General features: G+C 40.8%; 1 protein-coding gene across 1 annotated transcript; it reads left to right on the forward strand.

Annotated features, from left to right (window-relative positions):
• The first annotated feature begins 6,481 nt into the window (after positions 1-6,481).
• C4H6orf89 (chromosome 4 C6orf89 homolog) lies at positions 6,482-55,938 on the forward strand. Its single transcript, XM_044002611.1, has 8 exons — positions 6,482-6,740; positions 19,984-20,191; positions 20,891-21,116; positions 42,529-42,683; positions 42,803-42,942; positions 43,949-44,076; positions 46,598-46,723; positions 49,054-55,938. Coding segments are annotated over exons 1-8 (1,080 nt in total). The 5' UTR covers positions 6,482-6,738; the 3' UTR covers positions 49,149-55,938.
• The last annotated feature ends 16,151 nt before the right edge of the window (positions 55,939-72,089 follow it).

A 72,089-nucleotide genomic window follows, 5' to 3' on the forward strand; every position in this document is an offset into this window, starting at 1 on the left:
AAGAGCAGTACTATGAAAACTAAGGGAGGAGAGATTATATAGAAGGGGGAACAATCATATCAAATACTACAGAAAGGTTAAGGAACATAAAGACAGAAAATGCCATTGGATTTGGCAATTTAAAAGGCCATTGTTGACCTTGAAAAGAGTAGTTTCAGTCAGGCAAAGGTGAAGAAGCTAGATTGAAAAATATTGATTAATGGGGGCAGCTAGGTGGTTTAGTAGATAAAGCACTGGCCCTGGATTCAGGAGGACTTGAGTTCAAATCTGGCCTCTGATCCTTGACAATTACTAGCTGTGTGACTTAACCCTCATTGCCCTGAAAGAAGAAGAAAGAAAAATATTGATTAGTAGTGCAAACAAAGGCCAAGTTCTGTTAACTACTGTTTTTAGAATTTTGAGAGTAACCAGTAGAAGAAAGGTAATCCACTTTAATGGGTAATAAATAGGGTCAAGGGAACTCTTATTTTAAGATCTAGGGAACCAGAACATGTTTGTAGGCAGAGGATCATGCTTGCAGGGCTATATCACTGCACAGGCACCCCTGCAAGTATCAAAGACTCCCTCCGGATTTCTAGGGAAAAAGGGCGTAAAGGTAGAAAAAGACACGAAGCCTCATTTTTATAAGCCTAGAACGACAGGGAGGCAGGGAGGGGGTATAGCCTTTCTACCCACAACAGTCCTCTGAGCCAACCAATTTATCCCCAACCAATGAGACTGAATCACTCATCCTCTTTTTTTTTTTTCAAAGTGAGGCAATTGGGGTTAAGTGACTTGCCCAGGGTCACACAGCTAGTAAGTGCTAAGTGTCTGAGGCCGGATTTGAACTCAGGTACTCTTGACTCCAGGGCCTGTGCTCTATCCACTGTGCCACCTAGCTGCCCCAATCACTCATCCTCAATGAGATACAAATTGATCTACAAGTGCCATTGGGGACATCCCTGACCTCCATAGGAAGTTACAAGTTCTCATAAACTTCTAAGTTCATCTGGTTGATCTAGTAGTAACTCCACTGAAAACCCCCCTATATGAGGTTGATGAACTATGAGGCCAATGTGTTTGAGGAGATATCAGGTGTGAAGGCAGGGGTTGATGAAGACAGGAAGCTACTTAGTCAGGTCCAAACTCCTTAAGAAAGGAGGTGTAAGGGGCAGCTAGGTGGTGCAGTGGATAGAGCACCAGCCCTGGAGTCAGGAGTACCTGGGTTCAAATCTGATCTCAGACACTTAACACTTACTAGCTGTGTGACCCTGGGCAAGTCACTTAACCCCAATTGCCTCACTAAAAAAAAGAGAGAGAGAGAGAAAGAAAGAGAGAGAGAAAGGAGGTGTAGGCTAGCAAATAGCCATACCAAGCATTTGAATAGAATGATATGTATGAACGGAATAAATGTTAAAGGAAGCAACATCTCTGGATGTCTTCCACTGGCATCTAGATGGCTCTTTGTCGTGGATGTTGTTGAGATGATTTCTTTCAGATATATTGTGAATTAAATGACTTCTGAGATTGTTTCTAATTCTGAGATTCTAGGATTCTAGTACAGGCTTTTTACACCTAAATTACAGAAGTGATTTCCTTGCAGGTCTTCCTGCATCTATTGTCTTCCCCTTCTATCCCATCCTTCAGACTACTGCCAAAAAAAAAAAAAAAACCATCTTCTGCATAGTCATATCATTCCCCTGCTTAGAAGTGTTCAGAAGCTCCCAATTGTTACCTACCAAGTAAAGTTCAAATTTCTTTGCTGGCATTCAAGGCTCACCACAATCTACCCTACCTTTCTAGCTTTACTTAATACTACTTCCCTCCACATACTCAGTGCCAAACTGGACAACTATCTATGCTCCAAATTACACTTTGACTGCATCTTTGTCAGCAATGCTTCTTATCCTTGGAACGCCTTCCCTCCCCTTCTTGACCTGCTAAATTCCTATCCATCCTTTGAAATGTGCTTGAATTCCATCTCTTGCAGGAAACTTTCCTTTGTCCCTGTTGTTTTTCAACTCTCTAACGCACTTCAGATTTTGTCTTATAACTATATAGGGGAGGTAGGGAAGTTGGTTAGGATACCCCTAACCAGTTTACTTTCCTCTATAGCCCAGTTGCTAAAATCACAGAAGGGGCAGGTAACAGAGAAAATATTATATGAAGTTCTTTCTTTCTTCTTCTTTTTTTTTTTTTTTTTTGCAGGCAATAGGGGTTAAGTGACTTGCCCAGGGTCACACAGCTAGTAAGTGTCAAGTGTCTGAGGTCGGATTTGAACTCAGGTACTCCTGAATCCAGGGCTGGTGCTTTAACCACTGCACCATCTAGCTGCCCCTAAGTTCTTTCTTAATATAATTAGAATAGCAGCTTGTCATTAGCTGGCCACATATCAAACACACCCTTGCTGGACTTTTAGAAAAAAAAAAGAAAGAAAAAAAAGGACACATTCCCAAAAAAAAGTAAATGGAAGAAGGTCCAAGGAATACTCCTTGACCTGTGGCAACAGAGATGAAAGCCAGCTATGAAGGAAAAGAATTAGTCTTGGCAGTAGTTGAGCTATAGGAAGGAGCAGGCACAGGGAACTCAGTTGAATGACATTCTGGCCCAGTGGAGAACAGCATGAGAATACCATGAAAAAAGAAAGAACACTGGATCCCTAAAGCACTAAAGGAGTGAGTTGCCTTGGCCATGCATTCCCTATATGTGTCCCTCACTATATGTTTATTTTGGATATATTCCTATTTTTTCCTCTGACACTATGCATAGTCACAGTAAAATATATTCCAGTTTTATAGGGGAATGTTGTATCACTACTCTACTTATGATGCCATTTTAGTAAATATCTTTGCTTTGAGCTAGTGGTGTCTACTGGCCAACTATTAAAAGTAGGTGCACTAAGGGGCAGCTACATGGCTCAGTGAATAGAGCACCAGCCCTGGATTCAGGAGGACCTGAGTTCAAATCTGGCCTCAGACACTTAACACTTACTAGCTGTGTGACCCTGGGCAAGTCACTTAACCCCAATTGCCTCACTAAAAAGAAAAAAAGTAGGGGCTCATGAGCTATAGCCTAGGACCCACAGAATACTTCAAACCTTGTACCTCAGATTAACCAACCTACAAGCTAGCACAATGTTTGGGAATATAAATACAAAGAATAAAACAACTTGCAAAGAGTTTACATTTTAATGAGACACAAAGTACATATATATGTGTATATATGTATATGCATACATATAAAAATATATACACATATATTTATATAAATATAAAGTTAACAAATATAAATATATACAAAATAGTTGAATACAAGGTAGTTTGGAAGGGAGTAAACATTAGTTGTGGGGCTGGTGATCAGGAAAGGTTTCATGCTGAAGAGAGAGATTCCTTGAGGTGAAAAGAAGGAGGTTTACATTCCAAACATATATAGCAGCCAATGCAAAGACATGAAGACCTGGAAGATTCCATGTCATGTATGAGTAACATAAAGAAGCCCAGTTTGGCTCCATCATGGAGTATAGGGGAGTGAGATTGGAAAGATAGGTTGGAACCAGGATGTGAAGGGCTTTAAAAGATAAACAGAGGGGTTTATATTTTATACTAGAGTTAATAGGAAGCCACTGGAGTTGACCAAATAGGAGAGCCACATAGTACGTATGTATTATGTGAGATGGATTGGAATGGGGCGAGACTTGAGGCAGGGAGATCAACCAGAGGGTATTGCAATAATACAGGCAAGAGCCTGAACTAAGGTAGTTCTGCTGTGTTAGCAGAGAGAAGGGTTCGGATGTGAGAAATGTTGTGAAGGTAGAAAAAGCCAAATTGGGCAATGGACTGGAAACATGGGGTGAGGGAGAGTAAAGAGACCAGGATGATACCAAGATTATGAACCTGGAAGACAGGAAGAATGATGGTGCTTTCCCCTGAAATAGGAGTGGGAGAAAATTAGGGGGAAAAGATAATGGTTTGATTTTTAACAAGTTGAGTTTAATATGTAATTGATGTTGCCAGACCAATGCTAAGGGGAGTAAGGTTACACAATAGATCTGGGAGTCATCTGCATAGAGATGATAATTATGCCCTTGGGAGCTGATGAGATTACCTAGTGAGTGTGTAGAAGGAGAAGAGAGGACCTACCCAGAACTGTGGGAAGACCCATAGTTAGAAAGCATGATATAAGTGATAAGAAAATAAAGGAAACTGAGGGAAGAAGACAACCAGGAGAAAATAGTAGCCCAAAAACCCAAAGTGAAGAGAAGGTATCCAAGATGAGAGGGTGGTCATCAGTGTCAAATGCTTTGAGGCAGAGAATTTGGACTGAGAAGAGAGTTCTGGAAAGGGATAAGAGGAAGGATATAGTGGGAAATATAAATGAGGTAAGAACAAAAGAGAATATTATATATTAAATATAATATATTAAAATTAATAATTGAATTATCATATATTAAATCATCTATTTAAAAAAATTTAATCATTGATGACTGTGGATCGAGCAGTTTTAGTGAGAGGTTGGAAGTGCTTTGCAAAGGACTAAGGAGTAAGAGGAGAGGAAGTAGAGGCTGATAGCTTTTCCCATGAGTTTGGGGGAGAAAAAGAAGAGAAAAAGCTGGAGGCCAATGAAGAGTCTAGTGAAAGTAGTTTTTTGTTGTGTGTGTTGTTTTTTATAGGGGAGACTTGGAAATGTTTGTAGGAAATAGGAAAGGAACCAGTTGGTCAGAAGATGTTGAAGATATGAGAGATGAAATATACGATCTGCTGGAGACAAAAGGGGGCAAAGAGAAGAACCACATTTTCCTAAGAGACTAGAGAAAAGATGAAAGTAGGAGATGATGTCAAGGAACCTTAGGGGCTGTTGAATTCAACCCCCTTATTTTACATATTAGAAAACTGAGACAAAGGTCAGTTAAATGGTTTTTCCAAGGTCATCCAGACTGTGTTGGAGGAAGATCCAAGTCCTCTGACTCCAAAGTCATCGCTCTTTCCATTGAACCATATTATTTCTATTGCCTTCCTTTCATGTAATGGGCACTGTCAACACCTCTGCTTGTTGTAATCACTTCTCTTTCCCACTGTTCCCTCCCTCCATTTCTCCATTCAAAGAAATGATTCAGGTGCTACCTCCCTCAAGAAGCCCTCCTTGATTTTCCCAGCTAGAAGTAAAGTCTCCATCTTTAGACTTTCCTGAAGACTTTGTCTAAAGTTCCCTTTTACCCCGTGATCATATTCTTTTTTCTTTTTTGTGAGGCAATTGGGGTTAAGTGACTTGCCCAGGGTCACACAGCTAGTAAGTGTTAAGTGTCTGAGGCCAGATTTGAACTCAGGTACTCCTGACTCCAGGGCTAGTGCTCTATCCATTTTTTTTTTGTGGGGCAGTGAGGGTTAAGTGACTTGCCCAGGGTCACACAGCTAATAAGTATCAAGTGTCTGAGGTGGGATTTGAACTCAGGTCCTCCTGAATCCAAGGCCAGTGCTTTATCCACTGCGCCACCTAGCTGTCCCCATCATATTCTACCTCATGTCATACATCCTATTTCCTTCTTAGTTTGTATTATTTATTTAGCTATGGCTTATTCCCCTTTAAGATTGATTGTAAACTCTTTGAGATCAAGGAAGTTTCCTTTGATATCTTTGTATCTTTGAGGCCTAACACAGCCACATAGAACACACTTAATCAGTGAAATCAATAAGCATTCATTAAGTGCCTACTTTGTGCACATAGTTCTTTCTGTTTACATTGTAGTCATTGTATAAATTGTCATGTTGGTTCTGCTTACTTCACTCTACATCAGTTCATGTAGATCTTTCCCATTTCTTACAACCTAGAAAAAATTGCATTGCATTCATGCACCACAAGTTGTTTAGTCATTCCCCAACCCATGGACATGTATTTTGCTTCCAATTCTTTGCTGTCACAAAAGGTACTGCTGTAAATATTCTGGTGCATATGGAACCCTTCTTCTCATAGGCTCCTAGGTATGTATATAAACTCAGTAATAGAATCTTTGCATCAAAGGTTATGAACATTCTAGCATATTTCTAAATGGCTTTTCAAAATGATTTGACTAATTCACAGCTCCACCAACAATGTATCAGTGTAATATCTTTTCCCACAACCCCTCCAACATTCAATATTACCATAGTCATCTTTGAGTTATCTTTGCCAATTTGCAGAGCTTGATGGGAAACCTCAGGGTTGTTTTTCATATGCATTTCCCTTATTATTAGTGGTTTAGGGCATTCTTTCATGTGCTGGTTAATACTCTGTAATTATTCCTTTGAGAATTATTTACATTCTCAGACCAATTATCTATTGGGGAATGGCTTTTGGCGGATTTTAATCTCATTCTTAGAAATGCTTCTGCTCACACCCTCACAAATGTCACACCGTCCAAAAGACCCTACCGAAGGGGAAGGTGTTGGGGGGGGGGGTAGATGGGGGAGAGAAGGATGGTCACTCGCGCACGCGCAGTTCTCGCCAAAACCCGCAGGGGCGGGGCGTTAAGGCAAGAAGCCATTTTGCGTTTCCGTGAATGTGCGGGAGTTTGGCGGCCGGGAAAGGAGGGAGAGTTCGGAGGAAGGGAAGGCAGGGAGGGAATGGTGGCTGAATCCCGGTCGCGGGACCGGAAGCCTAGCGGAAGCCGGAAATTGCTGGGGGGGCGGGCCTCCCAGCCAAGCAGCCCGGGCGATCTCTCCAGGCTCCCGCCGTCCCCCGAGGCAGGAGGCAGCCCCGGGGGCGCGGGGTGAACCAGGGCTCTGTATGTAAGTGAGACTGTCGGGGGCGGGGCCTGCGCTATGCTGGGGAGTAGGGGTCGGGGAGGAGAGGGCAGCAACAAGGGAGGAGTGTGAGTGTGAGTGTGAGTGTGAGTGTGTGTGTGTGTGTGTGTGTGTGTGTGTGTGTGTGTGTGTGTGTGTGTGTGTAAGAAACCGTTGCCCCCACACACACACCTTTTGTGCTGACCCCCACCCTCCTCTGCGGCCTCGTTCTGACCCGACCCAGCCCGCCCCTCCCCCTCTCCTTCCCCTTCCAACGGTTGCCCCTCCCCCCTCCTGTCAGCCTCGCCTCCCCTTCCCCATCTAACAGCTTAGCTTCCCTTTCCCCCTTCTCGGTCGGACGACCTCCCTTCCCTCCTCTCTTAGCTGTCTCTTCCCTCCACCCCAAACCGCCCTTCCCCCTCCTTCTGACAGCCTTTCCCCAAACCCTCGCCCCTCCCCCCTTTTTTCCTCCCCACTGTCATTTGCTTCATCCAGAGGGGTTCTTCTTCCACCATCCCTTTTTTTCCCCTCTGCAGTGGAGAGCAGAAGTGTAGGATCAGTTCTATTCTTGAGTTCCCTTTGGAGACTCCAGAGCCAAGACAGAGCAGATCCATGGGTGATTGTGATAAAGCCTACATTTTATTGTGTTCTCAGGATTATCTGGGGTTGGGGGGTGCAGTTCTTTAAATCCATTTCCCCGTAATTGTCATAACAATGGCGATTCTGGCCAATATGTTGTTAACAGGGATTTGTGTATGTTACCCAAATAATGTATCATTATTTACAAGATAAGACTTGAAATTTGCAAATATCTTTTTAGGCCATGACAATAACTGCCAAATATATTGCAGTGTTTAAGAAACTGCGTATTGTCAAATCTGTTTTGTTATTGCCCGGAAGTGGAAAAGGAGAATGGGTTATTTTTTGAAAATTATTGTTTTAATATTAAATGAGACTCTGCCAAATGTATATTTTGTAGGCACCATTAGTCTGTGGTCACCTCTTATAGACCAAAGGCAGTCAGTCAGTAGCCATTAATAAACGGTCCTACTATGTGTCAGGCACTGTGCTAAGTGCTGGGGTTACAAAAAAAGACAAAGGATTGTCCCACTCTCAAGGGACTCACCGTCCATATGGGACCGACGGCATGTAAACAATGTACTGACAGGCTACATATAGGATTAGTTGGAAATGATTAACAGAGGGAAGGAAGCCATGGAGATAGAGATGAGGAGGGAGAGCATTCTGGGCTTGAGGGATGGCCAGTGAAAATGTCTGCAGTCAGGTCATGGAGGGGAACACCCAGGAGGCCTGTCACTGGAGGGAAGGGAGGAGAGTGGTGACGTAAAGTGTAAGAAGACTGAAAAGTCTGGGGAGGGGGTGCAAGTTCTGAAGGACTTTGAATACCAAACAGGTTTTTGTATTTTATCTTAGATGTGATAGGGAGACATTGAAATCTATTGAGCAGTAGGGTGACATCATCAGACCTGCACTTTGACAGTATTGTGGGGTATTGATCAAAGTGGAGAGGCTTGGTAGCAGGCAGCCCCACTAGCAGGCTGTTGGAATGGTCCAGGCTTGAGATGGGCGGACCTGTACCAGATTGGGGGCAGCGTCAGAGGAGAGGAGGGGGCATAGGGGAATGATGATATGAAGGTAAAATCAACGGGCCTTGGCAACAGATTGGATATGGGAGGGGTAGTGAGAATGACCAAGGGGCTGGGAGGATAGTGGTGTTCTCAGCATAATAGGGAAGTTTAGAAGGTGAGGGGGAAAGGTAATGAGTTCAGTTTTGGACATACTGAGTTAAAGATCTATCCAGTTCAAGCTATTTAGTTCAAGATGTCCAGTAGACATATGGAGATGTAAAACTGGAGGTCAGCAGAGAAGTTAGGGCTAGATAAGAAGATTTGAGAATCATCAGCATAGAGATGATAATTGAATCCATGGGACTTGATAAGATAAGTGAAATGATATAGAGGAAGAAGAGAAGATGGCCCAAGAAAGAGCCGTGGGGGATACCCTCAGTTAATAGGTGAACTATGAATAAAGGTCCAGCAAAGGAGCCTGAGGAGTAGCAGTTATAGTTAGTAGTTTCCTGGTTAAAATTGGAGAATGTACTATGGGCAGTGCTTACTTAAACAGAGAATCACTTAAAATTAATGTGAGTATAAAGGCCCAGCCCTTATGAGCAGGCATCATTCTGCAGAGTAAAGCCAGAGTATATTCAATATATGAATTTGAATTTTCACAATCAACTAATCTTCCTTCCTTAATCTGCAGAATTTAGGGATCCTTGACTGCCATTTGAAGACTAGGAGACACAGCCTCTTTAAAATCCAGGAGACTCTCAGAATAGAGAAACTCTCTAGTTTCTCTGCATATTCCATTACCCTTTAAGGACAATACTGATTACTTGAAATTAGACTGAGAAAAGAATTAGAATGAATATAATACTAGCTGTTAGCTGGATTGTGAATTCTTGGGGAGAATTTTCATTTATTTCTTTTAGATCACTGAGAAGTTGAATGTCCTGGGGTCCCACAGCCAGTATGTATCAGAGGTAGAACATGGACAAAGGACTTCCTGGCCTTTAGGCCAGTTCTCTATCTGCTTAACCACACTCCCTCTCATTTATTGTGATACTACAATGATTCTACAGGTATTATTAGGAAGAATTCCAAAAGTAGGTCAATGAGCTTCAGTAATTTGGAAATAGACAAAATAAATGAAAAAAAAATTCACTCAAAATAAATGAAAAACCACTATGGATGTAGTAAATAAAGTTAGAAGGATTAAGGTGGCTTGAATACTCATAAAAAAGCTTAGGGGGCAGCTAGGTGGCGCAGAGGATAGAGCACCGGCCCTGAATTCAGGAGGACCTGAGTTCAAATATGGCCTCAGACACTTAAGACTTACTACCTGTGTGACCCTGGGCAAGTCCCCACTTGCCCCGCAAAAAAAAAAAAAAGCTTAGGCAAATTACTGAGATTTTGGGCCTGGGTCCCATCAGAATGCAGGGCATATATAATCTGGAGTTAAAGGTAACTGGGAGGGAGCACATATCCTAAGATTTAGAGCAGCAACAGATTTTAGAGATAATCTAGGCCAGGGGTTCTTAACCGTTTTGGGGTCATGGGCCCCTTTGGCAGTCTGGTTAAGCCTATGGACCCCTTAGAACAATGTTTTTAAATACATGAGGTACATGAGATTGCCAAGAAAACCAATTATATTATCCTGTTATCAAAAGATAAAAAAAAAACCAAGTTCCTAGACTTGTTAGAATCCCTGATCTAGTCCAACCCCCTCATTTTACAGATAAGGTAACAGGTCTATTGGGGTTAAGTAACTTGTTTGAGGTTTGGGGTGGGGCAGGGAAATGAGGGTTAAGTGACTTGCCCAAGGTCATGCAGCTAGTAAGTGTCAAGTGTCTGAAGTTGGATTTAAACTCAGGTCCTCCTGAATCCAGGGCCAGTGCTTTATCCACTGTACCACCTGCTCCTGAGATCATGTTCTCTCTTTTTTTTTTTTTTTTGAGATCATATTCTTAATAAGTAGGAGAGCTAAGATTTGAGCCTAGCTCCTCTGGTCCCAAATCCAGTACTCTTTCTACTATATTATGTTTCCTTGCCTATGATTACATTATTTTTGTTTTTATTTCATGGAAAAAAATATTGTGAAATGTTGCATCATATTAAAGTCCTATCAGAATTGTTTTCCTTTTAAGTGTGCTATCACAGGATCATGGATTTCTAGCTGCAGGGCACTTTGGAGGTCACTTACGTATTCCAATCCCTTCATTTTGTTGCTGAGCAAACAGTTCCAGAGAGGTGCCTTTCCTCCGGTCTACCACTTAGCTAGTAGCAGAGCCAGGATTTGAACCTACATCCTCGGACTTGGAATTCCAGTCCTCTTTTACACCATACTTGCCTCTGAACACAATGTATATTGACATTGATGGCAGGATGGCAAAGCCTTACTTAATGAAGATTTTAGGTAATGATTTTTTTTATGAACCTGTGGTTTCATCAGTATTTAGATTTCTAGGAGAGGAACTTCTGTATTAATGCAGATCCCACATCTGTTCTTCAATTGCTAGTCTGGAGAGGGCTGCCTGGAGCACTGAAGCCATCATGCTTGTTCAGCATCACACAGCCAGTATGTCGCAAAGGACTTGAACCCATGTCTTTCTGATTCTAAGGCTGGCTTTCTAACTCTTAATGAGGCTGCCTCGAATGAATATCTTCAATAGGGGGCAGCTAGGTGGCGCAGTAGATAGAGCACTGGCCCTGGAGTCAGGAGTACCTGAGTTCAAATCCAGCCTCAGACACTTAAGCTGTGTGACCCTGGGCAAGTCACTTAACCCCAGTTGCCTCACTTTAAAAAAAAAAAAAAGAAAAAAGAATATCTTCAATAGAAGAATTAGAATTAAAGATGCCACCTCAAGGTTCTAAAAGGTCTCAAATGGCAGAAGAAAAACTTCTGTTTACCACATTTGTAGGATAACAACACTTTCCTCACCACTTCCCTATGAGATAAGCAGTAAAAGTACAACCCCCATTTTACGAGGGAGTGTAAGGTTAAATGACTTGTCCAGGGTTATACATCTCTCTCTCTTTCTTTCTTCCTTTCTTCCTTTCTTTCTTTTGGCAATTGGGGTTAAGTAACTTGCCCAGGGTCACACAGCTAGTAAATGTCAAGTGTCTGAGGTCAGATTTGAACTCAGGTCCTCCTGACTCCAGGGCCAGTACTCTATCCATTTCTGGTATCCTTTTTTTTTTTTTTTTTTCTGGTATCCTTTTAAAGGAATAGTAGAGATTGGACCTCTGATTTATTTTGTTTAGGGAACTCATGGGTGAGAAAACATTCTACCATTGCAGATTAGAATCTTTTTTTTTTTTCTGACTTTTAGTATTCAAGATTTGCCTAGAGCCCTGAGTGACTAAATTGATTTGCCCAAGGTCACATAGTCAGTATGTGTCAGAGGTCATGGCTTTGATGACTATCCATTATACCACAATCCTTCTAGTAGGTTAATAATTTTGTCTAAAAAGGAAACAAAGTTAGCTTCCAATAACTTGTTCTTTTTTAAAATTTTATTTTATTTTTTGCTTTTTCAAGGGGCAGTGAGGGTTAAGTGACTTGCCCAGGGTCACACAGCTAGTAAGTGTCAAGTGTCTGAGTGAGGTCAGATTTGAACTCAGGTCCTCCTGAATCCAGGGCCAGTGCTCCATCCAATGCTTAACCTAGCTGCCCCCTCAACATTCTTTTTTTTTTTTTAATTTTTGTTTTTTAGTGAGGCAATTGGGGTTAAGTGACTTGCCCAGGGCCACACAGTAAGTATTAAGTGTCTGAGGCCAGATTTGAACTCAGGTACTCCTGACTCCAGGGCGGGTACTCTATCCACTGCACCATCTAGCTGCCCCAACATTCATTTTTTATAAGATTTTGAGTTCCATATTTTTCTTCTCTTCCTCCCCAGGACAGCAAGCAATCTGATATAGGTTATATATGTGCAGTCATGTTAAGCATATTTCCACATTAGTCATATACAAAATCTTTTTGAAAATAACCTACATTTGCTTTAAGGATATCCTTGAAAGTTCGAGAAAGAGCAGGTATAGACTTTTGTGAACAATATTCTACAACAGCACATCTTTTCAGTTATACAAACTGGCTGGTAAATGATTGTACTGTACTTACTGTTGGTTGACAATAACACATCATTTGATCCCGTAGAGCAAAATGTTCTCCTTCAACAAGATGTCTTCCATGTACTTGTCAATACTGTTTAAGATTTCTTGAAAGTTGTAACGGTAGAATGAACCCTGTCCCGGGCCCTTTCCTCCCTTGGATTGGAGAAAGTGGAGGGTAGACATTGGAGAGCTCCCCCTACATCTTCCACCATTTAAGGATAGTACTGAGGGAATTTTCATCATTTCCCAACCAGCTTCTTTTTTGGACTTCTCTTTCACCAGAAACTCGTCATTCTGCAAGACAAAATCAGCTTGGAAACTGGCCTCCTTAGATTGTTTCCCACCCCATTTGCCTGACTTCATTATGCCCTTGTTCTGGGTAACCTCTACTCCCCCTTCAGCTTCTTTTTCTGTGTTGTCTTCCCTATTGGATTGTGAGCTCAGTGAGGGGCAGTCTTAGGACTTTCTTTATATGTATAGCACTTATAATAGCGCCTGGCACATTTTTGTGGGTCAGTCATTTCAATCATGTCCAACTTTTCATGACTCCATTTGGGGTTTTCTTAGGAAAGCTATTTGGAGTGGTTTGCCATTTCCTTTTCCAGTTCATTTTACAAATGAGGAAACTGAGTGAAGTGACTTGCCCAGGGTCACCCAGTTATTAAGTGTCTGAGGCCAGATTTAAATTCAGGAAGATGAGCCTTCCTGACTCCAGGCACAACACTCTATCCACTGTGCCACCTAGCACATAGTAGGCACTTAGGGGCGGCTAGGTGGCACAGTGGATAAAGCACCGGCCCCGGCTTCAGGAGTTCCTGAGTTCAAATCCGGCCTCAGACACTTGACACTTGCTAGCTGTGTGACCCTGGGCAAGTCACTTAACCCCATTGCCCCGTTTAAAAAAAACCACCAACAACAAAGAAAACATAGTAGGCACTTAAATATTTATTGACTCTGACTCTTCTCTGCCCCCTGAATATTAATATTAGAAGGAAATGAAATGTGTGTTTGCCAAAGATATTTGCTACCATCATGGAGGATGTTTAGCACTAAATCCAGTAGGAAGAGGGAGTCTCTATAAAAAGTGAAGCTCCTAAAAGCTCGTTGGCAGATTATATTGTGTTGATTTTACCAAGCTGGAGCATGTTGTAGAGTCCCTCCTGGGCAAGGTTTACTCAAAATAGTTTGGCCTAAATATCCACATGGGAAAAACCAAGGAAAATGAAAAACACCCATTGTTCAGATTGTAACATATATATGGAGGAACATCTCATTGAACTGGTCCAGCAGTACATTTGTACTAGGTAGACACTTTGGCTGGGCAGTGAACAGGGCCTTGTATTGAACAATAAGAGGACGGAAGGATAGTGGAATGCTTTTGGAAAATTGTGTGTTGATTTTAATTGTGTGTTGCAAGTTTGTCCCCTGAACCAAACACCTAGCTTTTTAATATGTCTTCCAGTGATGCTTTCTGGCTGGGAACCATGAAAAACCACAGGTCCTGAAGAATTAAGGTTGGGCAGGGGCACAGCAGTGGTGGGTGGGTATAAGTCTCAAGGTATTACCATTGGAGAATAATTTTTCTTGATGAGGCAGTTGGGGTTGTGACTTGCCCAGGGTCACACAGCTAGTAAATGTCATGTGTCTGAGGCTGGATTTGAACTCAGGTCCTCCTGACTCCAGGGCCGGTGCTCTATCCACTGTGCCACCTAGCCACCCACCCCGCCATTGGAGAATTTGTATAAACGTTTTTTTCATAAGAAAGGGAAGTGAGTTAGTCAAGTATCATTGTTTGTCCTTCGTTATCCAAGAGGACCATGACAGATGTCATGACTTGCAAAGAATTGGATTTAAGTGAGGGAGGGCTGTGCAAGGTCATCAACCTCACTCTCCTACAGAACCATCTGAGTCCAGTGACAAGATATACATCAGGACTGGAGATGGTCCAGATGTTTAAGGCAGTTGGGGTTAAGTGACTTGCCCAGGGCCACACAGCTAGTAAGTGTCTGAGGTGAGATTTGAACTCAGGTCCTCCCAACTTCAGTGCCAGTGCTCTATTCACTGTACCACCTAATCAAGTAATGAGATAACTCACAAAACCCATTGGTATCCATGCAATGTCAAGAAATCTAGACAAAACATCTAGCATGTTGGATGGGATCCCCATAGTAGGTTTATAGGACTTAGATCACAGTTTGATAAACCAGTGGCCTTTTTTCTGCCTTCATTCTTAATTTTAATTATTTTGGGGGGCGGCGGGGCAAAAAGGATTAAGTGACTTGCCCAGGGTCACACAGCTAGTGTTAAGTGTCTGAGGCTGGATTTGAACTCAGGTCCTCCTGAATCCAGGGCCAGTGCTTTATCCACTGCGCCACCTAGCTCCCCCCTGGCTTCATCATTCTTGAGCTAAAGTGCCTGACACTTTGCCATTCTCTTCTGGAAAATTTTTTAAAATAAATTTTTATTGATATTTTGTTTTTACATCACCTATCTTCTCCCCTCCCCTTCCCCATTCAAAAGCCATTCCTTACAGTAATTTTTTAGAAAGAAAAAATCAGCAAAGCCAAACAATACATTAAAAAAAAATCTGGATGACCTAGATGGCTCGGCCCTGCATTCAGGAGGACCTGAGTTCAAAGCCGGCCTCAGGCACTTGACACTTACTAGCTGTGTGACCCTGGGCAAGTCACTTAACCCTCATTGCCCTGCAAAAAGAACCCAAAAAACAAAAACAAAACCAAAATCTGACATCATATGTAATATTTCCTGCTGCTGGACAGCATCTCCTTCCTGGTTCTGGAAAGGATGAGGAAGAGGTGTCTTTTCATTTCCTTTTGGAGCCAAGCTGTTTTTTAAATAATTTTGTAACATTTGTTTACATTGTGGTAGTCACTGTGTATTTTGTTTTCTTGGCTTTGCTTCCTTTGTGAAAGTCTTTCCATGCATCTCTATGTTCATCACATGCATTATTTCTCATAGCCCAGCAATAATCTATAACATTCATGTACTATAGTTTGGTGATTGTGATTTTGTTTCCTGTTCTTTTCTACCAATAAAAAGTACTTATAAATATTGTATTGTATATGGAGCTTTTCTTTTTTTATCAGTGACCTCCCTGGGGTATGTGCCTCCACAGTAATCTCTGGGTTATATGGTCTGGGTGCAATAGTTTGCATAATTTATAGAATTCCAGTTTGCTTTCCAGAATGATTACACTGATTTATGGTTCCACCAGCAGTGCATGAATGTGACCATCTTTCCACAAACTCTCCAACATCATCTAATCTAATACTTTACCTTCTTTGCCAATTTGCCAGGTTTAGATGAAACTTCAAGATTAAAAAAAATCTTACTAGTAATTGGGAGCATCCTTTGATATGGTTCTTAATAGACTCTCTTTAGTCTTCCCTGGGTTCTCACGATCTTTCCTCTGCTTTGGTAGTTTTCCCCCTGTCTTTTCTGTCTGTGTCTGCTTTGCTTTATCATCTTCTGTATCCCACCTCTTTTATGTGGCTATGTCCCCTGGGTATGTCATAGGTCATCCTCCCTTATCATAGTGTTTAGAGTTGGAAGGGACTTTGGGAAATCCACTTAGATTCATTTTATCAATATGTAAATGAATAGGGGCAGCTAGGTGATGCAGTGGATAGAGCATTGGCCCTGGATTCAGGAGGACCTGAGTTCAAATTCGGCCTCAGACACTTAACACTTACTAGCTGTGTGACCCTGGGCAAGTCACTTAACCCCAATTGCCTCACTTTAAAACAAACAAACAAACAAACAAACAAAGTAAATGAATAATAAGAAGTTAAATGATTTAGCCCTGGTCACACAGTAAATCTCTAAGCTTGGATATAAGTACAAGCCTTACTAACTCCAAACTGGTGCCAACTTCCCTTGTAATGTTCTCGCTTCTTACCTCAGCATCTTTGAATCCCTGGCCTCCTTCATGGTTCATTTGATATATTCCCAACTCCCAAATTGTGTAAAACCTTACCATATTAGTCATTTTGTATAGGAAAGCGTGAATTTAAAAAATGAAAGTGAAAACCAGCTATGTTCAGTCTTTATCAGTACTTTCTTTGGAGGTGGATATTATGCTTCATCATTAGTCCTTTGGGATCATCTTCGATCCTTGTATTGCTGATATTAGTTAAGTCATTCACAGTTCTTCATCAAACATTATTGCTGTCTCTTTGCACAATGTTTTCTTGGTTCTTTTCACTTCACTATACATCAGTTCATACAAGTCTTTTCTGAAATCATCCTGCTTGTCATTTCTTATAACACAGTAATATCCCATCCCCATTATATACCACAGCTTGTTTAGCCATTTCCCAATTAATGGGTATTCCTTTGATTTCCAATTCTTAGGCACCACAAAAAGAGCTGCTAGAAATAATTTTGAACAAATAGATCTTTTTCTCTTTTTTGGGATGTCTTGGGGATATAAACCTAGAAGTGGTATTGCTGGATCAAAGGGTATGCACAGTTTGATAACCATTTGGGCATAATTCCAAATTGCTCTCCAGAATGGTAGGGTCCATTCACAACTCCATCAACAGTGGATTAGCTTTCTTGGGTAGTTTATTAAATGGTATTTCTTAGGAGCCTCAACCTACTATGTCTTGGCGTGAAACCCACAAAATGAAGGGAGAGCAACAGCCCCTGCCTCTTCCTTTCCTTCAAAATAAAGGCTATTTCAGTTCAACAAATATACATATTCAGATAGAAAAGCAAAAAGGTGTTAGAAATGATGTAACCCAAAATGTCTGTGATTTGCAGACTGTTAAATACAAAACAAAATATGGATATTTTACCTGTAATAAGACAGCAATGAAATTGACCAGTTTGTTTCTGGGAATCTCCATCTCAACTTATTTTTTGCACTTAGCAAAGTTTTGTTTCAGTTTATTATTATCTTGATCTGTTAGGTTACCAATGTATTTATTCTTTTAGTTTTGGTTTCTTTACATCATTTCATATAGTTCTTGCCATATGGCTTCAAATTATTCATCTTTATTATTTTTATGAAGTAATAGTTTCTGTTGCATTTATATATTTTCAGCCATAACTTGGGCACCTGTTCTCCAATTATTAAAACACACAGTTTAAACAGTTCTGCATTCTGGATAATGGTTAATGTGAAAACCTCTTTCAGTTAAAGAAGGGAAAACATCGTTGTTTTGGATGATAGTATTTCAATATAAAAACGTTAGTGTTGTCACACTAACTTATGTATATACATATGTAACTGTACTAACACTACAGATTTTTTTTTGCCTCTTATTATTTTTCTTTTTTTTCCATTTAGAACCCCCCCCCCAATTACATGTATGCCTCTTATTCTGCTAGGAAATGCTATTTTTAAATTGCTGCTGTGTAAAGGCAGTTGAAATCAGTTTACTAGAAATGTCAGATCTATGACATGTACACACCAGATAAGATGGGCTTTTTCATATATGTTATAGTAGAACAGGAGTGGAATATATGTGAAACTGAGAATCTCTTACATAGCTTTTGCTTTTATTAATTATGATAAGAAGAGTAAGTTCAGCAGGTAACTTCAAAGCTGTCCTACTTGTCTGTGATGTTTTCTGTTCTTATTTTTTGGAGAAAGGGAACCTTAACCCTAAGCAGCTTCTTCTTACTCCTTCCACCTTCTCTCCCTTAACTTATAAAAATACAAAGTGCCCTCTTCTGGTTAGAAATCATGTTTGCAGAAAAGCATGAGGAATGTAACTTTGAAGTACAAACCAAGAGTTTATGTTAATAATCTTCTGTCAATGTGTGTGTGAATCTAGTGTTTTAGTCAGTCTTCCCTTTAATATTAATGATTGTTTTTTCTTCTATTACTGGGAGATACATATAACTCTGTTAGAGAAAGGAATACTTGGTACATGGAACTGTCCTGTGACAATTCTTTACTATGTAGAACTTGTTGTTTTGTGGAACTATCTATATTGTAGAACTATTCTGACTTCTCTTGGACTTTTAAATCTTATGGATCCCTGAGTATGGAGCTAAATAATCATAACAGCACTCTCCGTATTAGTTTACTTTTGATTAGAGTACATATGTAGGTTATTAGAGGGGGGAAAAAACTTAGAATGCATCTAGTCTTAACCTTTTTTTTTCCCCACATAGGCTAGAACACAGTGGAGTTAAGTGATTTCTCTAAGATCACATAGTAATGGCAAAGGTGAGCTAAGTCTCCCACATAAGTCCATTGCTCTTTCTACTGTACCATGTTTTGAACTAATTGCTTCTCTATCTTAGCAGAGACTTTTTCCTATAGCAGTTATTTTTTGAGTATTCTTAAGAGAAGATGTGGTGGATAAGGCATTGACCCTGGATTCAGGAGGACCTGAATTCAAATCCGGCCTCATAGACTTGATACTTACTAGCTGTGTGACCCTGGGCAAGTCACTTAACCTTCATTGCCAAAGAGAGAGAGAGAGAGAGAGAGAGAGAGAAGAGGGGAGGGGAGGGGAGGGGAGGGGAGAGGAGGTATTTTGATTTTTGGTGTGTTCATTAGGAAAGAACTCATAACCAAGTCCCCGCCGACTTTTCCAATCTTTTCACATATTACTCAGTCTCCACATAATTCACAGTCCACTGATATTGGTCCTCTAGCTTTGTTCCTTGTGCAGGGCATTCCTATCTATTCTGGGTATTTTCACTGACTGTGCCCCATACCTGGAATTCTCTCATTCCTCATCTCCGTCTCCTGGCCTCCCTGATTTCCTTCAAGTCCCAGCTAAAATGCCCCCCTCGTTTCCCATTACCCCATAATGCTAGTGCCTTCCCTCAATTGATTATCTCCAATTTATCCCATATGTATGTTGTTTGTACACAGTTGTTTGCATGTTATCTCTCCCATTAGACTGTGAACTCAAGAGTAGGGACAGTTATTTGTCTTTGTATCTCTCTGAGTTCTTAGAGTGTGCCTGACACAGTAGACACTTAATAAATGTTTGTTGACTGGATGAGGCTTTGAATTGGTTGAACTATAATGGGGGGAAACTTAGTTATCAGGCAAGAAAAGTTACTAAATTATTCATTTCCTTTGACCCAAAGATCCCATCGTTTAAAAAAGAATATGCCCATTGAGGAATGAATGAACAAACATTGTATGTAAGTGTAGCAAAATATTACTGAGCTGATATGATGACTGAGAATTCATAGAAACAAGAAGATTTGTACAAAGTGATCCCAGAGTGGAAGCAGAGCCAACATATATGTAGTCACTACCATGGTGTAAATAAAAGTTAACAATAAGGAGCCACAAAACTAAGGCCAAATACCAAGGCCAGTTGTTGGTAGCATATTATCAAAATCCAAGCATCTTCCTTTCTCTTAACAATTGAGACACCATATAAGTGGAAAGTGACATGTACTATCAATTGCCATCATGCCATTGACTGCAAAATGTACTTTGAGTTTATCTGTCGGGAAGTATTTGTATCCAAATAAGTATCATTGCATTTTTTAAAAAGAGAGTTCAGCATAACATCTAGAAAACTTTTTTTTTAATTGGTTTTGTGTTGTAGGGATTTTATATTGGAAGACATGGATCTTGCTGCCAATGAGCTCAGCATCTATGATAAACTTTCAGAGACCATCGATTTAGTGAGGCAGACAGGACATCAGTGTGGAATGTCAGAGAAGGCAATTGAAAAGTTTATCAAACAGCTGCTAGAGAAGAATGAACCTCAGAGGGGACCACCCCGACATCCTCTGCTCATGGTTGCTTACAAGGTAAAGTTCTGTTCTAACTTGGAAATATTGTGGAGAGAGCATGAATTCTTCTCTTTAAATAGCCTGCCACAATCTTGTTGACTGACTTTGGGTGACCTAATATATAGATCACATAATCTTTTGGTGTTTACTTTTTCTTGGACAAATCGGAGCTTACTCTTGCTAGTAAGTCTGAATGCTTCGTTTAGAAGCATAGATAAAAGCTTTGTATTTCTGATTAGCTGGGGGTTCTTGCAAATAGTGATACATATTTGTCCAGAGCCAAATCTTAAAATGGAATATTCAGTAGTTAAAGTCATGCCTAAAAGGCTTATCAGGGCAGATCTGGCACTCTGGACTTTATCCTTCCTTTCTATTAACAATTGGTAAGTGACAAGTAGAAGATGACCTTTAGTATCCGTCATAATCAAGTTATTAGACACTTTTTCTTATTTGAGACTTGAGGGGGTGGAGTATTTTGTGGGAGGGATCATTGGGATGTTGGTTGTGAAGTGTTTGTTGTGTCAAAACAAAAGCTACATCAGGAATTAAATAATTACTACCTTTCCCCAAAGGAATGAGTTATCTATGATAGTGGATTATACTCTGATTGTAAACCTGCCTGAACTCATCATGAGAATAGTCATTTCTTTGCATTTTAAGATGTTTTTTTTAAGATGCTACATCAATAATTAAGTATTGCTTTGTTTTTTCTTTTAGGTCCTGATCACACTGGGGTTAACCCTGCTCACTGCCTACTTTGTGATTCAGCCCTATAGCCCTTTACCACCTGAACCAGTGCTCTCTGGGGCTCACACCTGGCGCTCTCTGATCCATCATATCAGGCTGTTGTCCCTGCCCATTGCCAAGAAGTATATGCTTGAAAATAAGGAATTTGTTCCTCTGTCTAATTATAATGAGCCCCCAAGTGACGATGGATACCCAGGTAGACTGCCACATTTACTTATTAGCTAGATCTCTTTCTAGACACGCGATGAAATGAAAAAAAAATTGGAACTTTATTATTAACTCCAATATTTGCCCATAAAAAGGAAGGATTTGACTGTTCCATATTTTTTTTTCTTTTTTTTTCCAGGGCAATGAGCATTAAGTGACTTGCCCAGGGTCACACAGCTAGTAAGGGTCAAGTGTTTGAGGCCAGATTTGAATTCAGGTCCTCCTGACTCCAGGGCTAGTGCTTTATCCACTGTGCCACCTAGCTGCCCCTGTTCCATATATATATGTATATGTATATGTATGTGTGTGTATATATATGTGTGTGTGTATATATATGTGTGTGTATATATATGTGTGTGTATATATATGTATATATATTTACCACAGTCTCTATTACAGTGTTAGGCATACCATCAATAACATGTGAGTTAATAGTTATGGGAATTCCTTCTACCTACAGAGGTAGAAAAGCACCTATAATTTAGTAAATAATAATAATAACTAGCATTTATAGCATCTTAAAATTTTTAAAGTACTTTACATATGTTATCTCACTTGATCCCCACAAGCACCATGAGAGATAGGTGCTATTATTATCCTCATTTTATAGATGAGGAAACTGAGGCAGCTAGTCAGTATCTGAGGCAGGATCTGAAGTGTCCACTGTACTACTCAGCTGCCCAAGATAAGTCTTTTTTCCCTCCAAGATAAGTCTTAAAGAGTTTACTGAAATTCAGAGAAATTAAGTGATTTGCTCTATGTTCACTTAGTGAGGAAGTGTCAGGTTGGGATTTAGATGTATATTTTTCTGACTCACATCCAGGACTCTGCCTACCACCCCACACATACATGCCCTGAACACATAATTAATAATCAGAGTTAATAAATGGTTATTGATTGACTTACTGAAAGCATGAGAACTTTGATTCAGACTTCTTTGTCCTGTGACAATTCTTGCCCATGTAGGATTTATTCACTTTGTAGACTTTACTTTGCATATATTTACTTGGTTTGAATTGTCTTAGACTTTTAAATCTTAGGGATCTCTAAGTATGGAGCTAATAATTGTAAAGGTTTTACCAGTAAGTTGAGTTTAAGAAACATGTTTCTGGTGACAACATATCAGCGAAAGAGAATTAAACAATTTATTACAAATATTTATTAAGCACCTGTTGTGTGCTGCAGGTACTATACTAGGTGATTAGGATATAAAGACATAAAGGATGAAACCATTTCTACTCTCTTTAAATAATTTAGAAACATAGATTGTAAAATTTAAACTTTTTTGTCATTCTGTCATTTTTCAGTCATATTTGATTCTTTGTGACCCCATTCGGAGTTTTCTTGGCAAAGATACTAGACTGGTTTGCCATTTCTTTCTCCAGCTCATTTTACAGATGGAGAAACTGAGGCAAACAGGATTGAGTGACTTACCCAGGATCACATAGCTAATGTTTGAAGTCAGATTTGAACTCAGGTCTTCTGACTTTTGGCCTGCTTCTCTCTCTATTCACTGTACCACCTAGTTGCCCTTTAACCTTCTTTAGAGAACATGAATTAAATTTTTTTTTCTTAAAGCACTATATAAAAACACTATATCAATTATAACAACTCATTTCTGTAGATTTTTAAGGTTTCAAAATGCTTTCTTCACAACAACCTTGTGGTATAGGCAGTATGAGTATTTTCATCTTAATTTTACAGGAGAGAAAACTGAAGCTCAGGATAGTATGGTATAGTAGATAGAATACTGGACAGGAAAAAAGTCAGGAAAACCTGGGTTCAGAGCCTACTTCAGACACCTAATAGCTGTTGATCCTGCCAAGGACCAGTTTCCTAATTTGTAAAATGAGGCTTTTATACTTGATGACCCCAAAGGCTCCTTCCAACTTTTTTTGGGGGGGACGGGTAATGAGGGTTAAGTGACTTGCCCAGGGTCACACAGCTAGTAAGTGTCAAGTGTCTGAGGCCGAATTTGAACTCAGGACCTCCTGAATCCAGGCCTGGTGCTTTATCCACTACACCACCTAGCTGCCCCCATCCAATTCTTAATGTATGGTCCTACAAGTCTTACTCAACATTAAACAGCTGGGAGATGTTGAGCCAAGATGTTGTAAATCTATATCTCTTCTGAACCAAATCCAAGTTCTTTTTTAAAAAATTAATTAATATTATAACAACTCACATTTCAGTAGCTCTTCTACTTAGTGTGTGATTTCCCCAGTGCCTAACATAGTGCCTGGCACATTATATGCATTTAATAAATGTTTACTGATTAACTGATTTGTTAAATGGTAATGATAATAGTTGTGTTGGCTACTTCATTCAAGTTCCTGCTATGTGCCAGTCATTCTTTTTTTTTTTTTTAAGTGAGGCAATTGGGGTTAAGTGACTTGCCCAGGGTCACATAGCTAGTAAGTGTTAAGTGTCTGAGGCCGGATTTGAACTCAGGACCTCCTGAATCCAGGGCCAGTGCTTTATCCACTGCGCCACCTAGCCGCCCCTGTGCCAGTCATTCTTATAGGTGCTAGGAATACAGTGACATCATGATTCTGTTAAGGAAGAAACAACTTGTATGCAGATAATAAATAGATACAAATGTATACAAAATAAACATGAGGTAATGAAGGTCATTTGTTTTGGATAGAAATGCTAGCAGTAGGAAGCATCAGGAAAGGTCTCGGGAGGTATCAGGCTACCTAATTCTTGAAGGAAATCAAGAATTCTAAAAGGCAGAAGTGAGGAGGGAATAAATTCAAATTCCAAGTATGGGATGTTGGGGAGGGGAGGGCAGGGAGAAGGAAGGGAACATACCCTTACAAAAGCACAAATAGAGAATATTGTCTATGAGGAACATCAGTTAAGCTTGAACATAGAGTTTGGGGAAAGGAGTATTATGTGACAAGACTGAAAAGATGGGGTAGAGCCAGACCACGAAGGACTTTAAATAGCAAACTAAGGAATTTGTATAGGGTGGGACAAAAGTCACAATGTTTTAATAACTTTTTGAAAATTATTTTTTCTTTTCACTATTTAGAAGGTGATTTTTCACATGTAATGAGAATTCATTTCCTATATATATTGTGTATGATGCTATGGTATTGGAAATTTATAACAAAACATAAAGGAGTTATTAAGTATTGAAAGCCCTTCGTGACTTTTGGCCCACTGTGATAAAATAATGGAATTTGGCAGACGTCCAGGGGTCCCACCTGAATGATCGTACTGTTTGAGAAACTGGCTAGGGATGATTGGATATGGGCCACACCTGGCCTGCCCTGAGTGATGTATGCTGCTGATATCAGCAGAGGAACCACTCTCCACATCCAGCTTGAAGGACCTCCCTTTTGGGAGAGGGAAAGTAAAAGTAGGAAAAGGAACGCTCACTGAGGGGAGCTGGTCTTTCCTGCTGGTGAGCTTCCAGGAGTGGACTGCTGAGAGGCTGCACAGCTGTTTCCTATTGAAACTACAGACCCCGGGTGGTGAGTTAATAAAAACAAATCCAGCTCTTTGAATTAGCTGAGCTGGAAGTAAGTTTGGGGATTGCGTGGGTCTTTGCTAGAACCAGGGAGATTACCCATTTTTCTTTTTCCTTATTCCCTTGTCCTTGACTTTATTAATTTCACCTTTGCTGTGTATTTTATTTCCATTAATAAAACCTGATTTGTTTGTGGAAAAAAGATTATTAATCTCCTTTCTTATTGGCCTGGGAGAAATAACTAGAAAAGGCAGTTTGGAAGGGAGAAAACTTTGGACCTAGAGGTTCCTCATTATTTTCAGAACCCCAATATTATGGCGAGCCACCCAATTAACTCTCCCCATATTAAATTTGGCCCCTACACCCACTCTATATAGTTTATCATGACAGCTATAGGGAACCTTTGAAGTCTTTTAAGCAGATCTTTATTATAGGAATTTCACTTTGTCTGCTGTGAGAACGATGGATCAGAATGGGGTGAGGCTTGAAGCAGGGAGCCCATTTAGCAGTCTACTGCAGTGTACCAGGCAAGAGCTTGCTGTTCAGGGCCATCTAAGTGGAGAGAAGAGAACAGATGTTTGTGGCAGTAGAATCAATGACTTGGCAACTGATTGGGATTGAAAACATTTGTGGTGCCATTGAAAGAGGTAGGGAAGTTAAGAAGAGAAAGTGGGCTGGGGGGGGGGGGGGAGAGAACACATTTTGTTTTGAACATGTTGAGTGTGCATGGCTGTGAGACAGCTAGTTGGTGATGGGGAACTAGAGCCCAGGAGCCACCAGCCCTGAATATGGTTAGGTCCTGATTAGTGCAATTAACGAATTCCCTAAAGTGGTCTCATGTATTCTTATTCACACCATTCCAAGTTATGATTATGCAAAACACAGTAATTAGTTTTAAGCACAATGGAAATATGCAGGGTGAATATCAATCGGGGAGTTTTCTGCATAACTGCTTCTCATATCTGGATAGAGAAGATTATTAAACTCATGGAAACTGATGAGATCACTGACAAAGAAGATGTAGAAAAAGGGCAAAAATCCCCCAAAGAAACTGGGACAGAATTTTGAAAGACTCTCATATTCAGGGGATAGGATATTACAATATCTCACAGGGTTTTTGTAAGAATGTGTTACTACATAAACTGTAAAATTCAATATGAATGTGAATTATGGTTAATGTCATACATATAATCTATTTTTCCTGAGAGTGTAATTCAAAAGAAAACATCTTTTTCTAAACATAGAACATCATGCTAAGGTTTCTGAATATAGTTATAGATTATTATGATCATTTTTTCACTTCCTACCTCCTGTTAATTTTTCTTTTTTCTTTTCTTTTTTGTTTTTTGCAGGGCAATGAGGGTTAAGTGACTTGCCCGGGGTCACACAGCTAGTAAGTGTCAGGTGTCTGAGGCCGTATTTGAACTCAGGTCCTCCTGAATCTAGGGCCAGTGCTTTATCCACTGCGCCACCTAGCTTCCCCTCCCTTTTCATTTTTAAAATTGTAAATAGTATTTTATTTTTTCCAATTACACATAAAGACAATTTTCAACATTCATTTTGTATAAGGTTTTGAGTTCCAAATTTTCCTCCCTCCCCAAGACAGCAAGCAGTCTGATATAGGTTGTGTATGTATGATATGATCGTTTTTATTATATTAATTCAAGCTAGTGCAGGAATTCCTTAACATCCTTTCATTTGCTGCTTGAACTCCTAATGTGTTTGGGTAACTCGATATCTCAGAAACAGCTCACTTTATTTTTGAGGAATCTTATTTTTAGAAAATTCTTCCCTACATTTAAGCTGAAATCTGCCTCCCTGTACCTTTCATTTGGTCCCACCCAGTTCTGCTGTGAAACCTCACAGAATAAAAACACAATTCCTTTTCCATATAATAGCCCTTCAAATATTAAAAATAAGAACTACCAAAAAACCCTATTGTTCTTTTGTCACCTTCTTCCCCCCAAGTCATCTTCTTCCAGCTAAATATTACCTATTCCTTCAGTTGTTTTTCATGACATGATTTATAAATCCAGTCACCATCCTAGTCACTTGGAATTACTCAAGTTTGTTAATGTCTTTCTTAAAATCTGGTATCAAAGCTACACAATACTCTAGATATGGTATGACCAACCTAAAAGTGCAGTGACTGTTATCTCCATACCTACTTTACATGCTTATTATAAGGAAAGTATTTTATAAACTTTAAAATTTTATGTAAAAATGAGCATCTATTACTGTTGTTAGTCTATGCACTATACTCCTGTTACTGCTGCCCAAGATCACAATACCCTTTTGGGGTGCCAAGGCAATCTGTTAACTCGTTTTGAGTTTTCAGTCCACTAAAATTCAGTCTTCTTCATGTAAACCAATATCCTTTTGTCTAACTCCATCTTGTATGGAACAATTTTTTTTTTTAGTGAGGCAGTTGGGGTTAAGTGACTTGCCCAGGGTCACACAGCTAGTAAGTGTTAAGTGTCTGAGGCCGGATTTGAACTCAGGTACTCCTGACTCCAAGGCCAGTGCTCTATCCACTGCGCCATCTAGCTGCCCCTGGAACAATTTTTTTAATCTTCACATTTATTTATTCATTCATTCATTCATTCATTCATTCATTCATTTATTTATTTTTGCTGGTTTAATTTGAAATGGCATTCCAGCCTGTCAGGTTCTTTTTAGATCCTGATTCTGTCATCTATTTGAGTAACTAAACCTCTAAGGTTTATGTCATCCACAGAGATGACAAATATCAGATGATAAATACCTATTTCATTTTTGTAATTGAGATGTAAAATTGAGTGATCTTTAACAATATGTTTTATTTTAAATGTTATGATAAAAAAATAATTAGGATAGTCTTTCAAACAAATGTATTATTAGCATGATGACTACAGGAAATATAGGTATTTGAATGTGGTCTGTACAGCTCTATAGAAGAGGAAGTCTAAATCCTAGTAACTAATCTTTTTTTTTTTTCAGTGAGGCAATTGGGGTTAAGCGACTTGCCCAGGGTCACACAACTAGTTAAGTATTAAGTGTCTGAGGCCGGATTTGAACTCAGGTACTCCTGACTCCAGGGCCAGTGCTCTATCCACTGCGCCATCTAGCTGCCCCTGTAACTAATCTTTTAAAGACTAGGCTGCTCCTTTTCTTTATCATATCATGTACTCCTTGGACCCTAAGTAATGGTTGCAGATGATTATTAGAGATGATGAAATGCCAGGTATACTGCATCTGATCAACTAACAAATGCTTACAAGGTGCCAACTACATGCTAGGCATTGAGGATACAGACAGAAAAAATGAAACACCACATGGTGATGATCTTATTCACTGCCAACACCTAAGGAACAAAAAAGGGATTTTCTTTTTTAGATTTCAATTTTATTTTTATCAAATCCCTTTTTAAAAATTCTCCTCAGTAACCCTCCCCTTGACATCACACTCAGCCTACAGTTTAGAGTGAAATAAACAACTTTCTTAAAATATAAGAACATGATTCTTCTCTCCCAATGAGACTAATGTGGAAATATGTTTAACATTATTATAATGTATAACCTATATCAGATTGCTTGCTGGCTTTAGGAGGGGAGGGTGGGAAAAAAATTGGCATTCAAAATCTTAGAAAAATGACTGTTGAAAACTATCTTTACATGTAACTGGAAAAAATAAAATACTATTTAAAAAATATGTGTATGAGAACAGTAGGCAAATTTCAGGAACACAGTACAGTTAGTGAGTCCAGCATTGTTCAGCTAAAGAAATCAACATGTTTTCTCTTCTGCTTCTACCCAGGCATGGGGCAGGGGGAGAGCAGGGTTTATGTCTGTGTCTGTGTAACAAAGGCACTGAGATGAGAAATAGTGTTACTAAGAAGAACATAAGGTAGCCCTGTTTGTTTGGAACATAGAATGTGGAAAGACAGCTTCCTTGACATCCTAGTGGTTTCTTTTTTTTTCTTTTTTGAGCCACTTGCTTTCTACCTTGTCCCCTCCTGAGATCTGTATCTTCAGGGATGCTTATTAATGATTATAGCGTATAATGTATGTCAGTGTTCTAAACTGGTTACTCTCTCCTTTCTGGTCCTTGTACCCAGACATCTTTCCTATGCATCTAGCCTAGCACAGTTTCTCAGTCTATTCTCCACTAAGTCCATATTCTGATTAACTTAGTCTTTTCTTGTTAATTCAGAGTTTTCCCAGTGCTTCTGTTTTTTTCCCAGATTCTTCTCTTTGTTCACACTTTGCCCTGTTGGTGCATTCTTTATACCTTGCACATCTACAATAGAATAATATTTTAGTGTTGAAAATGGACACCCAGCCCTCCCCCCCATTCTAAGTCTTTAAGATCATACAACTCAACCCTTCTCATTTTGTAAAAGAAGAAACTAGGGCTTAGCAAGATCAGTGGGGTGTCCTCCCTGATCACTTCTCTTATTCATTTCCCCTTTGTTCCTCCTAGCTATCCTAACACCATCTTGAACAGCCTCTTTATTATTATTATTATTATTATTATTATTATTATTATTATTATATGTTCTTTCATCAGTTTCTGGTTTTCTTAACCAAGTTCAGGATCCTCATTTAAAATATACATATGGGGGCAGCTAGGTGGCACAGTGGATGAAGCGTTGGCCCTGGATTCAGGAGGACCTGAGTTCAAATCTGGCCTCAGACACTTGACACTTCCTAGCTGTGTGACCCTGGGCAAGTCACTTAACCCTCATTGCCCCCCCCCAATACACACACACACACACACACACACACACACACACAGGTTCCATTGTTCTTATCAATTCTCACACATTGAGAATTAAGGATCATAGTTCATGATCCAAAATTGTCTGTATGTTTAAAATGTTTTCTACCTTAGAAATAGTAGGATCCCAAGTACAGAGTTCACAAAGAAAAGAAGTATGAGTGAAAGAATTGAAAGCAGAAGTATTGCAGAAAGTATGGCATCTAGGTGTGGGATAGAGCAAGAATACAGGTAAGGTTTATGTTGTACAAACAAAGCAGGTAGACTGAACAGCTGATTTTGTAGGAAAGATTTAGCTAGAGCCCTCTATGTTGGTCAGAAATCTGGTTTGCAATAATTAATTCCCAAGAGTTCCTGAATCCATTTATAAAGCTCAGAAAAAAGATTCTTAACCCTTTCTTTTTTCTTTCTTTCTTTTTTATGGGGCAGTGAAGGTTAAGTGACTTGCCCAGGGTCACACAGCTAGGTCACACAGATTTGAACTCAGGTCCTCCTGAATCCAGGGCTGGTGCTTTATCCACTGCACCACCTAGCTGCCCCCAACCCTTTTTACATGCAAAAAATATTCTGGCAACATGTAACCTAGGTAAAGACAGTATACATGTATACATGTGTCTGTTGTATCTATACAACTCTAGAGCATGAGAACCCAATGACCAACCCAGGTATCATAGTAGCAGGGCTTCATATGCAGAAGCCTTTATCTACTGGAAGGTTCTGTTGATTCTGGAAAGGGTGTTTGTGTTGAAAGTGTTGGAAAAGTCTCTACGAAACAAAATGTTTTGGTGTTACTGAAGAATAATGTCTCTGGAAGCCTCTGAAAATGAGTGAAATTATTGCTCTTAGCTTTTTGGTTCAAACGGGGTGCTTCTTGAAGTGAAGCACTTTGTAAAATCTTGATCTTTCAAAGTCTCTTTCCTCCCTAGGATTTATAAAACAGACAGGCCCATATTGTTGAAGGGAGGCCATCTGAAATATAGGCTGCCTACATCCCACAGAAACCAGAAAGGGATTATAGAGTTCAACCTCATTTAAGACATTTTTATATTTTACCATGTACTAGTGAGACTAACAGATTATCTTGGTGTCAAGTGTTGCACAGTTGCTCTTGGGAGCAGCTCAAATAATAGCTTGACTTCCAAGTTCTCTTTATGAAAGTGCTTTTTACTAGTTGTGGATTCTTTTAGGTGTGTTGGAGAAAGCAAGGATCCACATTATTTTCTGTCTTCTTCCCTATGGATTTAGCTTTCTGCCTAAGCCCTTCTAAAAGTAGGCAGTGAAGGAGTAAATGATACTCCCCTTTTACCTCCTCAACCTTCTGCATCCCCAGAGTATTTTATCCTAAAACAAAAGCTTTTGCTTTCTGGCTGAATGTCATTAGGTTATATTCTGCTTGTGGCTTGTCCTGTCAACCAGAAATCCTAGAGGATTAGTTGTTGTACATCATCAGCCAACCCCAGTGAGTCATTTTGTAAACAACCCTCCAGCTGCCTGAGAGCCAGTAACAAGTCCAGGACCCTCTGTCTTTTACTTCTCTCCAAATTGGGCAATTTGCAGAGAAGGGTGGTTTCATTTCTGAACTTTTACTTTGGCCTATGTTTGGTCCAGGGAATTGTTTTTAAATTCTAACTGACAGTAAAAATGAATTTCAAACCCTGGTAAGAATTAGGAATACAGGACAATGGCTTTATTTTGCAGTTGATAGTTGGAACAGCTTCATAAGTAAGTGTCAGAAACAAGAGCCATGTTTCACAATCAGTGAAACACCAGGGTCTTGTTGCTTCACTTTCTGAAGAATGGATGTTTAAAAGTTGAGTTCAATGGCTAGAAGTGAGTCCCTACCCATTCTCAGTGTAGAATTGACTGAATTGGTTGGTGGAGAAGGCCCCTTTAATTAACTAAAGCATGTGTGGGTAGCATGTGGAAAAAGAAACATTCCTGGGTGGTTTGAGAAATTTCTCCCAGTAAGAAGAATTCCTGTTAGTTGAAAAACTTAAGTCAGAATAACAAGTAGGATAAATTTGAGATACTGAGTATGGTAGCTTCAGACTTGGTATTAAGTTTCACTAGGTGGGGCAGCTAGGTAGTGCAGTGGACAGAGCACTGGCCCTGGATTCAGGAGGACCTGAGTTCAAATGTGGCCTCAGACACTTGACACTTACTAGCTCTGTGACCCTGGGCAAGTCACTTAACCCCAATTGCCTCACCACCAACAACAACAAGTTTCACCAGGTGCTCTGCCCTGTGGGTCTGCTTCAGTTGAATCTTTTGTGTATATGATGAAGTGAATAGACCCTTACCTTCCTTCTCTGTAGAACTCATTCTGACCAGGTCAGTGAAAAAGGGTTCTTTTGAATTGAAACTGCTGCTCATTTCCCTAGCCAACTGATTTTCACATCACTCCCTACTATATACAGCATTCTCCCCTCGGTATTTCCCAATCTTGAGGAAAGAAATCAAGATGATATTGTGGTTGGAAGCTTTTGAGGTGACGGAAAATGCAGGGAAGAGGTAATTTTGAAGATGAGGTACAGGACTTGGATACTGCTGCTTTCCAGAGATGGAGCTAGGAAATGGTCCCCATTCAGATAGGAGAAGGGCCAGAATTTTCTACAGCACCGAAGCAGTCAGCCTTGGGGTTTTTAGCCATTCAGGAAACCAGGACATTAGGGGGTATTGGAGGCATACTTGGAGGAGATCTGAGCTATCCTACTGCTACCGTTGTTTTTCTAAAGCTCCAACAGTATGAGGAGAGCCATGACCTCTTGAGGCAGTCAGGCTTCTTTTAAAGGTTTGTGGCTGATCCAGAGTTTGGTGAGGGATCATGCCCAGGAAACAGTGCCTTTCACATCTACAAGTCTTTCATTGACAAACTGCTGCAGGTGTTTTTCCCCATCCTTCTTTTGTTTGTTTGTTTGTTTGGTTTGGTTTGGTTTGGTTTGTGAGGCAATTGGGGTTAAGTGGCTTGCCCAGGGTCACACAGCTAGTAAGTGTTAAGTGTCTGAGGCCGGATTTGAACTCGGGTCCTCCTGACTCCAGGGCCAGTGCTCTATCCACTGCGCCACCTAGCTGCCCCTTTCCCCATCATTCTTACAAGAAGGACCTTCAAGAGAGCTAGACCTAGGACTAGGAGAGAGGGACGGGTCTTGGCATAGAGTTAGGAGTGACCACTGAACATGAGAATACATTCAGAGCAAAGGCAGGTAGGATGCTTGTTGGTGTCTCCAGAACTGCCTGAAAGTAGCAATGGAGAGAGAGCGCATCATGGCAACTAACACTCTGCACCTGCTCTGTGCCTTTTGATTTCCTTACAATTCATGACAAGATTCCAACTTTACACCACAGCATTTTCATGTTATTGTTTGGTAGTGTCTGTTAGAGAAATGCAGCGTAAAAAACCTCTAAACACCCCAGATTTTACATAGAAAAGAAGTGGACTTGTTGTTTGTAAAGTTTCCAAAATAGCATTTCTCCAGGTCTTGTTAGATCTGCAGAAAAACCTGTTAGTCTCCATTGAATCTGGGACCCCAACTGGCATTATTGCTGGACTAGGAAAAAAAGGACTTTTGGATGGATGGGTGTGGTGAGGTTACAAGACACATGGTTTGATTGAGATAATGTAAATTGCTTTTCAAATCTTGAGAGAGAGAGAGAGAGAGAGAGAGAGAGAGTGTGTGTGTGTGTGTGTGTGTGTGTGTGTGTGTGAGAGAGAGAGAGAGAGAGAGAGAGAGAGAGAGAGAGAGAGAGAGAGAGAGAGAGAGAGAGAGAGAGAGAGATCAGCAGCAGCATTACAGGACTATATGAAGCTCAAGGGGCAGCTAGGTGGCACAGTGGATAGAGCACCAGCCCTGGAGTCAGGAGTACCTGAGTTCAAATCTGGCCTCAGACACTTAACACTTACTAGTTGTGTGACCCTGGACAAATCACTTAACCCCAATTGCCTCACTTAAAAAAAAAAAAGGATAGAAGCTCAAATGAAGACTTTATATTTAAATACTTCTAATGACAGCTTATTTCTTCAAAAGATAGCCCTTTTATTGCTAGACTCTTCTGATTTCCATCCATTTTTCCCACTTCTACCCTGTGGAGCAACAGATATCTAGTCCTCTTCTGAAGGCAGCTGTTATTCCGCCGGGCGCCCCCCCCCCCCCCCCCCCGTCTTCTCTTTAGGCTACATTTTCTTAATTTTTTGGCCATTCTTTATGTCATACTTTCCAGACTCCTCACCATCCTGGCCACTTTCCTCTTGATGCTCTTTGATTTGTCAGTGTATCTCTTAAGATGATGTCTATTTTAGATGATACTAGAACTGAACCAGTACTTCTAATGTGGTCTGACCATCAGAGATTACTGGATGCCTATTAACACTCTTGATTCTACGTGCAGAGGCTGAGATTGCATTAGCATTTTAATTGCACTTTCACACAGTTAGACCATATTGATCTTGTGGTCAGCTAAAATCTTTAGACCTTTTTTTTTCCTTTTTAAAATATGAACTGCTATCAAATCAAGTTTCTAATATTTTATAGTTGATATTTTAAAACCCTGAATGCAGAACTTTACATTTATTTAAATCTTTTATTAAAATTTACTGGTTTCAACCTATTGCCTCCCCCAGTAGCAGGGATTTTCAGGAGTGAACCACCATGCCTGGCCAATTTACCTTTGCACAAACTAGGATATTTGCTCATTCCCAATCCTCTGGCATCTCTCCTGTTTTTCATGATTTCTCAAAGAAAAAGAAATTTTGATACCCTGGGATGTCATTTATTTAAGCAAAGAGACTGCCTTAAAAAGTACTTTTTCTATCTTAAACACATTATTGATATATTTTATTTTTACATCATATTAATTTTCCAATGTATCCCTCTCCCTTCTCCCACCTAGAGAGCCATCCTTTATAACAAAGAATGAAAAGAAAGGGGTGGGGGGCAGTTCAGCAAAACTACTACTTCAGCCAAGTCTAACAATACATGAATTGTTCCATACTCATTGCAACTCCCCCCCCTTACAAAAAAAGGAAGGTGACACATTCTCATATTTCTTATTCCTGGGCAGACTTGGTTATAATTAATTATATGCTGTTTCAGATTTGATTTTTTTTATATTGTTGTTTTTGTGTATATTTTTCCTGATTCTGATTACCTAATTTTGTATCAGTTTATATATCTTCCCATGCTTCTCTGTGTTGTTCACATTCAGAGTATCTTATGGCACAGTGATATTGTTATATTCATGTACCACAACTTCTCCCTGGTTTCTATGACTGTCTCTTTTGATTTCACTTCTTTGATGCTAGCAAAAAAAAAAATGCTTCTATAAATATTTTTGATGGGGGGGCTTTCTTTCTGTTTTTCACTTCCTTCAAGTATATGCCTAGCAGTCTGGGTCAAAGTTCGGGGCATTTTAGTCATTTTCTTAGCATAATTCCAAATTGCTTTACAGAATAGTTAAACCAATTCAGAGTTCCAGTCATATTTTACTGTGCCTTTTTTGTAACTACTCCATTATTAACTGTTTCTATTTTTTTCTCATCTTCATCAATTTGCTGGGTGTGAGGTAGAAGCTCAGTTATTTTGTGTTTCTCCTATCATTCATTTAGAACAGTCTTTCATATGTTTAAGTTTGCAATACTTCTTTTAAGAACTATTAGTTGGGGACAGCTAGGTGGCACAGTGGATAAACCACTGGCCTTGGATTCAGGAGGACCTGAGTTCAAATCCAGCCTCAGACCCTGACACTGGGCAAGTCACTTAACCCTCATTGCCCTACCAAAAAAAAAAAAAGAACTATTTGTTCATACAGTGATCCAAGACAATCCCAAAGGACTATTAATGAAACATACTATCCATCTCCAAGAAAGAACTGATATTGATGGAACAGACTGAAGTATCCTGTTTTTTCCCTTTCTTTCATTTTTTCTTTTAATCAAGTTTTCTTGTACAAAATGACAAATATGGTAATTATTTTACATAATCATACATGTATAACCCATATATGAGTGTTTGCTGCTTCGGGGAGGGGGAAAGGGAGGGAGGGAAGGAGGGATAAAAATTGGAACCCAAAATTAAAATAAAAAATGTTTATTACCAAAAAATAATAATATTTGTCAAAAAATAAAGAACTATCTGTTCATATCCTTTTTTCCCCCATTTCAAAATTATAAACTTAACAAATCTCAGCTAAAATGAGCAGTTCCAGAGAAGGTTGTACATGAAACTATGCCTCTATTACAGACAGCTTGCTTTTTCTTTTTAGACATATGAGAAGTTTAATGTGTCCATATCCTTTGACTAAAAAGGGCTCTTGGTCTTCTATATTTCACAGGGTGCTTTCTACTTATAGTTGTTAATGCCTTCTATATAGCCTTATTTTCATATATGTGAGCTATTTAAAATGACTACATGCATACTCGTTTATATATAATTTTGATTATTATTATTTTTTGCAATGTGCATTTTATCCTTTTTGTATTCTCCCTAGAGCTGATGTAAACAAAAATGATTGTTGAATAATTAATTTATCTTTTTGTTACTTTGGTCTAATCTGTAAGGCATATAGAACTGTGCAGCTGTTGAGAGTGTTTATCAGGGGAAAATGAGACCTTGGCCCAGCTGCTTGGGGAGAGTCATTCCTTTAATTCAATAACGCACAATGGGGCTCACTGTCAAACAAGATCATGTGATTTGGGAAGAGCTATGCCTCTGAAGCAAGATGTTGACTGCCAAACAAATTCTGAGACGAGGAAAGAGAACAAATGAGCAGACATTCTAGGAAGGAGAAACAACAAAGAAGCTTCATCAGGTGTTAGGTGATTGCATTCTCTGCCTTGAGTCAGAAGTCTGCAAACCAGCACCAGTGCTTGAAACTGATGTTCTGATTTAAGTGCTTGTCTCTAAGTCACAAAGCAAGTTATTATTGAGGTATGGTGGACTTTTCAAGAGGAACACTTTCGGAATTTTGTAAACCAGAAGTCTGTGTGTCCACAGTGTTGACTGATCTACCCTTTCTGTGTCCTCTTCTTAAGGCTCCTGATGAGTCTGCCCATTCAGATCTGGTCTCTCTTTTCTAGTAGGAATTTATTTGTGGTTTCTCCTCATCGGGTTGGAGGAAACTGGCAAATAGGTTTTATTTGAGCATTGTCATTTGATCATTAGAAGAGAAAGTTGCTGTAGATGATAATTGGCTCCAAACTAGGCTTGATTGTCCTGGTTGACAACCTCAACACTACCTTATCTACATAGCACCTTTTTGGGGTTTTGATTCTAAAAGTAACATTCTGTTCAAACTTTTCTGAGTCTTAAAGGAAAAGGTCGTTTTTGTGCCGTTTCCCTTCCCTGACTGTAAAAAAAACATCATCACATAAACCATATAGTTAGCCCATTGATATGTAAGTGATGTGGAACAGTTGGTGATTTTTAAAAAACTTAATTGTGAATCAGTCAAATCATGGACATATATTGTGTAACAAATATGTTTGGAATATTGTGCTAGGCCCTTAGAAAATAAACCAAGGAGGTTAGCCTTCTTCTTCTTCCTTGTCATGCTGTAGTTTATAATCCTTACCACTAGGTGGTAGCAATAGAAGATAAATGTTTATGTGCTATATAAAATTGAGATGTGACACCCACCATAGGAGAAATCCCAGTGTGGGAAATCACTTCACAAGTGAAAATCACAACCTATCTTTGATTTAGTTGATTAATCCTATACTATTATATGAGGCGTAGAAAGCTTAAGTGATTTGTCCAGAATCACACAGCTATTAAGTATAAGAAATGAGATTTGGACCTACATTTTCCTGACTAAGCAGTCATTATTCCACACTACCTTTAAATCTCACCCAAAAGGGGGAAATTGTTGTTTTTTTTTTTTTTAGGACAAGCTAGAATGAAAAACAAGGACAAAAGAGAGCTAATCAAACAAGAAGCATTTTTTATAGTATCTTCTGTTTGCCAGGAGCTGTTAGAGCTGGGGTTACAAATAAATGAAATAATGCCTGCCCTAAAAGAATTTCTATTAGGGGTGATAACATGTATGTCATCATCATCACCATCACATCACCATAATATTTTTATAGTGCTTTGAAGTCTGCAGGCCACTTTACATATATTTACATACATTTACAAACAGAATGTTACTTTTAGAATCAAAACCCAAAAAAGGTGCTATGCAGATAAGGTAGTGTCAGGCACTGCAGGGCACTTTACATATATTCTATTTCTTGGGGGGGGTGAGCCAATTGGGGTTAAGTGACTTGCCCAGGGTCACATAACTAGTGTCAAGTGTCTGAGGCTGGATTTGAACTCAGGTCCTCCTGAATCCAGGGCTGATGCTGTATCTGCTGCATCACCTAGCAGCCCTACTTTACATATGTTCTGATCTTCAGAACCCTATAAGGTAGATACTATTATTCCCATTTTATGGATGATAAACTGAGCCTAAGAAAGGAATAAGTGACTTTCCTAGTATTACACAGCTAATAAGTGTCTGAGGTAGGATTTGAACTCAGATTTCCTGACTCTGTGTCCAGTGTTTTAGCTCATTTATAAATACATAAATGCAGAATGTATACAAAATAAATACAAGGCAACTTTGAGGGAGAGGGTGTTAGGACTTGGAGATAAAAAAAAAAAGACTGCATGTAGAATGTGATGCTTAAGTAGAGTTTGAAGGTTAAAAGGTGATTAAGAGAGGAGAATTGCATTCTAAGCATGGGTGACAAGCCATGTAAAGACACACAGTGGGAGTGTCCTAAGTGAGAAATGAGACTGGGGCAGCTACGTGGTGTAAAGAGAACCTGAGTTCAAATCCAGCCTCAGACACTTGACACTTTACCAGCTGTGTGACCCTGGGCAAGTCACTTAACCCTCATTGCCCCACCAAAAGAAAGAAAAGAAAAGAGACCACTAGTTTAACAGAACTTTAGAATGTGGGAAAGGGAGTCATGTATAAGTCTGGAAAGGTGGATTGGGGTTAAGTTGTGAAGGGCTTTAAGTGCTAAATTAGATTCAGTCCTATAGGGAGTTATTAGATTTTATTGAGTAGCAGATGATATGATCAGATCTATACTATACTTTGGCACTTGTATGGAGGATGAATTGGAAGAGGCAGGGAGACCAGTCTAAAGTCTTTTGGCCTATTAGAACTAATAAGGACCTGAAGTAGGGAGTGGGGGTTGCCAAGTGAAATAAGAAAAGCAGACATGTGGTAGGGGAAGGAGAGAAGGTGGAAAAGAGAGCAGCAAAGAAAAATAAAAAGAGAAAAAAATGTGGACAGCAGTGGGGAAAGAGGGGAGGTGAGAAAGGCTTTTGGAAACAATCAGCAAGAAAGAGAAAGAAGAAAAAGGAGAGAAAAAATGGAGAGGATGAACGTTGAGTGAGAGAACTGTTTGATCTTAACTAGCCATTACATTTCGCTTTAAAATGGATATTAGAATCAGAGAATATTAGAAAGGGGAGAGCCCTTTGAGACCATTCTGTTCAACCCTTTTCAGTTATAGATAATGAAACTCAGGTCCAGAGGACTATAGCAGAGCTAGGACAAAAACCCAATTTCTCTTGATGCCTGGGGCAGTGGAGTCAGTTTTTACTAAAAGAAAGCACAGAGCCTCCTTTCTTTCTCATAAGACTGCTGGTTACTCTCCAAGGTCAAAATTTAGATCTGAATTTACAGTGTGCTATTTCGTTTGGCTTCCATGTTCCACATGAAAATAGCTTGGAATAAGGCTTGTGTTACTGAAAGCTTCCTTAAAAGTCATCTAGGCCAACCATCTCACTTTATAGTTGAGGAAACAAGTGTAAGGGAGGGGGAAATGACTTGCTCAGGATCACATAGCCTGTGAGAGGCAGGACCAGGAATAGATTCTAAACCTTGTTGCTCACAGTCTAATAATCTTTCCATTTCTTTACATTGTTTGAAACTCATTTATGTGACCAAACATATCAGTTTCATATTTGTAATATGAAACTCTGAGGTCAGGGACCATGTGTTCATTATATCTGTATCTCTAATATGCTGGGACTGTATATGAGGAATAAATCTTACTAAAGAGTTACTGTGACCACTTAACTATTGGTGGCTGGAGACAGCAGCATTTTATGTTCTTTAGAATATAACTTGACTATTTTGTTTGGGATAAAAATTTTTATCAAGAAAGAGGGGCAGCTAGGTGGTGAAGTGGATAGAGCACCGGCCCTGTATTCAGGAGGACCTGAGTCAAATGCAGCCTCAGACACTTAACACTTACTAGCTGTGTGACCCTGGGCAAGTCACTTGACTCCAATTGCCTCACCCCAAAAAAAAAGAAAGAAAAGAGATGATGGTAAGGCTTTCTTTCTTTAACTGTGATGACAAAATATAACTGAATCTTATAGTTGTCTCAGAATCACATTTTGCAAAGATAATTGCAAATAGATACATTTGCATGAAAATGGAGTAGTTGGTTCATGTAGGTTGATGTATACATAGTACAAATCTGCTTCACATTAAATGCAGGAAGGGAAACCATCAGCCAGTATATGGCATCAGCGAGATTCCTTCTTTGGAGTCTTCCCAGATGTACCTTATTCTATGTCTTTCAAACTATAATCTTTTATCTGAAAATAATTCAGCAAAGTGGACACAGAGGCAGTGGGAACATTCAGGAAAAAGAAATACATTTTCATCTTTGGCCTGGCAGAGAGCTCAGAACATCAGCTGGAATTCAGGTCCACACATTAAGTGTCTGCTCACCTGCATGCCAAGCACTGACACAATAGGGAGAGCAACTTGATCTGTCATTTAATCGATACTTATGGCAAAGGAACTCTCTCTGGCAGTGCAAGTTGGCATACTCTCTAAAACAAAAAAAGTCTTAAAGAGTTGCCTATGGAACTGAGAGGTTAAGTGACTTGCCCAGGGTCACGTGGCAGCTGGTAGTGCAGTGGTTAGAGCAAGCAGGCCTGGAGGCAGGAAGACCTGAGATCAGATTTTACAACCAGACACATACTAGCTGTGTAACCCCAACTTCTGTTTGCCTCAGTTTCCCTCATTTGTAAAATGGGGATAATAGCACCTACCTCCTAAGGTTGTTTTGAGGATCAAATGAGATAAAATTTGTAAAATGGCTTAGCACAGTGACTAGCACAGTAGTTGTTGCTTGTTTTCAGTCATGTTCAACTGACCCCTTTGGGTTTTCTTGGCAAAGATACTTGGCATGGTTTGCCATTTCCTTCTCCAGCTCATTTTACAACATGAGGAAACTGAGGCAAATGGGGTGAAGGGACTTGGGTCAGATGGACAGGTAGTAAATGTCTGAGGCTGAATTTGAACATTCTTCCTTCTTGACTCCAGGCCCAGCACTCTATCCACTGCGCCACCTAGCTACCATAGTAGCACATAGTAGGTGACATATAATTGTTAGTATCATCATCATCATTATAGTTGTTGTTGTTGTTATTTGTCAAAGGGGTGGTTTGATCCTGGGTTTTCCTGACTGTAAGGTTAGCTCTCTATCTGATATCTATACCCAGCAGCCTCTATTGAGGGAATACAAAGGTAAGTAAGCCATGGCCTCTGCCCTAACTCAGTTTACCTTCTGGTAAAGCTATAAAATATATAAAACTATTATATTATACATAATAACATAAATAAGTTATTATAAATAAGAGTTAAGTGCAGAACAGAAGTGCAGGTTCTTTGGGATTGAAGTAGAGAGAATTTCTAGCTGAAGTATCAGGTGCAGCTAGTCTGCCTTGAGGAAATATTTCAGTTGGGTTCTAAAAGGAGGTAAACATTTCATCAGACAGAAGTGTAGAAGGGCACAGCCATCCATTCCACAACATGGACAAAACATGGTGGAGGGAGAAACCAAGGAAGATTGCAGTTGCTGAAGTTTCTTTCTAGGCATTTATTGACACATCTGCTTTGCTTAGACAGCAAGTGTTAGACCATTACTGGTGTTATGGAAAAGCCACTGATGATGAGAGAAGCTATTTGTCATTGTAGAGTTTGGAGGCTTAAGAGTTCTGCCTGCAGCTTGTAACTAGCAGAGCAGTTTAAAAGCAACATTATTGGGGCAGCTAGGTGGTACAGTGGATAAAAGCACTGGCCCTGGATTCAGGAGTACCTGAGTTCAAATCCGGCCTCAGACACTTGACACCTACTAGCTGTGTGACCCTGGGCAAGTCCACTTAACCCCCATTGCCCGGCCAAAAAAAGGCAACGTTTATTCAAATTGTAACTTATTAAAAATAAGATAGTGGGGGCAGCTAGGTGGCGCCGTGGATAAGCACCGGCCCTGAAATCAGGAGGACCTGAGTTCAAATCCAACCTCAGACCACTTGATACTTACTAGCTGTATGACCCTGGGCAAGTCACTTAACCCCCCATTCCCCTGCAAAAAAAAAAAAAAAAAAAGAATAAAGTGTTTGCTTCCTTCATAGCTTTAGACACCAGAAAATATTTGGGAGGTGAGAGGGGCTAAAAGCGTAATTGAGAATGGAATTAAGATGACCTAGATTTGACTTCTCAGTTATCATTAGATTTTAATGAGACCATCTTTTGAAGGGTTTTGTACCTGAATTACATTTGGATGGGGGGGGGTGTGTGGAGGCCAGGCAACGAGGGTAAGTCACTTAACCCTCAATGCCGCTGCACCCCCTCTCCCCCCCCCCCCCCAAAAAAAAAGATTGCGAACTGTAAGAGACCTTAGAGCATTTCTGACCCAGTCTGAGCTGCTGGGCTGGAGAAAAGATGGGTTTTGGTCTGATTGGGAAGCAATAGTTCTTAAAGTATAGTCTGCTAGTTGTCAGTGAACTGGTCTAACCAAGTGTACTGTACCTCACTTTACACAGAAGCTGCATTCCTCGAAAAGTTATTAGTAAAATCAAGTCTCTTCTCTCCATCTTCTTTGTATTCTTTCACACTTTCCCCTCTTACCATAGTCTTTCTTATGCATATGCAGATGCAGGTATATACCCTTTCACTTTCCCACTTTGTGGTGTGAGAAATTTGTATGGAAAAGATGGGAAAGCATTGCTGTGCACCTGCCCCTGACAGCACACCCAGTTTCATGCCATTGGCCTTTAGACAAATATTTGCATTTGTACATTTGACTTTCACTTGGCTTTACAAGGTGTTGATCTTCCTGTCCTTGTTTCTTTCCCCTCTCTTCCTTACCTAGAATGTGATGACTGGTGGAAAACCGACTGCAACCCCAACAATGCCACCATCCCTCCTAACTGCACTGGCTGTGCATTGATTTCAGGCCTCCAGGTGGTGCCAATCTTGTCACAATTACCCCCTCAATTTGAGAAACTCCAGCCTCTGCTAATCAAGGTAAAAAGAAGCCTGGTTCTGTTGATGATTAATTAGCCCAAACTGAGGAAGTAGCCAGTGCTCTCCAGCCACAACCAGTAATGGCTTTGTGTTTTTGTTTTATTTTTGCTTTACCTAAGACTGGCACTTCTCTGACATCCAAGGATCTTCAGCTTTTTCAATGCCAGTACCCAGAGCTGACCGAAGGGATCTCAGAAGGAATATTAGCCCGGTGGTGGAATTGTTTTCCTCATCAGCATTTCCCTTTTAGTTTCCCATGGTGAGTCTCAAGAGTAAGTGGGTTGAGCCTGCAGCCTGGGTGCTGGGAAGGAACCACTTTTGAGTGCATGATATCAAAACAGAGTTAAAAAATAATGATAATAGGAGAGTTGAGGAACGGAAAAGGGTGTGATATGAAGTAATAGGACCTGGAAGGAGAAGGAGGAGTACACCCTAAGAATGCCTGACGCAGTACCAATTTCTGTCTGCATATTGTGTGGAGGTCACATTATGTGCAGAAGTTGCTTAACAAAGACAATAGAGACAATGGTCCTTGCGCTTGGGATTTGTTTGGGGGGGGGTAGGCAGGGAGGAGAGCAGTTTTCCTGCTAGATTGAAAATATCCTCAGAAGAGAGTAGGATGAAATGGGTTTTTTGTCCTCCTTTGTTTTTGTGGAATTTACTGATAATTTTGTTCTTTCTCTTTCTGTCTCATAAATGTGTCTCCAAAAAGAATTAGGGTTTTCATCCCCAATTGTGCAAGTTGACTTCATTTAGCAAGCTGATTTAATCCTTCTCCCCCCCACCCTCTCTACATCACACCCAAGGAGAGGGTTAGAAAGAGGGGACAAGCTTGTATTATCTGTGCAGTAGGGTACCCCTTTCTCCTCTTCCTTACTCCTTCCTTTCCTCTCTCCCCCCACCCACCGTTCTTCCTTTTTTTTTCTTTCCTCTCTCCCCCTCCTGACCACTTCTGTCTGTTTTCCAAGATGAGATGAATAAGGTTGTTTTTCCCCTACTTTCTTCATGTTATTTAGCTGGACTTAGTCAACATCCTACCCGCTTGTACCAATTGTGGTTGTGGAGTGTCTTTGTGTTACATTTGTTAAATAATTTATAATGTTTATTTTTAATGGAACGGATGTTAAAGATAAGCTTGGTTATTTTTCCACCCACCCCCACCCCATCTTGTTCCATCCTTATTTTGCTCTCTATAGCATGGCAACAGCTCTGCTTCCCCAGTGTGTGACCTTTTTTTGTTTTGTTTTCTGCTTGCTATTTCACAGGAGCAAACCTCTGAATAGAACGAACATTCTACATCAGCTTTTCCCTGTGTTCAGTTCCTTGCCATTTCCCAAAGATGTCTCCTTGAAAAGCTGCTTTGTCGCCCATCAACCACCTGTACTAGGAAGTAGGTGAGAAATCAACCAAACAACGAGCATTTATTAAGGGTCTACTGTGTGCTGGAGAATACAAAGAAAAAATAAATGCCAAATCATCCTTCCCCCTAAGGAGTTTACCTTCTATCAGAGAAAAATAGAAAGTCGGTTTTTTTTGGTGGGGAAATGCGGGGGTAAGTGACTTGCCCAGGGTCACACAGCTAGTGTCAAGTGTCTGAGGCCTGGATTTGAACTTGGGTCCCCTGAATTCAGAGCCAGTGCTTTATCCACTGCACACCCTAGCTGCCCCGAAAGTCATTTTTTAGAGAGGAGAGATTCCATCAGCTGGGAGATGAAGAGAAGGCTCATGTAGATGGGCTTGAAAAGAAACCAGGGATTTGAAGCAGCAGAGGTCAGGAGTCTCTGAGAGGTAGGAAAGCATTAAAGTGTGGACCCTTGGGGGATCTTAGAGCTAGACTTTTTTCGTCAGGGCCTGGGTCTGTTCCATCATTAGCACTGATACACATGGACAATAAAGACGTGCTTGCTTTGTGTAGTTTGACTTTGGGCTGCCTAAGAATATCTCCCTATTGCCTGCCAGTGTGCCTGATACTCCCTCACCCATATAAATTCCTGCAAGAAGTGGCCAGCCATCAACTGCTCCCCACAGGCCAGGCAGGCCAGCCTCCCTGAGGGAGAGAGCAGAGTCAGTATGTGCCAGGCAAATCAAACCACCACCACTGTGAAAGTCACTTCCCCATAAATGCCCTGCCTCCAAAGAGACCTACGACCCTGAGCCCAGGAGCCTTGGTAACAGCAGTGCCCCTAAACCACAAGACCTTCCAGCCCATCCCCTGTAGGCCATTATTGAGAAGTCATTACGAATAAACTGCTCACACACCTCACACGTGGGGAGTTTAGTTGTTTATGTGGTTTTTGTTTTGTTTGTTTTTGCGGGGCAATGAGGGTTAAGTTACTTGCCCATGGTTACACAGCTAGTAAGTGTCAAGTGTCTGAGGCTGGATTTGAACTCAGGGCCTCCTCATTAGGCCTGGATTAGGGCCAGTGCTTTAATCCACTGAGCCACCTAGCTTGCCCACCTTGTGAGGAGTTTAAAAGCTCATGAAAATATGTTGTATAGGAGTAGGGTCCCTCTTTTTGTCTAATAGTTGAGTAGATCGTGATGCTGAGCTCTTGCCACAGCTTTCAAAGAAGTCTTCATGCTGCTACAGGCTAGTAATTAGGGCATATTATGCCTGGGCTAATAAATTCATCTCCATAATTACTATGGATTTCTCCATGAGTGACTGTTCTTTTTACCTCATTTTTCTTACTCAAGAATTAGGGTTAATCACACCCAACCTGCCTTATAAGGATGCTGAGAAACCGACTGCAGGATTCCTGTAGATAACATCACATTCCACCCAGTTATTCCTAGAATCTTGTCTATTAAATTACTAAGCCAAGTAATCTAAGAAGAGTGACCCAAAAGGCAAAAATTCTAAATATAGTCTGTTTCTCTGTATAGCAGATAATTCTTTGTTCCCCACACCTGGTCCTTTTCCCAGCTCTTGTTCCAATGCACTTCTTATCTTTTCTGTTCCTTACTCCCCTGGGCTCTGGTGCCAGCCTTGCTCCCAGACTGCTTCCTGTCCTTGATCATTGCTAGCTTCATCTTGCTACTGTAGTTGCCCCATTGTTCCTAATGTTGTCCTGGCAACAGCAGTAAGGAGGGATTGTCTGACCTGGCTTGTAGCAGTGGCCTTTAGTATTTGGTGGTGGTGGTGGTAAACAGGGCAGGAACTGAGGCCCATGTGGCGGGAACCACAAGTCAAGGACTCCTGCCTGTTGTTCCAGATATCCAAAAAGTGGGAGCTGAGTAGGTGAGGGCTCTATTGTATTTGTTCTTAGCTTCATACCATATAGTTGGTCAGATTTCATTGGCACTTCATATTAATGAGGTAGAGTTGTATGAGACTCAGGTCAATTAGTACAACCTCTCAGCACCCTGTCCTTTTATGGATAAGGGACTGAGGTCAGTGACTTACCCAAGGTCACATAGGTAGTGAATATCAGAAGTAGGATTTCAACCCAGATCCTATGATGCCAGAGTCAGTGCTCTTTCCACTGTAGTACTTATGAGTTAGGTAGCATAATATCCCTTGTTTTACAGATTCTGAGGCTGAGGTTATACACTTAGTCTTGATTATGTAACTCACATTTTCCTATAGTACAATAACCCTGTTAGGGTAGGGAGAGCAAAGATTTTTTATTCTCAGTTTCTATAAAGAAACCAAAGTTCAAAGAGGCTAAGGGATTTGCCATGATTACAAGCTATTAAGTGTTAGGCAGAATTCAAACCCAGATCTCTTCCAACTCACAAACCCCGTGTTTTTCCCCTTGTGCAGTGCTGCCTCTGTCTCTTCAATAAGGCAAAAGAATTACATTTTTCATTTTCAGTGCCCAGCTCTTAATTTGGTAGTCATTCTAACATTCAAATTGGCGGTTGTACCATGACTCCCTTTATTTCCCTTATGCTGTACTCTCTTTCTGGGCAGATGCGTGCAGTGCATGACCTGTTTGTCATCGGCAGTGGTGAAGGCATCATGTACCTCACTCCTCCTCCTGAGTGCCGAAAGCACTGTAATACTGTGGTGATGCAGCTGGAGCCAGGGGACATCGGTATGTATGGAGCTCTGTGGGAAGATCACTGACCTTCCTTACTCACTCTTTTAGGCAGTTTTGCTTAAAATTATTTGAGGAGGGAACATTTTGTTCGGGGAGAATTTGTGTGTGTGTGGTGTGTGTGTGTGTGTGTGTGTGTGTGTGTGTGTTTGGGATAGGTCCGTTGTGTTTCTGTCCCCCAATCAATTTTTTTTCATGAGTTTTTATGGTTCAGGGGGGAAGGGAGAGGAAAGATGCATCTTTTTGTGAGGGACGGTCATTACAAAATATAAATGCAATCCAGATGCTAATTGCACAAAAAGCACCCAATGTCAGCCACACTTTGCCTGAGCCTGTTGTTATTATCTTTTGTTTTTTTGGATGTTTATTCATGTCTTTTTGTTGGTGGGTTCCTTTCTTCCAATCTTCAGGAGGAAGCTGGGCGATCACCTGTCACATACTTTGTACCTGTTTAGGATTTCTCTGAGTTCCATTTTAACTTTTAACTCTGAGGATAACTGCAATCTGTTGGAAAGATGGCCTTCAGAGAAATTGATTCCCTTCACATGATCACATGTAGGCTACCAGCCATTCAGGGAAAATTTAAAGTGCATGCAATCTAATCAAATTCAAATATTATTTTCTATTTGAAAATTAAACCATAACAGTAACAACCCACCAGTATAAACATTGATTGGTCTTATGTTTGCCAGTGACACTGGTCAGGAATCTCTAGTGGGGAAAACAAAATGACTATGATAGAGATAACCAAGATTACTGTAGAAAAAGGACCTAAATATAGGAGATTTCAAGTTTTTATACTTAATTTTTCTCCACTGAAAATGACCTTTGGGTTATGATAACATGTATTTGGATTTCAAATATTAAATTTTTGTATCTGAATACACTTGTATTCAAGAAGATAATGTCAGGGCAGCTAGGTGGCACAGTGGATAGAGCACTGGCCCTGGATTCAGGAGGACCCGAGTTCAAATCCAACCTCAGACACTGACATTTACTAGCTTGTGACCCGGGACAAGTCACTTACCCCAATTGCCTCACCCAGAAAAAAGAAAGAAAAAAAAGAATGTAATGTCTTTATGTTTGAGAATTCATAGTACTTCAAACAAATGTTATTATTAACACCTCATATAGAAGTTTCCCAAACTCATAAGCAACCACAAAGGACCCCAGATGGAAAGAAACAGACTCTAAACCTCTCTAGGCCTCAGTTTTTCATCTGTAAAATGAGGGGGTAGACATAGATGATCTCCAACATTCTTCCATTATGATTATACATTATAAATCAGTGATTATTCTAAGCAGGCCTCTTTCAAATGGCTACATTGTAGTTTACACTTTACCTGGATTAATTGTAATTTCAGTGTTTAATTGAAAAGGCTTCTTTTTGGACTTGAGAAGCTATCTTAATAACAGATTGATATTTACATAGTGATTTCCCATTTAGAGAATGCTACATTTGATCAGAACCCTGTGAGGTAGGGAGGGCAGAGATTTGAACCTCTATTCATAGAGGCCAGAGAAGTTAAAACACCTTGCCCAAAGTCACAAAATTTGTCGTTGTCACATCTGAAACAATAGAAATCGCAAAGCTGCAAGGGACCTAGAGGCCATCCAGTCCAGCTTATACCTGAACAGTACCCTTTCTACAGCATCATAGCTAACAAGAGGTTACCCAGATTTTGCTTGAAGACCTCCTTTGAGAAAAAAGCCGTTACCTCCTGTACCAGCCCATTCTACTTTGGTAAATTCTTTTTATTTTTTTTTTTTTTGGTGGGGCAATGGGGTTAAGTGACTTGCCTAGGGTCACACAGCTAGTAAGCGTTAAGTGTCTGAGGCTGGATTTGAACTCAGGTCCTCCTGAATCCAGGGCGGTGCTTTATCCACTGTGCCACCTAGCTGCCCCTGTAAATTCTAACATTTAGGAAATTCAGGACTCCATTACAATGCCGCAAGAACTATAAGATATTCAGCGGGTTGGCAAATCATTTCTTTACATGCTTTGCTTATTTAAGTCAAAACAGACTGAGACATTAAAAGCAATATCTTAGAGGCAGCTAGGTGGCGCAGTGAATAGAGCACTGGCCCTGGAGTCAGGAGGACCTGAGTTCAAATACGACTCAGACACTTGACATTTACTAGCTGTGTGACCCCTGGGCAAGTCACTTAACCCCAATTGCACCCCCCCCCACACACCAAAGCAATATCTTGTAATGTGCTGGAGCAGCATTCGGAGCTGACTGCTGGCACTTCCAGTTTGATTTTGATGTTATTCCCATCTTTGCACCAATAAATAAAAATATGTTCCCTGTTGTTTGCTCCCAAAGGCTATGCCAGTGTGGATCATTGGAAGATAAGTGTTGGACCAAGAGGAACAGAGCCCTTGGTGATCTGTGATGGAACCACCAACTCAGAAATGTAGAGAAACAGGTTTCTGTCCCAGGAGAACCTGGTAGAGCTGAAGAGAAGATCAGGTGATTGGGTGGGCGGGGCGGGAAATAAAAAGACCGAAACAATGAAATTTCTTTTCAGGGGTTGGTTACTTAGTAGTTATCCCTTTGCATGTGTGATTCAGTGATTCAGGTAGTGTTGTGTTCAGTGTAACCTTGTGTATGATATAGTCATGCTCACTCTGTAGATAGACTGTGAAGTATTCACTTTCCCATAGGCTGCTCACTCAGGCTAAAAGCCGGTGTTCTTGGTGAGCTACAAATATTGTCTGACTCCTTGGAGAATTCTCAAGAAGAGGGAACACTCAAAAAGCACCTGTCTCACCTGACATCTTGCAGCTGAGACCCACCACTGTCCTGCTGAAGGGGATCTGCCTAGAGAAGGGGAGATTCTGTCCTTTTTGCTGACTCTTAAGTTTGCCACTTTCAGCTTTCTGACATGGGCTTGCAAAACCATCCTTTTTGAGTGTTCAAGCATATTTAGACCCCTCTCTCCTGACCTAATCCTGTTTAGACTTTCATATTTTGCAAATCTGTAGTAGAGACTCCCTCAGGAACATTTTCATTGTTATCCTCAGTACTATTGACGATAGAGTAGATATCTCAAGATAAACCCTGAGCAACTAAGATGGCCTCAGATTGCATACTTAGCAAGTGTACTTCTTTCTCAATATCCTTCCGAGAGACCTTAGGGATTCCAGACTCGGACTAGAGTCTGGTAGTAATTTGATCAGGCAGTTCCTAGGGGTAATATTCTCCCAAATTGTTTAGATTCTCCAATTTTTGGTGGTGTTCTCTCTCTCTTCCTCCCCCCATATCTGGTTTGTTTTCTCAGTAAGACGTCTCATGATCCCACCCATGTCAAGGGTTTGTTTTGCTTTACCAAAGTGTCTTTCTAGACGGGGAGTATGCTAAAGTAGGCCAGCCTGGGAAGCAGTTTCCTCCCTGGCCTTGATCTTTAGGATTTGAATTTCTTCTGTGAAAAATGTTTTACAGATGTGTCAAGCTGATGTCATAGTGTGGTTAGGGGAGGAACTCAGGACATGCATTGTTGGCTGACTAATGTTAGTGGGGTGTGAGGCTGCTGTTTTGCTGAGAAATAAGGTGGGTTGTTGCTTTTTTTCAGTCTTGTAAAGCTGTTTTCTTTTCATTGGGCGTTTGAGTCTAGTAAAAATTTTTCTAAAATGCTATCATTCAGTACCAGCAATGTGGTGTAAATGGTAGGGCTCGTTTCTTGTTCTGCTGCCTTCCTTAAAAATGTCAAGACACCTACTACCTAGTGGGTAGGCAGGCCATTGCTCAGAAAAAGACAAGACTAACAAGACTGACCATCCTGGGACTGCATTGGGAGCTGAAGCAAGCCAGCATCTAGAACAGATCTTTTTTGCTAAAGACTAATGTTATTGACTGGTGTTGAGGGCAGTTCATGCTGATATGCACTAGGAGCTGCTTGCAAGGTTTCATCCTTAGCACCAGGAGAGAGCCTAAAAAAACCAGAGCTCTGGATTCTTCTTTCAGTTTTATGATCGTATGGTCCCTTCTACTTAATGTGATTTCTTTATCATATTCTTACCAGTTGTTTATTATAAAGGGCACGTAAGAATTTAGAGCAATATTTCCATAGCTGCTGTGTGGGTTAATCATTTTGAACCAGCCTAGATTGTACTTGATAATCTGCCCTAGACCAGAACAATAGTGAATTACATCCGATGGAGCTAATAGTTTAAAAAAGCAGCCACTTTTTATATCATTATGTAAGAACCCAAACCAGCATCTCCTTGTAGAAAATCTAGTCCTTTTAGACTCATGACTCAGGATTGCTTTAGAATTCAGAAGAGAAGGTCTGATGGGAACTTAGGCAAATGTCCAGAGTTTCCTGGTAGCTTGCTCCAGATGGAGTGTGAAGGGGGAATATTATGTATTGCCTCAGCTTTAGACGTCTCTGATGCCCCTGGTCAGATGCACTCCCATTCTCTCTCTGACTTCAAAGGACTGCTCCACAACAACTGTTTTGGTGGCTGGGGCTTCTGGGTTTGTCTCTTGGAAGAGCTGATGAGATCTTAGCAACATCATAGGTTTTTAGAGCCTATTCAGGACTGAAAAGGGCCCAAGAGACCCTCTCATCCTGTCCCTCTTTTTAGAAACTATGAAAGAGACGGTGACTTGCCCATAGTTACCCAGATAGTCAGGGACAGAGATAGGAATTGATCCCAGAGCCTCTGACTCCAAACCCATGGCTTTCTCCCTCTACCCTGTGTGCTCCAACTAGAGCTCAAAGGCTCTGGAGAATGGAACATTTACATGAAACAGTGGCCTTGAAGTACTAAGCAGTGGAAGTCTTAGCAGAGCCACCACTGAAAGGTGACCCCCCCAGGATGTTCTAGTAGCTGCGGTTTTGCCACTTCCACAAAGGACCGTTGCAACAAGTTATTAGAAATAATGTAGGCCTCCGAATTCTACCCTTGTTTCGAAGCTGTTTGAGGGTGTAAAAACTGTGAGTCTTAGGGACTGGGCTGAAGGGCCATTTAAAATTTTACCTGTTTCATGGGTTACCATGGCCAAAAAAAGTTTTGTTGCCAGGTGGCTAGCCTCTGGCTGCTCTACCTCTCTATTCCTAGGCTGGCCCTCAGATAATAAGCTTTGTCTATTCTAAACCTGGGGCCGTCCTCAAAGCCTTCCCAACCTGGTAGAACCTTACAGAGCTTACACTCTGTCAGCAATGCCTTTGAGTTCACCTGGGGTCACCTCCATACCATGCATCTTCCTAAGACCTTTTGGAAATCCACAGTCGAAATGGACTGAGCCAGATTGAGTTGGCTGTACCTGGCTTCCAGAGGCAGTCAAGAAGTGCGTTGGTTATTGTGCAGACTAAGCTGTGCAGTGACACCTGTCCATGGACAAGATCAGGCTTTCATTTTCCCAGAGCAGAGAGAATTTCATCACTAGGAATTGTCTTTGGAGTTTGGCCACTTTGGCATAAAATCCAGTTAGTTCCAGCTTCGGTCCCTTTTCCTAGATTTTTTCTCTCTATTGAGATCAAAGATGGGGATGGCAAGGCGAGCATATAGATATCCAAAACACTGGTCTCCAGAGCTTTCTAGTCTGGTCTGTGAAGAGACCTAGGGACCATTCATTTTCCTGTGTCTTCTTCCGTTTGCTCCTATCCTGCTCCAATGTCTCCTTTGGTCCGTGGAGTTGACCCTGTGTTACCAGAGGCGACCCCAGGACCACAAGCTTTCACAGGCCTTTTAAAATCCAGCTGGAAGAGAAGGCTTCAGGTAGAGGCTCTGAAAGGGACTCTGATCTGAGTGCTGCCCTTGCCAAGTTCAGACACCTTATCATCAGAGGGCTGACCACCCTGTGATTTTCTTTTTTGACAGTAGCAACCCACAAAAACTGCTAAGGCATGGGGGAAAGAACCATGATCTGCTTTGATGGAAAGAAGAACTGTAGTGGTTGGAAATGCTGATTCTTAGAGTTAGAGTGCTGGTTCATAGAGAGGCATCTACAAACAGGACAGCAGCCTTCTGTAGCTCTCAGCCACTTAATCTAGCCAAGGAGAGCAATAAGCAAATAATTATGTGAATGTCAGAGGTGAGCTTAATTTATTTAACTTTTTTGTAGACCTACCTTGGAATTAGGCCATTTCAGGGAAAAGACCTGGAAGTTGGTAAGGCTTTAGAATGCATTAGTCAGTCAGTAACATTTATTAAATCCATACTGTGTGCCAGGCACTGTTCCAAGTGCTGGGGCTACAGATACATATAAAAACAGAAGCCCCTGCCCTCAAGGATCTTACAATCTAAAGGGTGAAGATGTTATTCAAAAGGGAGAAGTTGGAAGGGGAAAGGGGAAAAGATTTTTAAAAAAACCTTATTTTAAAGATTGTTTGCAAGAATCTTCTAGAAAGGAATACAAAAGAGAAGAGGTGAAAGAGGTTCTCTATCTTTTATGATGATCAGTTCTTAAATTTTGTCACACAAGCAGGTAGTTAGAAGATGAGCTTGTCCAAGACAATTCCTCAGGCCCGAGTGTTTTCAGATAGCTTGCCAGGCAAGGGTACGACCCAATTTCAGTTGTGGTCCCCTCAGGATTTGTTTTTCAACACTTGATTCCCTGTTCTCTTCCCCAAAAAGAGGTGAACCTTCCAGGACCAGGGGGTCCTCAGGACCAGAGGCAGAAGCAGTGATTTCAAAACCAAAAGTATCTTGTAGGAATGGCATGGGGAAGTCAGCACTGGAATTCATAGCTTTTGGGTTTTTTCCTTTTCATTGTCATTGGCGCTGTATTAAAATGGTTTAAAGTGGTTTACATGTTAAATGGGTTAGGCTTTAATGGTTCTTATACTGAGCATTCAAAGTCTAGTCTCTTTTCTGTCTCTTTTTCTTTACATGGCTGGAAAAGGCCAAACTGGAGAAGGAGGAAACAGGATGGGCAATGAAATCCTAGGTAGAAAGTTTCACCTAGTTGCATAGATTTTTTTTTTTTTTTTGCATAGAGTCTTAACGTACTTCCTGGGAATTAAGCAATGGGGTCTGTTTTCCCCTTTTGAGCTCCTTTTAGAAATAGAAGAAACCCCTCAATTCCCAGGTTCTGTCATGCCCTTTGCATCTCCCAGTGGTGATTCTAGAGCTTAACAGGGTTCTACTCCAATTGCTTTGGAAGATTTTATTGAAGTTAATGATTCTCCCCATGTCCGATTCCTTAGAAGTTTATACATGAAACACTTAAGTGTCGGGGCCTGGAGGAGAATATGAGAGTGGGTGCACAGCCTTCAGAGTTGATGTCCATGGGGAGGCTGTGGTACTACAAGATGCTTTTATCCCCTGCCAGCAGCACTCATTTCTCTACCCACTCCTCTCCCCACAAGTTGTTGCACTAATTCCAAGAGACTGCACTTTCAGAATGTTTGGGTCTAGAAAGACAAACTTGTAGATACACCTGCAAACTGTTACATACCCTCCTTTTCCCCAAACATATTGCACCCTCCTCAGCCAAACTCTTGTCATGGGTTAAGATGGTGAAGGCCTAAACAGCTTCTCTGATAAGACGGAGAACATTTTAGATGGTGCCCATCTGTCCCTGATGATCATACTGCCCCTTTGTTCTTAAGGTTTGAATCTTATTCTCAGCTGCGCCTTGCCACACGATGTTTTTTTTTAAACCAGATATTGTTACTGATACTTTTAAATGTCACCTACCTTTCCCCAATGTAGCCTTCGCATCCCTTCCCAGAGAGCTATCCTTTATATACCAAACAGTTTTTAAAGGGGAAAAACAGTTCAAGAAAACTGACCAGCACTTCAAAAAAAAGCCTAGAGTGATCTCTGTTGCTTCACCTCCGCAAGGCCACATTAGATCTATAAACTAGGATTCCAAAGTGGTTCAGCCAGCCAGACATCCCTCTGGACTCCAGCCATAGTTCCAGGTCTGCCTGTCATGGTTACTGTACTAAAGTGTGGGAGTCAGGTAAGCAGAATCTATGGAAATGGGAGGCACGTATTATCTATGCCAACATCCAGCAAAACTTCATCCTTACTGAGATCCTAGAATTGTAAACATATTCCTGGGGGAGGGGAATGAGTTTTGGAAGACTAACAGGTGTTGTCTTTTTCGCACCACATCCAAGTGCACCACGCCCTGTGAGCCGCAAGGGCTTAAGTGCTAGTCTGCTGGTCATGCTCAGAAATCATCCACCCAGCACTTCTGCACATCTGGCCCCATCACTGTTTGACTTCCTTGGCCTAAATAATTGAAGTGAGACTTCTTTTGATCTGCCATTCCTTTCTCTTGAGACCTTAAAACTTCCATACTTCTTTGGTGAGGGTTATTAAATACTTTGATAAGTAGATCCATGTGGTATTGTGACTCTGCTTATATATTCCCACTTCTCCAACTCTTAGTATGTGTCAGTCAACAGATACTTAGCAGCTCACTGCTGCAAAGGCTCTTGAATGGAAAAGAGGAAATGAGCTCATGAAAGGTGATGTTAGAAAAAGCATCCAGTAAGCCACCTTCACTTACTACAGGCGGTGGCTTTGGCCCTATCGCTGTACTTGCCTCCCTTCCGGTCAGCTAGGTATTGCCAGCGTCGTGTGTAATCTGGTGGTGTGAGTGACAGATCAGTGGAAGCCACAGATAATCCTGAGTCTGGTTTCAGACAGTGCTTCGACCTCCTTCCCCTTCCAAGCCACCTGATCAGTTTGGAACATTAGCAAAAGCACGTGGATTTGCCCAGCTCCATTTCCCTGCCCCCTCTGCTGCCAGCGGTCCTTCTATGGCATGCGGAATGAAGGAGGAGAATTTGAGAAGCCCAGAAAACCCAGACTGAATGATCAGTCCTTCAGAAATTCAAGCAGTGAAGGGGGCACCTGGCAGTGAGGGCAGCTCCAGAAACTCGCTTCTTTTGTGTGTGTTTGTGAAGGTCAGGGCTCTTCCCTTTGCTTTGGAGCCCCCAAAGCAGCTGCGGTTCATTTCCTGACTCTGTTTTGTTTGTGAGAAGTGAGTGTGCTGTGAAACTGAGACTTAGTACGGTGGTAGTAATTTGTGCAAAGTTAGTGACATAAGTGTTTGGAACTCCATATGCTATGAATATAGTGGTGGTTAATCAAATACACAACTAACAAAAATTTTATTTACAGTAACTTAATATATTGCAAACTTGTAAATACCTCCATCATGTAAAGCATGTATATAAATCAAAATTTTATGTAAGTTTGGTTTTTACTTTTTGTGATAAAGATGCATATGGTGGTAAATGTTTTTAGTGGTTCACTTGACTCTTTAATCTCTAGTTTCAAATACACCTTCTGACACATGGCTCAGTCTCCACATCCATTTGATCATTCTTTCCTTTGACTTTGGGAACATCAACTGCTCCTTCCTGGTTCACAGGTGCCACTGTGGCATCTATCTCTGCTTTTCAATCACTCACCTGTCACTACTTTTTCTTTGTTTTCCTCTAATACTCAGACCCCACACTTCTTGTGCCACGGAACCAGCCATCTGCTACACTGTGACTTCCTAATCTGTTCGTATACTGTATTCTCAAAAGTTCTAGTGTCCTTGATAAATTTTTCAATGTTTCTTCCTCATACGGATGCCCTCTAAAACTGTCTGCCTTTTTACCAACCACCAGGTAAGAAACCAACTGCTCTCTTGAGTGGATCCTATCATCATCCATTTCCTCAATTCTCACACAAATTCTATGTAAATGTTCTAAGATCCTGGACCAATTTTTCTCACTCACTACCAATTCATCCTGGGCACTCAGATCAGCCCTAACTACCTCCAGATATTAGTTTTCAATCCTCAGTGCTCACCTACCTTCTAAACGAACTGTTTGGGGCCAGCATGGACTGAGTTTTAAATCCAATCAGTTGAAATCATGATCCATATATTACAAGTCATGAAGATTACTCAAAACTCTACATGAAGTGGTTATAGTTTGATGAAAGTCAGTGCTTTTTCCTCACAATGCACTTTCTTCCACAATTCTTTTCATTTCTTTGAAAACTGACACTTTTTGAAATGGAAGGATTTGATTTAGTGTAGACAGACTTGCATTGAGAAAAAGGGACTAATAGGTATCTTACCTCATTGATTATTACTCTGTTGTCAACAAGCATATTATTTCTGGAAACACAGATCCACAGAAAACTGAAGCTAAACATCTTGATCTTAATAGTAGTTTAAAATAATTTTCATTTCCATATTAGTTAAAGATTTACAAACAACTTTTCTTGCAACAACCCTTATGAAGCAAGCGGCCCAAGTTTTTATGATTCCCCCTGATTTTTTTTCCTTGACTTCATCAGTATATTGGGAACTTGAAGTCTTGTGGAAACTCCTTCCACCAAGGCAGATTTGCCAGCTCCCTGCAATTTGTCATCTTTGAGAATTACCTAAGACACTAAGAGTTTCAAGGAAATACCCAAAGCCATGTATCATGTGTGTCCATGGAAGGACTTGAACCCAAGCCTTCCACTCCATGAGTTATTCTGCACTTTGCCATCCACCAGCCTATGCTCACTGGCCCAGCATAGTTACCCTGCCACCCCGACACGCAGGGACATGCTGGAGTTAGCTCCTACTGAGCTTGTGAGCCAATTGCTAAATTTTGTGAACACTCTCTCCTTAGAAACCAGTGGCAAAAGCTGCACATTGGGGCTTCTGTTAATTCTCTAGATTTAAGAAAATGTTGGAGGAAATGTTAATGATGCAGATCAAATTTAAAGTGTGTTGTGTATATATATATATATATATATTTTTTTTTTGAGAACCAGTTAAATATTTACCCGACCAATCTTGATAGCACTCTTCTCCCAAGGCCTACCTTCCCTTCAACCTCCAGAGAAGCTTGTGGAAGACTCTTTAGGGTGCTGAAGACTCTTTTGGCATGATTACACCCATGATCTTGTCCTCTATGCTTGCCACTGCTGCCACACATTGAATGCCGGTCTGCTCCAGGTGCAAGAATTCCCAGTTACAGCAGTGGTACTTTTGGCCTAGCACCGAGTTGGGGACTCTAGGGAGACAGTGAAAGCAGAAGACATCCTCATAGACTCAGAATGTCAGAGTTGGAAGGAACCTTAGAGATCATGTAGTCCCAACTGCCTCATTTCCTGGTGAGGAAACAGGCAGGCCCAGAGAAAGGACTCTAAGGTCACAACATGACTTCTAGTCAGAACTAGAACCCAGGTGTCTCGAATCCTAGGAGACAAAACACAAGCCGTGAAACATCTAGGCAAGGCAGAAGGTGGCTGAGAGCATTACTGAGGGAGAAGGAAGTCTGTGAAAGTGGAAAGGAGGGAGAGATGAAGAGGGTCCAAAGGAGTCAGGGACAGCTCAGTGGAGGAGACAGTTTTAGTTGTATCTTGAAGGATAAATTAGGATTATGGAGAACCAGAGGGCGGGAAAATTTTCGTTTCAAGCAAAGGGAAAAACCTGAGCAAAAAGATGGAAACGGATCATATTGGAGTCAGTAAAGATCTTGATTAGGTCCTTTGGATTGTGCAGATTAATAGAAGAGAAAGTTGAAAAGAGACTAGATGGGTTTGGAGGCGATTGCTTTCATTCTGTTGTAGAGAGAAATGAAGATATAGGACAATTCAGACTAGAACTGCTAGTTATTTAAAAAGGAAAGCTTTTTTCTGAAAAAAGACTTCTGGAAACTCTTCTGCCCAGGTCCCCTTTCCTCTAGATCTGCAAATTGAGCCTGTTGGCCCAAATAGCTGTTTCAGGACAGACTATACTAGGCTCCCACCGCACCAAGTGGGAGGAGTGGACCCTGGAGCCTTTTAAAGTTGGAGGCCAAAAAGCCTAATGCTTTTTGTGGGTGTGGGGATTAGACTGGACCTTTGGGGACGGTAGATCTTTCTGAGAGGGGAGAAGGTACTTCTTACTGCATAGACTGACTCCTAGAATCCTAGACCAAATGTGTCCCTGAAGACAGTGGTGGCAAATCAGTCAGCAACCTTCCTGCTGTTGCTGACTTGCTCCCTCTTTTTTTTTTTTTAGTGAGGCAATTGGGGTTAAGTGACTTGCCCAGGGTCACACAGCTAGTAAGTGTTAAGTGTCTGAGGCCAGATTTGAACCCAGGTCCTCCTGACTCCAGGGCCGGTGCTCTATCCACTGCGCCACCTAACTGCCCCGGTTTGCTCCCTTTTGAGAACTTGGAGGCCTTTGTCTTGTGGCTGTGGGCCAGGGTTCTTCCCTGTGAGCACCACCCACCCCTTTATTTGTCCTAGGACACTGGCATAAAGTCCAGAGCTGGAAGGAAACTTAGAGATCCTATAGACAAGCTCCTTGATTTTTATAGATCAGGATATTGAGATCTAAGGAATCATCCCTGATAGCAGAGAAAAAAGAACAGCAGAGCTGGGGGGGGGTGAGGGGGTGGTACCATCTCATCTGTTCTGCGGGTAGTACTGCTCTACTCATTGACACTGCCTTGCTGAACCCCTCAGGGATTAGAAAGAAAGAAAACATTTAAAGATCTGTAAATAGTAGATAAACAGTAAATTAGTATTTCAGTGAGAAATTATCCTATTCGAGATCACAAGTAAACAGCCGATCATGCCAAGTCCTCCAGCAACACTCAATTCTGAACCTACTTCTCTGTCCCTATTTGTCTTTCCTTTGCTTTCTCTCCCCTAGCTTCTGTGTATGTCTCTGGTACTGGCTGGCTCTCTCTCTCTCTCTCTCTCTCTCTCTCTCTCTCTCTCTCTCTCTCTCTCTCTCTCGCTCACTCTTGCTCTCTCTCTGGCTCTGTCTCTCTCTTTGTCTCTATCTCTGTTTCTCTGTCTCTCCCTCGTTCTCTCTTGCTCTCTCTGTTTCTCTCTGTTTCTGTCCCTCTGTCTCTGTCTCTATCTCTGTCTTTCTGTCTCTCTTTCTCTCTTGCATGCGTGTGTGTTTCTTTCATCCTTCCCCTCCTTTCTGTGTTTCTAGCACTCTTATCTTTTCCTCCTTGACTTAATTGGCCACGTTACAAGTACACTTTAAAACATTTATTGTCTTAATGAATAACGTGTAATGCTCCCTGCTAATTTTTAAATGAAGTGAACTGACTTTGTTTAAAAAAAAAAAGTTTGTGGGAGCAGCTAGGTGGCGCAGTGGATAAAGCACCAGCCCTGGATTCAGGAGAACCTGAGTTCAAATCCAGACTCAGACACTTGACTTAATAGCTGTGTGACCCTGGGCAAGTCACTTAACCTTCATTGCCCCACCAAAACAAAACAACCCCTCCCCCCAAAAAAAGTTTGTGTTATCTACCTCCAGAAAAAGAACTAAGACACTGAGAGTGCAGATTGAAGCATATTTTTTTTCCTCTTCTTCTTTCTTTTCTGAATTTTGGAACGTGGCCAGTGCAGAAATTTGTTTTGCATGTCTAGACATATTTATAATTTGTAGTGGGCTTTATTTTTCCTGCATCCTCAATACCAGGGGGAGGAAGAGGAAGGGAGAAAATTTGGAACTGAAAATAAAATTGAATTTTTTTTAAGAGTCTGTGTCATCTCTGTGTCATCTCCATGGTAACCATGTCTTATCTAAACTTCCTTGCTCAGAAATTCTCACACAATTCTTGACACAGTAGACACTTAGAAATGTAATGGGTGATAGAGGACGGCCCCGAGCCAAAAAGATGCAGGTTTAACACTTGCTTCTGACTTAGTCACTTACTTCTCTGCCTCAAATGAGAAGCATCTCCATCAGTGGAGGGTTTCTCCACATTAGGAGTTCATGCGGCAATTAAATCACAGCTCAAGACCCCCAGAAAGGTTAAAGTAATTCAGAATCACTAATAAGCACCTATTCTGTGCATGTCAAACATTCTGCTCGATGTTGGGAATTCCAGAATGAAAGATGACACAGTTCCTTGCTGTCATGAGCTCAAAATATAATAGTTGAGAAATAGCATATACACAGTAAATGTGATTTAAGATGGAATGTCAGGAAGGCAAAGGAGTGATCCATTTGAAGGACCTTAAGAAAAATGGAAGGAGGGAACCCCTTCTTGGCTGGGGGGCAGGGAGAGGATGTTCTTCACGGAAAACTTCAGTTAATCACAATCACTTTCCTCAAGGAGCTTACCACAGGTTCATAGAGAAAAAGGAAACATAACTAAGTCTTGTCAGGCAGGTAGGACATACATGAAGATATATCCTACAGTACAGCCAATAAAGTGAGGACCAGGGAGGAGGAAAGGTGAGAGCAGAGAACAGAAGGCATAAGATTGGATAACTCCCTGGATGAGAAACACCCACTACCGATGCATGCTGTCATATTTTCTGTAAGTTATAGTCTCAGTAGCCTAGAGCAGTGAGAGGTCAGGTGATTTGCCAGGGGTCATACACGTCAGAGACAGGACTTGGACTTGAGTCTCTCCTGGTGCCAAGACCAGCTCTATCTACCATACCTGGCCTCTTGATCAGAAAAAAGAGTGATGATAAAGGATAATAACAGCTGTTTAAAGATTGGATTTGACAGTTATCCATGGAGAGGAAAGATGGGACAGCCCCAGCACCACGTGAGGTGCCTGGAACTATGAGGCATTCCTAAGTCCCCAAAGAGATAACTGGTGATAGGGATACTTGGAATTTCATTATTAAATCCTCCAACTGCTAAATAGGAACTGAATAAACAGTTTAATACCCTTGCTAGTAAGAGCAAGATAGACTGAAGATATGTAAAAGGCCTACTGAGGGGAAAGTTGCCCTCTTCAGCAACTAGTGACCCCATTGTCAGTGATGTCAGGAGTAAGTCCCAGGGACAGATGAGCCACTACGATCATCAAATACAGGGGACTCAATCTGGAAAGACTTGGTAATTTTCAGATCTGTCCCTCAGCAGAGAAAGCTTTCAAGTCCTGGCTAGAACATGCCATGGAAATGATGCAAGGAATGGCAAGTGACCAGTACAAAGAAATGTGAGAGACCAGTGGAGAGCCTCAGGAAACCTGCCTTTAGTCTCATGCTTCTCAGAAAAATTGGAAAGAATTTTTGAAACGAGCATCTCTGATAAAAGCCTTATTTCTCAAATACATAAAGAACTGAGTTAAATTTCTAAAAATACAAGTCATTCCCCAATTGATAAATGGTCAAAGAATATGAACAGGCAGTTTTCAGACAAAGAAATTAAAGTTGTCTATAATCATATGAAAAAATGCTCTAGATCACTATTGATCAGAGAAATGCAAATTAAAACAACTCTGAGGTATCACCTCATGCCTATCAAGAATATATTGAATGTTGGGAAGGATGTGGAAAACTGGATGCTAATCCACTGGTTTTTTGGTTTTTTTTTTTGTTGTTTGGGGGGTTTTTAGTGAGGCAATGGGGTTAAAACGACTTGCCCAGGGTCACACAGCTAGTAAGTGTTAAGTGCTGCCACCCACTAATCCACTGTTAAGGGAGTTGTGAAAAGTCCAGCCATTCTAGAAAGCAATTGGAACTATGCCCAAAGGGCTATAAAATTATGCATACCCTTTTGATCCAGCAATACCACTGCTAGGTTTATATCCCAAAGCCATCCCCAAAAAGAGAAAAAAGACCTATTTGTACAAAAATATTTAAAGCAGCTCTTTTTTGTGGTGGCTAAGAATTGAACAACAAAGGTATGTCCATCAATTGGGGAATGGCTTAAACAAGCTGTGGTATATATGGTGATGGAATATTATTGTGCTATAAAAAATGCAAGTAGCATGATTTCAAAATGTCTGGAAAGACTTGTATGAACTGATATATAGTGAAGTGAGCAGAACCAAGAGAACATTGTGCACAGTGACAGCAATATTGTTTTGATGAAGAACTGTGAAAGACTTAACTATTTTCAACAATACAATGATCCAAGACAATCCCAAAGGACTAATGATGAAACATACTATTCACCTCCAAAGAAAGAACTGATATTGATTGAACACAGACTGAAACATGCTATTTTTTACTTCTTTTTTTCTTTTTATTCAAGTTTTCTTGTACAAAATGACTGATATGGTAATGTTTACATAATCGTACATGTTAGCCATATCTGATTGTTTACCAACTCAGGAAGGGGTGAGGGGAGGGAGGGAAGAAGGGACAGAATTTGGAACTAAAAACTATAAATAAAAAGGTTCATTATTTAAAAAAGAAAAGACTGGAAACAATTCCAAAATGTTCAATATTTGTGAATGGTTAAATAAATTTCAGCATATCAATTTAAAAAATTCATATTCTTTAAAGATGTAATGCCCTATTTAAATGGTGGGGCAGCTAGGTAGACAGTGGATAGAGCACCGGTCCTGGAGTCAGGAGGATCTGAGTTCAAATGCGACCTCAGACACTTAACACTTACTTGCTGTGTGACCCTAGGCAAGTGACTTAACCCCAATTGCCTCACCTGCCCCCCCCTAAAAAAAAAAGCCATTCCTCCAAGAGGGACAAATGGTCTTGGAGCTGAGGTCAGCACTGGAAACAGCATTGACCGAATGCATCCAAAGATGGAACAAGATGGACATATGTATGCTAGATACATTCAAGAAGAGAAGTCAGCAAGAAATGGATTACAGAAAAACCTGGAAGACTTACATGAATTGATGCTGAGTGAAATGAGCAGAACCAAAAGAACATTGTATACAGTATCAACTACATTATGTGATGATCAACTGTGATAGGCTTAACTTTTCTCAGCAATACAGTGATCCAACAATGCCAAAAGACTGACACATTCAGAAAAAGAACTATGGAGTTTGAATGCAGATTGAAGCATACCATTTTCATTTTTATTGTTGCTTTTTTGTTATTGTTCTTGTTTATTCTTTCTTGCATTTTTTTCTTTTGTTCTGATTCATCTCTTACAACATGACCAATGTGGAAATATGTTTAACATGATTGTAATGTATAACCTATATCAAATTGCTTGCTGACCATGGGAGGGGAGAGGGAAGGGAAGATGGGAGGAAAATTTGGAATGCAAAAAATATATATATATATCTTACATGTAATTGGGGAAAAAATTTAAAATTTAAATTTAATTTAATTTAAAGAAGAAGAGAATTCAGCTCTGTTTGTCAGAAGTTATAGGTGCTTGGCCTCTGTGTGAGGTCTACTCATATTTGGATTATGTCACAGGGTGAATGGTGTTTCATGGACACACACACACACACACACACACATATATATATATATATGTACACATATATATACACATACTTCTGTTTTATTAGTTCTTTATCTGGAGGTAGACAGCATGTTCCTTCATGCATCCTTTGTATTTGGTTGAATACTTATAATACTCACAATAACTAGTCAATCATCATTGTGGTTTGAACAATATTGCTCTGACTGTATGTAACATTCTCTTGGTTCTGCTCATTTCACTCTTCATTATTTCATGCAAGTCTTTCATGTTTTTCTAAAATCAACCTTCTCATTGCTTCTTACAACACAACAGTATTCCATCATAAATATATATCACAGCTTGTTAGCCATCCCCCAATTGATGGGGTATCTCTCAATTTCCAGTTCTGTGTTACCACAAAGAGAGCTGCTATACATATTTTAGAACATATGTGTTCTTTTCCTTTTTCCTGATCACTTTGGGGAAATAGACCTAATAGTGTTATTGCTGGGTCAAAGTTATGCACAATTTTATAACTCTTTGGGCATAATTCCAGATTGCTCTCCAAAATGGTTGAATCAGTTCACAGTTCCACCATGTCCCAATTTCCAAGATCCCTTCCAACATTTGTCATTTTCCCCTTCTATCACTTTACCTATTCTGATAAGTGTTAGATGGTATCTCAAAGTTGTTTTAATTTGCATTTCTCTAATCAATGATTTAGAGCATTTTCTCCTTTTTTAGAAGTTAAAAGTGATTGCTGGGCAGCTAGGTGGTGCAGTGGATAAAGTACCAGCCCTGGATTCAGGAGGACCTGAGTTCTAATCCAGCCTCAGACACTTGACACTTACTAGCTGTGTGACCTTGGGCAAGTCACTTAACCCTCATTGCCCGACAAAACAAACAAACAAACAAAAAATAATGATTTAGAGCATTTTCCCCATGTGACTATACATAGCTGCTCCATTTTTAGAAGTTAAAAGTGATTGCTGGAATTTTTCTTTCTCTACTAATTGTCAGTTTGTGTCTACTAGCAAAGGAACAAACAAAAATTCTTCTGTGTTTGTTGCTCTTGTCTCAGAAGCTAGTTGGGACTTTGAAGACAAGATTGATGTGTGGGTTTTCCTCTGGAACCTAACTAAACTTTATTCCTTTGGGAGCTCAAAATATTACCAAAATAACTTCCGTTCATGCTCCAGAAACCTAAAATTCTAATAAATCTGTGTATAAAATTACAAACTCTCACTGAGTTGCAAGTTTGTGGTAAACTGGACTTGAATTAAGAGTAATAATTAGGAATTCAGGTTGCTGAAGCAAATTCAGCTCTGGTGGTGGCGGCAGTCCAAGAAATGACCAATTCTATTGTGGCTGGCTGATGTAGGTTGGAGAAGGAGGACACGGGAACTGAAGAGGAAGCTGACAAATTGAGTCTAATATATTTGAAGGGGAGTGTGTCATGGTGGAGGGAAAGTGTGAGCCGGACACCGAGCTTATCAAGGAGGAAGGTTATTAGAAGTCCATAATAGTTAGCAACAAGGATCTAGACCAAGAGAGAATGAACTTTAAAGGAGGAGAGGTGGCTGCTAAGGGGGAGTGGGAGTAGGAGTGGGAGGGTATGAAAGTAGCAGTGAGGAGGGAGCAGAGAATACCAACTTCTCCTCCTGGCTCTCTGGGTGAGAGAAGGAACACTAGCATTGAAGAGGCTGCCCAGAAATGTGCTTCAGGAGAATTCTAGATTTGGAAGGGTTTTATAACAATAAAAGAGAGTTCTAGAGGGCACAGTGGGAAAAGAGGACAAAGAATAATCATCCTACAAGAATTTATTAAGTACCTACTATATACAGAGCACCGTGCTAATTGCTAGGGATACAAAGACAAGAGGCAAAACATTCTCTGTCCTTAAGATTACATTCCGTAAGGAGAAACAATACATACAAATGTATGGAAATACAAAAAGAAAAGAAGTGATTTTGGGGGTGGAAGGGCCCTAGCAACCTGTGTAAGGTAGCACTTGAGATGAGTATTGAAGGAATCTAGGGTTTCAAAAACAGGTAGAAAGCTCTGGCTCTGGAGTTACAAGAACCTGGGTTCAAATCCTGACTCTGCTGTGTAACTATCTTTTTGCAAGTGGTTTAACCTCTAGGGCCTTAATTCCTCATGTGTAAAAAGAGGGGCATTGTATTTGATGAGCTCCAAGCTCTTTCCCATCAACGGACCGAAGTGAGTGGGATATAGGTGCATAAGAGGCACTAAAGTGAAATCATTTGGAAAGATAGTGTTGGAGCCAGAATGGAAAGGCTTCAAATGACAAACAGAGAGAATTTTATCTTGGAGGTGTAACGATTGGAATGACGCCACCTGCTGAGACTTACTGTAGAAGAGTTCCACCCATGAAGGGGAAGGTCTTTGAGGGCAAGACCAGGAGTCTTGTCTTTGGCATGAGGAAGTGACGCGGTGCGAGTGGAGGAGGAAGGAAGAGACTGGCGCTCAGTCTCGGGCTCTTTCCTGAGGACACTGGTGGAGAGGGAGCTAGAAATGTGCTCTCCCTTTAATAGATAGAATCTAGGGCCTTTCTTCTCTCTTTACCAAACACTTATTCTCCTTAATAAATGCTTAAAAGTCTAACTCTTGCTAAAGCTTATAATTTATTGGCGACCACTCATTAGGTATTTTAGACAGTTTAAACTAGAATTTTAGCCCTTAACAGAGGCAATAGGAGCCCTTAAGTTTCTGGAGCAGAGAATGACTATACTTTCTGGCATGACCCATAGCACTAGTTATGCTGACTCCTTTTGGTCATTGCCTGTCTGTCTGTCTCTCATTAGCTTTGTTGTGGGGGGAAAAATCAAGAAAAAAATTTTTTCAATGATTCAATCTGCACTGAGTCCATCATTTCAAAGTCTCACTTCCTAATGTTATCTGACCCATATTTTAATAAAGTTTATATAAATAGTTAAGTTCTAGGATTTTGCCAATCCGGACAGCCTTCAATGCTTTCTCAGTTATTACCCTTGCTCTGACTATTTTTCCCTTTCCAATTTTGACCCTATAGTTAATCAATTTAACATCCATGCTGTCCTTTCCCGGTTCCTCCCTCTCTTCACTGCTAGTGCCTTACTTGGACCACTAGCTTCCATCTGCAGTTGTTTATAAGTTGTCCACCCACTTTAGAATATAAGCCTCTTGAGGGACAGGAATGGTGTTTTTTTGCCCTTTTTTTTTTTTTTGGTAGAACTCAGCACTTAGCACAGTGCCTGCCACATAGTAAGTGCTTACTAAATGTTTGTTGATTGACCGGCTGACTCTACTCTCAAAAACCCCTCACCTCTTTGTCCTATAGTCATCCACCCTTTTCCACACTCCTACCTTGATGACTCCCATCACCTGTGTCCTCTGTGTTGACAGAGCTAGAGGAAGTCACATATTTGAACTAACTAGGTGCATCACATTTTACACTCTCCAATTTGCACTGGTTCTATGTGCCCCATGCCTATCCTTTTTTTCTCCACTAATTGATTCCCTTTCTTCCCACCTTCTTCCCTCCCAACAAAAGCTTTCCCAAATCCAGGGTTATACTGAATCCTCCTGGCAGTTGTCAAATCCTTTTTCCACCACCGTAGCTCTTGAACCCGTCCCCTTCTTTCTGCTTACAGAGCCACTGGCCCAGTTTAGGCTCTCGCTCAATCTCTCACCCAGCCTGTTGCAATAGCCCCATAATTGGTCTTCCTACTTTGAGTCTCTCTCTGCTCCCATCCATCCTCCAACAATTGCTAAAGTGATTTTCCTGTGGTTTGGGTCTGACCTTGTCACTCCCTTACTCTATAAATTCCAGAGGCTCCTTTGAGAGGCCTTTATGCCCGCCAAAAACCTCTGAGGCAAACCCCTCCAACCAAACCCGGTGTCCTCTGCCCCTGTAACGCCTACCACCTAACCTACATCCTAAACTTTTGCCCCACAAAACCCATTCCATGGAGACTGTGCCATCCCATTATTACTACCCCTATGGCTGGCACACTCCTATGACCTACCTCCTATTTCTGTATTACATAATCATTGACTAACTAGGAGTGAATTATCCCAAAACTCCACCTTCCATTCTCTTATTCCCATCTTCCTCAATCCTACCTCACCCAGGTCCCATTCCAACCCCCTCCATAAAGTCCTCTTAATTCCTATTCCACAATGCACAAATTTACCTTATTCTAGATCGCTTTCTCTACATCTTCTTTCTATCACTGAGACTTGCCTTCCTCAGACACGAGTGCATCCCCTGGCCATGTTCTCCAACACTGACTGTACATTTTCTTATAGCCCCAGACAGTGGCTCTAGAGGGAGAGGTAGAATACTCCTTGCTCCTTACTGCCATTTCTAGACTCTCCAATTTGCCTCCTAAACTATAACCACTCCTCTGAAATTTATTTAGGAGCATACTTTTTACACTTTGTCGTTCAATTGTTTCAGTTGTGTTTGACTCTTTGTGATTCCATTGAGGGTTTTCTGGCAGAGATACTGGAGTGGTTTTGCCATTTTCCTTTCCATTTCATTTGACAGATGAGAAAACTGAGGCAAACAGGGTTACATGACTTGCCTACGGTCACACAGTTGTTGAGGGTCTGAGGCCAGATTTGAACTCAGGGACTTTCTGACTCCCAGGCTGGGCACTCTATCCCACTTGGCCACTTAGCTGCCTGGTGCCAGTTCCCAGATAATCCCCCCTCCATTCTGAAGTTCGGGCACCTGGTTTACTAATATCTTTTCCCATCTCATGACTAGTGACTTCAACATTCATGTTAAGACTTTCTCCAACACCCTATCTTCTTAGGGGCTCACTCCACAAACCTATTACCTACTTCTCTGCTACCCCTCAGGATATTTACACCTTGGGATCTCACCATTTACCCACAAGGGTTCTACTTCATCAATCAAAAACTGCTGACATTCTAATCTGAGCATAACCTCCTATCACTCCTCCTCTCCTTATGTCTATTCCCCCTAGACTCATTCTTTTCCCTTGCCCTCTGAACCTTCCACCCCTTAATTTTTTTCCTCAGGACATTATCCTTCTTCTGACTTCACTATTCTTCCTTCCCAATCTCTAGCCCTAGTCAGTCAGTCAATAGCATTTATGATGTTACTGCTATGTTCCAGGCATCATAACTAAGTACTGAAAAGGAAATCAGTTAGTATTGATTACTTTGATTTATTTATAGTTAGATCATAGGATTAAACTCCCTTCTTGGGAAAATCTAGTACTAACTGCGTAGATAGTCTCTTAAGTCTAGGTTACTTATAATTTAAGAGGAATAAAACAACTGTTAATTACAAGGTTTTTTTTTAAAAGCTGTTTTTCTGTCTAGCAGAAATGGGGGTTGACCAGAGGCTAAGTTCCCCTTTGTGGCAGCTGGAGAAAAGTTTGCCAGAGGTTAAGTTCCTCTTTCCAGTCTTAGTGGATAAGCTCCTTTTCTTTTTTAGTTAGAGTCTAAGTTTAGTAAATGGCATCTTTTTTGTGGGGGCGGGCAATGAGGGTTAAGGTGACTTGCCCAGGGTCGCACAGCTAGTAAGTGTCAAGTGCTGAGGTCTGATGTGAACTCAGATCCTCTTGAATCCAGGACCAGTGCTTTATCCACTGTACCACCTAGCTGCCCCCCAGTAATGCCATCTTTTAAGGTTGGCAGCTGGAAGGGGAGGACGATGTGTGTGTGTGTGTGTGTGTGTGTGTGTGTGTGTGACTGCTAACTACTGACCACTAGCTCCTTTTTCCCAGTATGCTTTCTTGGTTACAAAAGGCACCATGTGTAAGACATGGACTTTGAGGGTAGGATTAAGAAAGAGGCTAACTAGTTAGGTGGCCTGCCTTGTCCAATTGAATTATGTTCAAAACAAGCTTCTGTGTTGTTGTTTATTATTATTATTTTTTTAGTGAGGCAATTGGGTTAAGTGACTTGCCCAGGGTCACACAGCTAGTAAGTGTTAAGTGTCTGAGGCCGGATTTGAACTCAGGTACTCCTGAATCCAGGGCCAGTGCTCTATCCACTGCGCTATCTAGCTGCCCGTGTTGTTGTTTTTTAATTCCTCTTTTGTGTTATAAAAATCATCTCTGTAAATCACTCCTTGTCTCTGACATGTGAGGAGCTAGATGACCTGGTTTGATATGCAAATGCTAGCTTTGCAAATTAAATAATAGATGCTCTGTAATTTTGTCATCAGTTTCTTTTTATTTCAGATTTTTAACATCACTAGGGATACAAAGAAATACAGAAGACAGTCACTATTCTTAAAGAGTTCATAGTCTAATAGGGGAGACAACATACAAACAACTGGACAAACAAGATACATAGAGGATAAATTGGAAAGTGTTGTTTGTTGTCATCCATTCTTTTTTTTTTTCAGGGCAATGAGGGTTAAGTGACTTGCCCAGGGTCACATAGCTAGTAAGTGTCAAGTGTCTGAGTCTGGATTTGAACTCAGAGCCTCCCAAATCCAGGGCTGGTGCTTTATCCACTGCACCACCTCCATTCTTCAAGAGGACCAGTGACATCAGGAAGGTGAGGTCTTGAGTTACAAGTGAATTAGATTAAAAACAAAACAAAACAAAACAAAAAGGGGGCAGCTAGGTGGCGCAGTGGATAAAGCACTGGCCTTGGATTCAGGAGGACCTGAGTTCAAATCCAGACTCAGACACTTGACACTTAACTAGCTGTGTGACCCTGGGCAAGTCACTTAACCCTCATTGCCCTGCCAAAAAAAACCAAAAACTCAAACCAACAAAAAACAAGTGAATTGGATTTAAGCGAGGGAGGGCTGTGCAAAGTCATCAGCCTCACTCTTTCCTCCAATGTCATCGAAGTCCAGTAGCAAGATATAGGTTAAGATAACTGGAGATGGCCCCCAAATTGAAAATAATTTATAAGGATAAGGTACTAACATTAAGAAGGATTAGGAAAGGCTTCTTGTAGCAGGAGGATTTAAAGGAATTTAGAGATTGGGATTTAGGGGCAGCTAGGTGGCACAGTGGATAGAGCAACCAGCCCTGGAGTCAGGAGAACCTGAGCTCAAATCCAGCCTCAGACACTTACTAGCTGTGTGACCTTGGGCAAGTCACTTAACCCCAATTGTCTCAAAAAAAGGAATAAAAAAAAATAAAAGTTGGGATTTAAAGGAAGTCAGGAAAGGCAAGGGAAATGACGAAGAGAGAATTCCAAGTACGAGAAACCAGCAGTGAAAATGCCCAGAGTTGAAGATGGAACATCTTGTGAGAAGAACAAGAAGACCACTGTCACTAGTGTGTGAGGGGAAGAGGGTGAGTAAGATGAAGGAAGACTGGAAAGGTGGGATGACAGGTTATGAAAGGCTTTAAAACCCAAACAGCAGGGCAGCTAGTGATGAAATGGATAGAGCAGCTGCCCTAGAATCAGGAGAACCTGAGTTCAAGTCTGACTTCACATACTCACTAGCTATGTGACCCTAGACAAGTCACTTAACCCTGATTGCCTCAAAAAAAAAAAAAAAAACCAACATAACCAAACATCTGGTTTTACATTTAATTCTGGAGATAAGGAGGAGCCCCTGGAGTTGATTGAATAGGGGTTGACATGGTCAAACCAGTACTCTATGACAATTAGTTTGACAGTTGAGTGGTGGATGGACTGGAGTGAGGAGAGACGTGAAACAGGCAGACCCACCTGCAGGTTATTGCAGTAGTCCAGGCATGAGATGATGAAGATTTTATTGAGAATGGTGGCCATGAACCTTGGGAGATAAGTGAAGAGTTGAAGATCTTATCTAGGTTGTAAGCTTGGGTACCTGAGAGGACTTGGGTATCCTTTTTTTTTTTTTTTACAAGGAATGTACCCCCATTCTCTTTTTTTTTGTGTGAGGCAATTGGGGTTAAGTGACTTGCCCAGGGTCACATGTCTGAGGCTGGATTTGAACTCAGGTCCTCCTGACTCCAGGGCCAGTGCTTGCTCTACTGCACCACCTAGCTGTTCCTTAACAATTCAGTCTTTTTTTTTTTTTTTTTGGTGAGGCAGTTGGGGTTAAGTGACTCACCCAAGGTCACACAGCTAGTAAGTGTCAAATGTCTGAGGTCAGATTTGAACTCAGGCCCTCCTGAATCCAGGGCCGGTGCTTTATCCACTGCACCACCCAGCTGCCCCTGGACTCAGGTATTCTTGACAGGGAATGGAAAATTAGCATGAGGGGAGGGTTTGGAGAGGACAGATACTCAGTTCAGTTTTGGACATGTTGAGTTTAAGACTTGCCATAGGTGTTACAGTTTGAGATAGTTGATAAGCAGTTGGAGATGTGAGACAAA

Source organism: Dromiciops gliroides, chromosome 4, assembly GCF_019393635.1.
Source record: "Dromiciops gliroides isolate mDroGli1 chromosome 4, mDroGli1.pri, whole genome shotgun sequence".
NCBI lineage: Eukaryota > Metazoa > Chordata > Mammalia > Microbiotheria > Microbiotheriidae > Dromiciops > Dromiciops gliroides.

What these genes read in the sequence shown, in the direction of transcription:
- C4H6orf89 (XM_044002611.1), top strand. An exon ending in TCCAGCCTCTGCTAATCAAG is followed by an intron (nt 42,684 to 42,802) that starts GTAAAAAGAAGC and finishes GCTTTACCTAAG; the next exon opens with ACTGGCACTTCTCTGACATC. An exon ending in TTCCCTTTTAGTTTCCCATG is followed by an intron (nt 42,943 to 43,948) that starts GTGAGTCTCAAG and finishes GCTATTTCACAG; the next exon opens with GAGCAAACCTCTGAATAGAA.